At 35.6% G+C, this 72089-nt stretch overlaps 1 non-coding gene across 1 annotated transcript; it reads right to left on the bottom strand.

Annotated features, from left to right (window-relative positions):
• Positions 1–41549: 41549 nt before the first annotated feature.
• LOC131169484 (small nucleolar RNA R71) lies at positions 41550–41656 on the bottom strand. The gene has a single exon (XR_009140425.1). It is a non-coding gene; the product is annotated as a small nucleolar RNA R71 (small nucleolar RNA).
• Between the last annotated feature and the right edge of the window lie 30433 nt (positions 41657–72089).

Here is a 72089-nt window from a genome sequence, read left to right as displayed (position 1 = left end):
GCGAATACCTTAGCTGTAGGACGGAGTCCCTTAGCTCAGTAGAGGCCTCGGAAGGCTACTAGGATCCGCCACGAGTTCGGGTGAACTTGGGCGATGCACACTTGGTGAAATTTTAGGACTTCCTTAAAGAAGTCATCGAGAGGGAACCGCAGTCCGGCTTTTAATTGCTCCCCGTATACCATGATCATGTCGTTCTCTTCGAAGAAGTGATCGGTTCGAAGATCGCCGTGACACTTAATGAGTTCGAATGAATCAAGATGAATGTTGTATTCTTGGCTGAATGATTGTAGGTCGGTTTCTTGAAGAATTGATGGCAGCTCATCCATGGGAAGATTTTCTCTCCCTGAAGAAGGTACATGCCTTGATGGTGTTGCTTGCCCCCGAGCTGGAACGGAGACCCTAGGAGGTTCAGGTCGCACGCTTGGTCCGACCACCTCCACTTCATCAGACGACCACGAGATCTGAATGGAAGGGGGGCTCGCCGCTCTCTGACCCTCGTATTGCTCATTTTCAAAGGAAATAGAAAATTTAAACTAAAAGAAGGATCAAAACCCTTACCGGAGCTTGATCGGTGTCGGAAAAACTTGAAAAATTGAGAGGATTTTGGAACCGCTCGCGGGATGCTGAAAATAACATAAGAGAGCAACTGGATGACCCGTCCCCTATTTATACCCGTCTGAGCATTTAATGCTCACAGTGTTCCAGGCGGTGCATCGGTTAAAGGGATTCGCCAGCTTTTCTGACACGTATCACGAATATTCCATAAATTCCAACGGTTAGTTATAGATCGGTGAATTAAGGCGGATCGGTTAAGGGTTTTTCAGTTAGGGACCGGATCGGATAAACACATCAGAGATTGGAAAATAGTCAATGCAACAATTATAAAAATGATAGTTGTCAAAATAAAATTTTATTTACAAAAAGCTCGGATTACATCATTTGGGCGATCTCTAGGGATCGGATTACATTAAAGATCAGATTACATTATTTGGGCGATCTCTAGAGATCGGATTACATTGAAAGTCAAATTACATTATTTGGGCGATCTCTAGAGATCAGTAGGACATCTTATCTAATAAAGACCTATGTCAAAGCCTAGTCTCGTGGCTGAATCAAAAGATGTGTTTGATCAAGAGACCGGCTATTGACATCGGATAGATGTACAGCTCGGAGGGGGTGATTATGACTCATGAGGATGAAGAGTCATCTCCATTGTCATCGACCAGAACCGAGCTATAGTCGGGACGCCCAATGTAGTGAGGAGCCAAATGAACTTCAAGGGGCAATCACCGATGTTAAGGGAAATATTAGCAATATTCTCGCCGGAAATCGGTTCGTCGATTATATCGGTCGAACGACTCGAGATCGACACGATCGAGGTCCTCGATCCAGATTGGTTAATTAGTCCGGCTCTCTCACTGTCATTAGATAGGGTCATCATGATTCTTCGATCACTGGGATCGTAAACTTTCAGACGAGGGACAAAGAGGACAATCGGGAAAAGATCAAAAGTGGCCACCATGGCCGGAATTGTTGCCGGGGCAGCTAGAACAAGAAAAGTGAGAAGGAAAGAGGAGAAAGTCAAATGAGGAAAGGTTTCCTGTCGAAGGTATATATATAGGGGGAGTCTGAGCATTTATTGCAAGCGGAAAACGAAGCAAATGCCTCGGAAATCGAGGGAATAAATGCTTTGACTGAACTGGACCTGATAAAGAAAAGACCAGAGTAGGAGAGGTCGGAAGAGGGGAGCCCGGCATAAGGGAGCAAAAAAGGAACATGTTGGAAAGATCAGAAGGGAGGAGAGATCGGAAAATAAAGAGAATAAGACGGCTACCGCTGTCGTCATAATCAGAGCCGAGGTAGTTAAAGCTTTGCAGATGAAATCTCTACCGCACGCCCCAGAATTGCCCGCATTACTGACATGTGCCAGAATATGTCATGACAGTGCTGTACATCCTAATCTCCACCGTTGATCTGACTTGTAAGGATGAGCCCGGAGCCCTTGGATCAAAGAAGAAGATGACAAAACCAGCGCCTTTCATTCCTAGCCCTCGGATCGCCCTTGACAAGAAAATTTTGGGCTGTCTCATTAGACGAGAGAAAGGACAAATATTCTGAAAGGAATCTTAGCCGTTCGTTCTGATTCTCTTTAATTCCCGAGCCTCAGATCATGTCTTTTAAAATCCTGACCCTCCATCTCCCTCAAGATAAATCCTAACCCTTCATGGGGAGCACCTGGTTCCTATAAATACCTGCATGAAAACTGTTCAAGAGGGGACGAAATAGTGAACATAGCGGAAGGACTCTGAAACTTAATTCAGCTCGTTACTCTGCTATTTTTGAGCTTTCATAAGAAAAACTTTTGAAACCAGTTTTCTGAAGTATTTTCTTACAAAGGGATTTTTGAATACTGAAACTCTCCATTTTCAGTTCGTTCATTATCCTGTGACACTCTCACTTTCTGTCTTTGTTATCTTTATTTCCACTCCCGTTGTCCAAGCACAACTTCATTCAAACTCGGTTATAATTTTGATTGGACTGCATTTTAGCAAGGTATCCTTCATTTCAAGGCGAACCTTAGTCCTCAGGTTATCAGCCCGCAGCCCCATTACGTTTTGTGATCCCGTAGTTAGTTCAATAGATTCGGCTCCCTACAGGTGAGTGCTTATATCGCTGCTTTATCAAGTGCTCATTTTTATTTTATGTATTTCCTTTATTTCTGTGTTTGTAATTTTCACCAAGTTTATATTGCGTTAAAAAATGCATAGAAGGTTATTCCCGAGTTTACTTCTTTGTTGATCAGTCCATTCTTTTTGTCAATCTTCGTTACTTCTAAATGCAAGAGTTCTAGTTGGATAAAATTTAGGTAACTGTATCTAAAACGTTTCTTTAAAAATGAAAGGTCTGAATAATAAGTCAGGAAAATAGTAAAGTTGAATCATTAGGCTAACACAGAAGACGATCGGGTAAGACGCCATAAGGCAGAATAAAAACCAAATCTCAGATAAATAAATAGAACAGATCGGGTATCAAAAGGTACTGGCTAGGCGACCACATAGGAGGTCGGTAAAATTTAGTTCGGTATCCCCTGTCCAGTCACGAGGTACCAAGGAGTTAAAAGAAGCCTTATTCCGATCCCCGGCATCTTTGAATGTCAGAACCCTTAGTCTTAGGCTCTTATGATGTGTGGCTGTAATCAAATTCCGATAGGTCGGAAAAGTCCTTATCCGACTCCCATTAAAATAAAAGAGATCGGAGGAGAGTTCTTATCCGATTCTCACCTAAAAATTTTAACAAATATTTAAAAAGAGATCGGAGGAGAGTTCTTATCCGATTCTCACCCAAAATTTTAACAAATATTTAAAAAGAGATCGGAGGAGAGTTCTTATCCGATTCTCACCCAAAATTTTAACAAATATTTAAAAAGAGATCGGAGGAGAGTTCTTATCCGATTCTCACCTAAAAATTTTTAATGAATACTTAAAAGAGATCGGAGGAGAGTTCTTATCCGATTCTCACCTAAAATTTTTTTAATGAATACTTAAAAGAGATCGGAGGAGGGTTCTTATCCGATTCTCACCTAAAAATTTTTTTAATGAATTCTTAAAAGAGATCGGAGGAGAGTTCTTGTCCGATTCTTACCTAAAAATTTTAACAAATATTTAAAAAGAGATCGGAGGAGAGTTCTTATCCGATTCTCAATCCAAAATTCTAATCTAAAAGAGATCGGAGAAGAGTTCTTATCTGATTCTCAAATTGAATTCTAACAAATATGCAAAATGACCCCTTAAACAAAACTGATATGCAACAGTAACTCACTAAGGTTCGACCCATTTATTTATGTATTTGGGTAACTCGAATTGGTGAAAAATCAAATATTCCCTTTTACCAAGAGGATTAACATCTCTGTTCGAACCTCCTAACTATCAATTCTAGTTTATAAAGAGCTTGAAGTTAAATCTGCTTACCCTCATTGAGGGACGAGGTGGGGTGCCTAACACCTTCCCCACCCGTTTACGGACCCCGAACCTAGAATCTTTGTTTTTGAAGTGGTTTCATTTTAATTTATTTTCGCAAATGGTTTTCTTTAATTTCCCTCAAAATTAAAGTGGCGACTCCTCACTCTTTCCCACTTCGGTGAGGGTTCGTTCAGGAGACCGCAAAACCCCTTGTGACAATAGTTAAAAAAAAAAATGTAGTAGGACATCACAGGAACAAAATTCTACTCCAAATGTAAACCCTAATGCGAATCCATAAGGAAATAATATCAAATTGGAATTTCCTCACTTTAATAGTGAGGGATTAGAAGGGTGGTTGTTGAGGATTGAATACTTCTTTGAAGTCGATAGGTTTGCTTTGGAGAACAAGGTAAAAATAACCGCTTTGCATTTGGAAGGTAAAGCTATTAAATGGAGTTAAGGGTTTGTGAAGATAAGAGGCAATAAGGCATAAGTGAGTTAGAATGAATATTTTAGGGCTTTGAGTGCAAGATTTGGCAGTCAAGTATTTGATTATCCATTGGCTGAGTTGAGGAATCTAAGGCAGACTAAGTCATTGTAAGATTATCTTGATGCCTTTGATGAAATATACCCAAAGGCAAATATAACTGAAGATCAAGCTTTATCTTTTTTCCTTTTTGGATTGAGTGATGAATTGCAAATGCTATATGTATGTTTATTCATTAGCCAAATTGCTACAATACAACAAAAACCTAAAGCTACAGCCAAATTACCTATATCCAGTGTTAGTAGTATCAATTCCAACTTTCATAAACCTGCATTTGGTGCCACCACACAAACTAACCCTATTAAACCTAACCCAATTCCTAAAGAACAATCTGGTTTATTACCCACTCCCAATATACCTCAATTACCTGCTACTGATAGGTTTCCCAGTACCTTGACCAGTAAAGACATAGATGAGAAAAGGGCTAAGAACTTTTGTTATTGGTGGGAAAAAATGCAAGAAAAGGTAGGTTTATGTGTTGCAACTGAAAGATGTAATTGAAGAAGAAGAAATGGAAGCAACCTTAAGGTGTAATAATGAAATTGAAGAGGTGGTATAAAAAGGGTAACCTTCTTTAAATGCCATGTTAGGTACGGGAAGCAATTAAATAATGATGACAAGGGGAAATTGTGTAAAAAAGATTGCATATATTGTTGGATATAGGAACCAGTTAACAATAGGCTTTATAGGTATGCCTTTGAAGACATGATTAAGGACATGTTGAATTATGGTGTTATTCAAAATAGCAATAGTCCTTATGTAATTCCTATCGTATTGGTAAGAAGAAGGATAATAGTTAGAGAACGTGTATTAATTATAGAAGGTTAAACACACATATATGAACATATTTTCACATCTTACCACCACTCCCTTGTCAATGAAGTTTTAATTTTCACCAGAATATTCCATCAAGGACAGATATTTCGACATCAAAAAGTGGTGAGTATTACACTCAAAGATTGGCTTAATATCAGGCTATTTGCAGGTGAGAATGCATCCTAATGATGTTATTATGGCTGCCATCAGAACTTATGGAGGGCATTATGAGTTCCTGGTCCCCAACTATTTTTCAGTCTCTAATGAATTCAAATTTTAAGCCTTTTCCTAGGAGATTTATTTTGGTATTTTTTGATGATATATTGATATATAACAAATAAGTAGAAGAGCATTTATAATGTTTGTAGCTTGTTTTGCAAGTTATGAAGGAGCACCAATTTTATGCTAAACTTAGTAAATGCTAGTTTAGGGAGGATTATGTGGAGTATTTAAGCCATGTTATGGCATCGGATAGGGTACATACTGATGCTAAGAAGGTTCAAGTAGCGAGGGATAGGCTTGTTCCTCAGAATATTATACAACTGAGAAGTTTTCTTAGTCTTATAGGTTATTACATAAGGTTTGTGGAAGGGTATGGGAAAATAGCAAAGCCTCCCAATTATTTACTTTGAAAAAATGCTTTTCAGTGGACAGAATTAGCTCAAAAAGCATTCTTTACTCTGGAGCAATTACTGTGTAATACTCTTATCTTGTCCTTGCCAGGTTTTACTAGGTTTTTATTGTAGAGACAAATGTTTTTGGAGATGACATTGGTGCAATTTTGATGCAGGATGGACATCCATTAGCCTATATTAGTAAGGCCTTATGTCCTAAGAATCAAGCCCTTTCCACTTATGAGAAGGTGCTACGAGCAATTTTATTTGCAATTAAGCAATGGTCTCATTATTTGTCTCCCAGGCACTTTATGATTAAAATAGATCACAAGAGTTTGAAACCTTGCTAGAACAGAAGCTCAATACATATGCTTAACATGTGTGACTCACTAAGTTGCAACCTTTTGACTATGAGATTCAATATAAAGAGGGCCAAGATAACAATTGATATTACAATAACCAAAATAATAATAATAATAATAATAATAATAATAATAATAATAATAATAATAATAATAATAATAATAATAATAATAATAATAAGGGCTGAGTAACGGGTAATAAGCAATTCTAATACAACACTTGGAGAAGAAAGTTACTTGCCCAACTATGCTAGTGATATATGAGATCACTTTTGGAAATAAGAATCCTGAGATATCCGCCTTGATCAAAATCCCATTCGGATAAGGGCTTGATTGGATCCCTAACACCACTCAACTATAAAACTTCTAGTCCTAATAGGAGACTACATCAAAGGCCTATATAAAGATCATCAGGTATGCAAACTAACTAGTTTTACCATTTAAACTATTATTCTCATTACTAACTCAAGTATCGAAGCGGTGGTTACTTAACCCACTCGGTGCTCTTCTCTTTTGCAGATCCAATTCCAACATCCAACATTCATAACCCGCCAGAGAGGAGAACAACATCATTAGGTGAAGATTATTCTGATAATTCTTTCTCATAAAAACAAAACTCTGTGATAGTTGTTCTTTCTTTCTCACCGTTACTATTCTGAATCTTGTACCCATGTAATCACTACCCCTCCCTGCCGATCTCCCTAATGGTAATGGTACCACCAATGGTGCCAATATCACTGAAGCTACCTCTCTCCTCAACCTCCTATGATCTTAGAATAGCTAATATAATATATCAAGGAACTAGAACTAGAAAATACTAGACTAAAAAACCACAATGCCCAATTAGAAAGTTTAAAAGCCCTTGACAATAATGCCATACCAGATCCATAAAAACTACAACAATCGAAGGGTAAAGAGAAAGTAGGTGATTATGAGGCCAATTCTACAAGAGGAGGCATTGATGAAGGAAAAATTAAGACCTTGGCAAAATTTTAGAACAATTTTGACCCTAAGGAAGACTTTGGTGTGAGAGACTATTCTCCTTTAATGGATGAAATTCTAGTTGAACCTTTTCCCCCAAAGTTCAAGTCGCCCACCCTTGACAAATATGATGGCAGATCTGACCCAATGAGTCACTTGTCAAATTTTTGAACTACAATGCAACTACAGAATGTTAATAACTTTATCTTATGCAGGGTCTTCCCATCAACCTTGATAGGGCTTCTAACACCTAACTTCAGAGTTCAAATAATGATTCATCACTTGCATCCCATTAAATAAACTGTCATCTAACTTATAAAAGGTCAGGGAAAATTTAAGGGGGTTACTATGCAATTACATTGACCATTTCAATGCGGAAGCCATCCAAGTCGAGCAGCTGAATCACAAAACTACTTGCGAAGCCATCAAAAAAGGGTCCACTAATATCAAATTTGTTGATTCCCTCATTAAAAATCCAGCCCACAATTACTATCAATTCATATAGTAAGCTCAAAAGTGCATCCACCTAGATGATTAAAAGCAGTTGCTAAAGCTAGACAAGGAAATTAAAATTGAGGACAAGAAGAGAAGTATGGATAATGTGCCAAAATGACAAAACAATTCTATTAGAGTTAGGGACAGAAGGCACGATAGATATAGAAATTACACCCTTTGAATGAGTTTCAGACGATAGTACTGATGTGGATACGAAAGAATAGGGAGCCAATCAAATACCCAAGGAAGCTGAATCCTATAACTGCAGACAAATGGGACCAAAACAAATTTTATATATTTCATGATGATTTAAACCACAATACTGATGAATGCAGATAGTTGAAAGATGAGAATGAAAAGCTAGTTAGGGATGGCACACTAAGGTGTTTCACTCATCGTACTCGGCCTAACCATGACAAAGATAGGAGGGAAAGATCTCAGCATAGACCGAGACATGATGATGAAAAATCCCTCAGCATAATTAATTTAGTAGCAAGAAGCCATAATCTTGCCAAGCAAGATAAAAAGATAAAGTAAACAAATAGCTAGAACATAGTATTTGCAGTGGAATAAATCTATCAATCACCCATAACCTTTAGCAAGGAGGATGATAAAGTAGCTAGCCCACACTTTAACCCCCTAGTTATCACCCTTTGAATGAATAAGTTCCTATTGAAATGAGTCCTAGTTGACACCAAAAGCTTAGTGAACCTAGTCACTCTAGATGTATATGAAAGACTCAGTCTTCAAAGAAAAGATTTATTAAAAGTCCCTTACCTCTTATGGGTCTAAGTGACAAATCTATCCCTATTTTAGGTACCACAAATATGACTATGATCATTGCAGATGAATAATTCAAAAAGGAGATTATGGTGAGTTTGCTGTGGTTGACATTCCTTTCTCCTACAATGCAATTTTAGGAAGACCGATTCTAAGTAACCACAGCACAATTATTAGCATGTAGATTTCGCGCTTAAAACTTCCTACAATAAGGGGAATAGTGGTTGCTCGAAGAAGTCAAAAGTTTGCCCAAGAATGTTATAGATAATCTACAAAAACCATATCCCAATCTCATTCCTAATTGAGTTATTTGAAAAATAAGAAGACAAGATAAATGATGAGCCAGTCGATGATGTTAGTAGTCAAGCTAGAAGAGAGAAAGAAGGTGAAACTCGAGTCAGCACTTACCAGTCCAACCAGGGATGCTGTAATTCAAACATTAAAACATAGGATAACAACTTTTGCCTAGAAAACAGATGATTTGAAGGGAATAGACCTAAGGGTCATGACACACAAGTTCAATGTTGACCTAAAAATCAAGCTCGACCAACAAAAGAAAGGTTGTTTTGCTCCTGATAGATAAAAAGTGATAGCTGATGAAGTTGCTAAGCTAAAAAAAGGCAGGGCTCATCAAAGAGGTCTAGTACCCAACATGGGAAATAAACTTGTCTTACTTAAAAAGGCGTGTGGAAAATGGAGGATGTGTGTCGATTTCATCGACCTAAATAAAGCCTGCTTAAAAGACTATTATCCCTTTCCAACAATTGATCACCTGGTTAATGCAATAGCTAGCCATGTAGTATGCTCTTTAGTGGATGCCATCTCTAGTTACCATCAGATACTAATAGAGCTAAGTGATTCAAAGAAAATAACTTTCATAACAAACAAGGGTGTGTTTTATTGCAAAGTAATGCCCTTCAGGCTCAAAAATATAGGAGCAACCTACCAAAAGTTAGTCAATGAGATGTTTAAAGACTTGATCGGGAAAACAGTTGAGGTATATGATAATTAAAAGTAAGAAGTTGGAAGACCATGCAACCAATATCGAAGAAGCCTTTGACATCTTAGACAAGGTCAGTTTGAAACTCAACTTGGTAAAATGCACTTTTAGGATACAAGCAAGGACATTTCTTAGATACATGCTATCTGAAAGAGGAATCGAAGCAAACCCAAAGAAGATAAGGGTAATCATAGATATGCAACCTTCAAAAACCATAAAAGAAGTGCAAAGGTTAAACGGGTGAATAACTGCACTCAGCTGATTCATATCATGCTCGACCAAAGGGTGCCTTCTTTTTACAGAGCCCTTAAAGCTAAAAAATAATTTAAATGGAGAGAAGATTGCAAACAACATTCCAAGAACTGAAAGAATTCCTCACTCACCCTCCTCTGCTAAACATGCCCTAACTAGGTAAGACTTTGTGTTTGTACTTGTCTATAACTAATGAAACTATTATTTTGATACTAGTTAGGGAAGAATAAGGCAAGCAATACCCCCATCTACTACACAAGCCAAGTACTAAAGGGTGGAGAAAGCAATTACTCAGCCCTAGAAAAGATAGCCTTTGCAGTGGTCTTAGCCGCTAAAAAACTCAAGCCATATTTCGAAGCTCATATTGTATAAGTTCAAAGCAATTATCCACTTAGAAAAATCTTGCACCGCCTAGAGGCCACCAGATGGGTCATAAAATAGGCAATTTATTTAGGGGTATTGATGTTTGATATGGCCCCAGACCAGCAATCAAGGCACAGGCCTTAGTTGATTTTGTAACAGAGCTCGCACCAATTCTTAGTTCGAACAAGAACTGAAGTAAGAATGGAAAGTTTGGGTAGACGATGCAACTAGTTCAAAAAGAGCAGGCATTGGTACGATACTTGAAGGACCCGATAAAGTCAAGCTCCAATATGCAGCCAAGCTAACATTTAAGGCCACTAACAATGTGGCCAAGCATGAAACACTATTAATGTCATTATGGATTTTGAAGGAAGTAGGGACAATGCATGTGACCATGCATTTTGACTTGCAACTCATGGTTAATCAGTGCCAAGGTAATTTCCAGCTAAAAGACCAAAATCTAGCCAAATACGAGTAAGGGTGAGCATTCGATTGGTTTGGTTTTGAACCCAACATAACTGAAATAACCGATAACCGAAAATCTCATACAATATAGAACGAAGTGAACCATTTATTGGAGAAAAACTGAACTGAACCGAACCAATCATTATCAGTTCGGTTCAATTCAGTTAATGAAAAACCAAAATTTCATTTTTTTAATTGCCAAACCTGCTTTGACCTGTAAATTACATTTGTTCACACTTCACAGTGTACAATTCATATAAAATCAATTATGTAGCATCAAATAAACAATCAATTTAATAAAATGCCACTATGCCAAATAAACCATAAAACAAATAAAACTACTAAACCAAATAATAATCCAAGCACCAAATGCTAAACCATAAAACAAAAAATAATTGAAATAAAAGCTAAAGTAACCACAACCATACTCTAAATACAATCTAGTTCGGTTATCATTAAAATCCATAAAACAACATAATAATAAAATACCAAATCTCCAACCAAATAAAAACAAAATACAGTCCATATTAAAATCCATCAAATAATAACAGAATTAAACATAATATTAAAATCCATCAAATCTCCAACAATTTGATTTTAAGCAATCTAACCAAATCCCAAAACATCCTCAAACGAGGAAGCAACAGCTTTTGGAAACCTGCACAAACAATCAAATAAAAAAAAAGATAATCGATATATAATAATTAATGAAAGCATAAAATAATATAAAACTTTAAACAATCAAACTTACATCTAAGAGTTAAGGGTAGGGCTTGAATAACTTGATCCCCCTAATTGGGTTAGGCCAACACTTAGTAGTACTGAAAAATTGAATTATATAGTGGAAAAAAATCAATCCATATTGAAATAAAAATATTAGAGGATAAAAATGATCTAAATACATGTATTTATTACATACCCTCTTCAAGCTTTCAACTTCCTCTAAATCTTCCTTAACATTTATTGGACAATTTGAGGAACGTATCCAATCTTGTGCACATATAAAAGCCTCCACAATTCTGGGATTCAAAGAACTCCTATAGGGATCTAGTACTCTCCCACCAATACTGAAAGCACTTTTTGATGCAACAATTGAAACCAGGACTGCCAATATGTCTCTTGCCATTTTTCCAAGGATAGGAAATCTCTCATAATTGATTTTCCATCATTTCAAGAGATCAAAATCTTTCTTATCCTTTTGAATTGCCTCATTGAGATACACTTTCAACTCTGTTTTTGAATCTAAACCTCTATTTTTTTTCCAACTTTTGCTTCTTATAGTGATGTTTCAAGTATAATTTGGGCTTTAGATTTATTGTACTACCACTACCATTTGAGAGCTGTGAACTGGTGTTATCACTTGTTTGTTTTCAATCAGTTTGGTACATTTTCTTATACTCATTAAATAACTCAATCAAAGATGATTTCACCTTCTGGAACAATTGTTCACCCTTTTCTTCTCCATGCATTTAGCAAAATTGAAACTCCATATACTCAATCTTATCACGAGGGTCAAGAGCAATAGCAAAATAAATCAATTTATTCATTTTATCTATATCCCCCTAGTACTTGTCAAAATTTTTCTTCATTCTATTCCCCATATTTTTCACCTCAATATCAGTACTATCCACCCATCGATTTAAGATAAAAGCCAAGTCACTTATCTCATTAAAAAACATGTTAGATGTGACATACCAAGAACCATAAATATGCAAAGTAAGCTCATAAAAATGAGATAACATTTTAGCCATTTTCCTACACTCAGACCAATCATGAAAATCAGGCACCCCATTCTCTCCCAATTCAAGCCTAAACTTAGGTTCTTATAACTCATACCTCTCGAATGCCCTTTCATATTTTTGAGTTGTATTCAACATCAAGTAAGTTAAATTCCACCTAGTTGACACATCTAAACACAAAGAAGACTTGCCATCAATTTTTTCATGTTTAACATACTCAAACTTTTTCGACCTAGCTAGAGAACTCCTAATGTATCTCACTACATTCCTTACTTTCAACACTGACTCACCAACGTCTTTTAAGCCATCCATGACAACCAAATTAACTATGTGTGCCATACACCTCATATGAAGGTAATCAGAATTAGAAACACTAACACCTTAATTTGCCAGCTTTTTTTTCAAATAAGAAATGGCTATATCATTTGAACTAGCATTGTCAACTGTGATGGTGAATATCTTATCTAGCCCCCACTCTAGTAAACAAGTTTCAATAGCTCTACCAATTGCATCACCTTTATGAATTGTAATAGGACAAAAATTAATGATTTTCTTATGTAACTTCCACTTATTATCAATGAAATGAGCAATGATACACATATAATTAATTTGTTGTAATGATGTCCATGTATCCGTAGTAGGACTCACCCTTTAACAATGTCTCTTCAAATAAGACTTCAATTTTGACCTCTCTTCAACATACACTAAATAACAATCTCATGAAATAGTCCAACTAGAGGGAGTCTTAAACTTAAGACATACAGCTCTCATAAATTTTCAAAATCCCTCACCTTCTATAAATTTAAATGTCAACTCATCAATGATAATCATGGAAACAAGAGCCTCCCTAATTGCATTTTCATCATATTTCCAAGTAGTAAGTGTGCCTACTTCACCCTCTACATTATTTGAATTTGGTTGCAAATTCACTAGTGCTTGCCTAGTCTTAATGGCATGTGGATGCTTTTTGCAAACATTCAAATGATTCCTAAGTGCAGTGGCTCCATTTCTTTTGGGATCACAACAAAATTCTTTGTTATAATAATTACACATGCCTTTGGTGTCACCATCATCAATTTTAAACTTGGTGAAGTGATCCAAAACTGTAGACCTTGGCCTGACTAGCTTTCTTTTCACTTTTGATTTTGAACCTGTTATAGTTTTCTATTCACTTTGATTGGAATCAGTTGTTTTTATTGGATCATTTTGCCCACTAGAACTAGAATCCATGTTCAGCTGCTACAAGAGTACACAATTAATTAACATTAGAACTCTAATCAATATTATTGCGGAGCATAAGCTACCATAGAAAGAGCAATTCCAATGCACATTAATGATATAAATTATTAGTATATGTAATTTGTTAATAAATTTTCATATATATCAATGATTTATTTATAATTTCTTTTAATAAGTATTAAGAATTTAAGATGTTAAATTTTGATTTACTTTTTTTTTTCTTTTGAAACACATGGTTATAAAGAAAAGTAGGAAAATTAACGTTGTTGATATAATTCACAAATTAAATTAAATCTAATCTAAAATCCTTTTTATAGAATAATTTGATAATAACCTAAAATAATTTACCATAATTAACCACCTTACCATATATATCAAAAAATAGAAATTGGAAGATAAAAGAGTAAAATCAAAATATTTAAATGATTTTCTACCAAAATATATAAACCAATTACCCAAGTGGGTAGTCATTGGAGATGTCCTATTTTTATTCTTTTTCCTTCTCCCTAACCTTCTTTTGATCTCTTTCTCACATTCTCCCTATTCTCTTTTCATTCTTTGTCTTTAATTTTGCGTTTCACCATACGGTGTAAATTGATAGATGTAGAACTTCTAGCATTTTTCATTTAGTATTATTAAAAATATTTTACTGGATTGTGCCATGTAAGTGAAGGTTCAATACCCCAAGCTTCCTTCATTCTTGTTAATAAGATGATCATGCATAATTATAATGGCTTTTTCTGGTAAGGTAGTTGATATGTTCAACTAAGGGAATTTTTAATTGTGAATTTAAGATTAGTTCAGGTCATGTTTAATACCCTCATGTTAGTTCTCTCTAACATGCTTGCATGTTTATTTCATGTAAGTTGTATTAGTGGGATGATCAATGGATTAAATTTACCTATAAGAAATGGTGGGGAGTCAAACAAGTAAGATAGAATTCCAAAGAATTGGCAATCTCAATCAACCATATTGTCATAATAGAAAAAGTCATAATGAACTACACAAGATGTTGAGCAATAAAGCCAAGTACCTTGGTTCGACCACATGAAAGGTGGAACATAAAAATCCAGTTGGCTATGTCCAAATTTTATTCTTATTGTAGCCTAAAATCTTGAACCTTTATATTCCCAAGCGTAACATCCTAGGGAAAAATCATCATCCTAATTCAATGGACTTAAGAAATGTGACCTTGGTAATATAGACTTGATAATACGGCATCTTGGTAATGCAGACTTGACAATCCATAGATGAGACTAGATCTAATAAATGGTTAGGGAAGAATGTTCTGGGGTTTCACCATGGTAAAAAGTCTTTAATTTGAGCGGGCCTAAGTTCAGGCTATTTAGGATCCCACACAAACACCCCCCCCCACCCCCCATACATTTCTCTTTCCATGTCTCTCATTCTCATTAAACCCATCTCGAACAGAGCACACCCTCAACCCCGCTACGCATTCCATTCCTCCACCAGAATCTCTCATTTTCTTATTGCAGAAACCTAATAATCATTTCATTTGTGAATATAAGTGTCACGACCCAACCTATGGGCCTGACTGGCACTAGGACTTGGGCTGCTATAAAGCCCCCGAGGCCCGTAGTAAGTCTTACTGTTCTCAAACCCATGACCAGGCCCACAATTTAGGCCCAATATGCATATAAAATAATTTAAATTAAACCGTTATAATTTTATTTTGGGCCAACTTAACCCAGTAATTATCAGAAACTAAAATTAGGAGAGCTCAGCTCAACCCTGTTACATCATTTACAAACTATTTAAAACTCATAAAAATTTTTCATTTGTTGATACAAAAACTTAAATTCATGCAGTCTCTAACAGGATTAATGCTACTACTAGTACATGCGGAGTTCTAAATTACAAATTTAGATATTTATAATACAGTTAAGTAATTTTTTCATAACCTGCGAGGAAAGGAATGGGTTATTCTGAAAAAGGTCTCCTCCTGTAGCCTAGAAAAATATGGTGAACAGGAGTGAGCGTTCGACTTAGAGAGTAAAATATCAATTTTAACTACAATTTCTATAACTATCTAAAGCTAATGCATCCTAAGGAGTGGAATGCAACACTATCAAAATTTTCATACACATCACATCATAACAGTAAAAAGGCAATTTAGAGTACTCACACACCCAATAATATCAAGCAATACATATATGGGAGCCCGTCGGACCTTTGCCGATCGTCGCCCGCCACTGGGTCGGTCGGAGACGCAGTGAACGGAGAGGGAGAGGGAGAGAGACAGGAGGAAGAGAGAGAGAGACAGGAGGGGGGGCTGTTTGTAATTTTTTTTTTAAACTCTGCTCTTTTTTTTTTTAACTTTTAATTTTATTGAAATCCCTAAACTTTTCTTGTTTGTTCACATAGGTCCCTAATCTTCCTTTAATACATTTAAATTGATAATAATAACAATGTTAATAATTATTATTATTATAATGTGTATAAAATTAATAATAATTTAATTAAACTATATCATGATAATTGATTTAATATTAATGTATAAAACTAACCATTTCAATTAAAATTGGACTATTTAGTAATTATAAATTAGGTGAATACTATTAAATTAATATTTTAATACCATATATAAAATTTTAAAACTTGTATTTTAAAATTCAGGTCATTACAATCTTCCCCCCTTAAAAAAAATTCATCCTTGAATTTTCGAATAAACTGGGAATAAAGGAAAGAAGATTATTAGTACAAGTGTGAGCATTACTCCTCCAGCTAAGCAAAGAGGGTTAAAACGTTTTATTCTCCAAACTCTTTATATATTATAGTTCACATTCCTCTGCTCTCTAATTTTTACTATAGTGTCCTAACTATTATCATCTCTTACTAGAGATGCTCTTATCTTGTAACTATTATTGGCCATTTTTCTAACATTTCAAGTATTCGCTATTCCTCACTGCTCTTGACTTGATGTATCATTACTTCAATCCATTTGGTGGTTAGCTTGTGGCCTAACACGTCTCTTAGTGATTTTTGTCCTTATGCTTCCTTTTCAACAATTTATGTTTCCAAAGGACATGACTTATGTTCCTTATCCTAAGGCATCCTATGAGTAGCTTTCCTATAGCACCTAATCTAGGCATCTTGTTCGAGATCTTCACTCGTCTTATGACCTTAGTGGTTAATACTTGTGCATTCCTTATAACACTCCAAATTCCCAATTTACTTTGAGTCATAACTAAGGTACTTAGAGCGACCTTTATCCATCTTATGTAACTAGTTAGGTAGAGTTTCCTCCAAGGGCCAAGTGTACCATTTATCAACATTGAAAAGTGAACTGGCTCTCTTATCCTATATAACAAAAGTGTTTATATTCCCTGACAACCCAGTCCACGTGACTTTATCATTTCTCACTCCTCCTCTGGAATGGGAATATCCTGACTTCTTTCTAAAGCTTCTTATTATGTGATGTACTTCCTGACACATTGACACTTAAGTTGAGGCTCCACTACTCCTTTAATCTATCATCTCATAATAACTTGTTTCAAACATCTCTTAGTGTGTTCCTAGCATGCCTATTCCTTCTTATCCTCATCATTATAACTAGCTCTACCGAGCTTTCTTCCTATCCTTTGGATCTTATCCACTTCCTTTTCCTATTTCTGCTATTGATGATATCTTTTCAACCTGCTGTACTTATTCCTTAATCTTAGTTCTGTCTCACCCTTACACCTTTTCCTTCAAGGATGTCCATCCTATCATCAATTTTAACTTTCTTTTTATTTCTTAGTCTTAGCTTGATTACTAGTTCCATTACTTCGAGAATTCTAACCTTATGATTGACTCCTACCAGCACATTCTTCACATTATGTAACACTTAGAATTAACCATAGAAAATTCTTTTTGTATCCCTTTTCCCAAATTAACTATTAGAACATTATCATTCCCTACCAGCCTTAGTAGGAAATTGCTCATCCTGGATGGATAGGAGCCCCAGAAATTATAAGTTCCATTTGAACTAACATGGCTGTGGGAAATATGTGTCATGCCTTAATTCCAAACAAGATACTTCATATGTTCATTCTCCTTAATATAATCACATATATTGTCCATAGCTTTCCAAACTTTAGCCTCAACTTTTCCCATTAGCAACAATTTCATATATTGAAACTTATCCACAAATAGTACTTCCTCTAGCTCATAGTTTAAAATAGTCGCAAGCCTTGCTAGCTAACTCAATTTAACTCCTGTCACTACTCTGATCGTCCTTTCATACTTAACATTAGGTATGCACTTACCGTCTTTCTCATATCAGGAGATTGTGTATGAATTGGTGCCTACCAAACTCTCAAATAACTAGGTCTCCTTGACTCAGTCTCTATTCCTTATATAACATTCTAGAACTAAAAGCACGAACTAAACTTGAAGAGAAAGAAAAATATCCTCTCACAGTCAACTACACCCGATTGTCCATATAATAACATTTAACCTATGTTTCTTGGTCTTTCTCTTCAAACTTCATCATCTCTTAGCACAATTGTACTCTACCTATAAGGTATCATCCGCATGAACCCTTTACTGTACCATTGTCCTTCCTGACATAATATTTTATAATTTATTAACTTTACTTATACTCAATCTATGATTCATATCTATCATCATTTATATTGGGCCCTTAACTTTTGTTGAATCCTGAAAGATTTCTCTCACTAATAGATTCTTCCAGCACTAATTCCACCTTTACCTATGGTTATTAATTTTATCCTTGAACTTTCTAGTGATTTATAACTACCTATACTTGTCGCTTTTCATTTTACCCCTACTGTTGTTCTGTCATTTTTACTTCACTGCAAAGTGATGCTATTGTTCACAATAAAAACGTTCGCCTGACATTCATAACAAACCTCTAACTACATTCTCACTATCTCAAAAGTCTAACCTAAAGCCTATGTGTCATTATCTATAATTTTTTCCTCTCATCATACCTATTTGATCCCTTAGATTGATTTTTATTTAACTTACTACTTACTAACTTCTTTTTCTCTGCCTAATTAGATAGTCCGCAATACCATCGTACACCTTCTAGCTTTTGCTCATTATTATTATATTCCTCGCCTAATCTTCTTGATACTGTTAACAAGTTAAAGGAACACCATTGCTATCCACTTCACTTTAGGAATAGGGAATAGATAGAGTATGATCCAATCATGTAACTCCAAACTCTATATTCTAGCCCCTGGCACTACCTCGACTACATCATGTTATGAGTATCACATTACTAGATTCCATACCTCTATACTATTCTCACTAATGTGGTCCCATTTTGGGTTCTCCATCCTTGTCATTCACCTTGCCAAGAATAACGCTTAGCCTACCCTATATCTTAACCTTATTCCTTTTATTCTACACCTTTCAGATTGTCCTTTCATTTATTTCTTTTGTCTTACCAAAAATAGAACTTGACTATTCTATCCCTAGTTCCATTCTTCTTCCTAACATGACAGCTGTACTTGCTAACTGTATCTTTTAGAGTCTCTACCAGGTTATCACATATCTGTGCTACTCAGATTTAGTCCTTTGACCACTCTAGCTAGTATTTCCACTGTTATTTTGATTATGTTGTATCTGCAATCAATTGTCCAAAATTTCATTCTACACTTTCTCTATCTACTGGCCTTCTGTGATTTATCTTCGCTAATTTATTACTCTTAACACTATTATAATTAGATTATACTACTATTTTGAACAATATAAAGTCAAAAAGGAACTTAGGAAATTGCAGTCATACATTTATTGTGTGATCTATATTCTTATCCTTTAGCCTACATAATACCCTTACTACCTTGAGAACTGATTCTGCAGAAATTTTATTTATTTATTTTTTTCCATGTTTACTCAATTAGCCAAAACTTAAGATACTGGGCACCCAAACCCATCATTCAATTCAAAGGCTTTACATCCATCATGATCTGATCATTTATGGTTCATATAATGGAACTTGTATCCTCTGCAGAACACCTGAGCTAACAACTCTTTATCTCACACAATAGTCCCATCTGGGACACTATTCCATAAGTCATCATTATCAGTAATAACCTTCTATCCCTTTAGAAAAGATAAGACTATACCCTAACTTACTACAACAAAGGTACTACATTTACCCCCTTGCCAAAACCATGTCAAATTAATGAATCTTATCATATCATAGCTCTGTAAATCATCAATTCGCAATTCCGACCTTCTCTAGGTAGTAGGGTTGTACTTTACACCTTGCTGATATACACCGGGTATACTATTCTCACTAAGCTCTAAGCAAAATGTCTGTCGTACTACAAAAACCATCCAAAATTCCATACTGAAGACTAGATGGTCTCACTCTATAGGTGTCACCTTTACTTTGCAACTAATCCAAAACCTCTAGTCTGATGGCAACTCTTGATGTAACTCTAGCTCATGCTAGGGTAACTGAGTCACTGACTCTAGTTACCACCCAACTGTGACCTTTCAATATTCTAACTCTAGATCCCTAACCAGAAGTTCCCAACTCCTCTGCAGATATAGAACTCTGTTTTAGCATAATTGTACCAAAATAGAGACCATCCACAAACACCCTCATTATGAAGCACCACGAGGATGCACGCAGCTCTACACAATAATCTCATGTCGATACTGTAATCTGCAGCTTACAGAGCAGACATCGAGAACATTGTATAATTACTATGATACGTCCAGACAGACTAGGTCTCCTAATTTCTTATATCTCTCGAATCTACTCTTATCATAAACTTACTCTGACTGGGTCATCCACTGACAACTTCCAGTAGTGGTATCCTCACCCTTATAACTCACCTTTATGTACTCGTGCCTTGCACTAGATAGGCACACCACTTAAACCCATATTGACCAAAAACATAATATTGCTTGGAGTACGTATCATCGTGGCAGACCTCAACATGTCTGCTAACTCTATTTCACATTTCTATGTACTCCACAAAAATCAAGATACCAACGGAGGCACTCTTATATTACTCAGGGTCTAACGCAGAATCTAGAAATAAAAAATTACAGAAAAAGACGAAACAAAATCCTATACTCCGCATGTAACATCCTAACAAGACTCCTTTTACACTCCCAAGTATATTATTTCCCATGAATCTAGAGCCTAAGCTCTGATATCACTTTTATCATGACCCAACCTATGGGCCAGACCGGCACTAGACTTGGGCCGGCATAAAGCCCCCGAGGCTCATAGTAAGCCTTATTGTTCTCAAACCCATGACCAGGCCCACAATTTTGGCCCAATATGCATATAAAATAATTTAAATTGAACTATTATAATTTTATTTCGGGCCAACTTAACCCAGTAATTATCAGAAATTAAAATTAGGAGAGCCCAGCTCAGCCCTGTTACATCATTTACAAACTATTTAAAACTCATAAAAATTTTTCATTTGTTGATATAAAAACTTAAATTCATGCAGTCCCTGATAGGATTAATGCTACTACTAGTACATGCGGAGTTCTAAATTACAAATTTAGATAATTATAATATAGTTAAGTAATTTTTTTTATAACCTGTGAGGAAAGGAATAGGTTATTCTGAAAAAGGTCTCCTCTTGAAGCCTGAAAAAATATGGTGAACAGGAGTGAGCGTTCGACTCAGAGAGTAAAATACCAAATTTAACTATAATTTCTATAGCTATCTAAAGCTAATGTATCCCAAGGAGTGAAATGCAACACTATCAAAATTTTCATACACATCACATTATAACAGCAAAAAGGCAATTTGGAGCACTCACACACCCAACAATATCAAGCAATACATATATGGGAGCCAATCCCCTACACAGCCCTCTTAATCCAACCTCTGCCAGCGAGTGTCTCTCAAGCTGGACTTTCACTTAATAAACCAAATGCGGGGTCCCAGCGATTGTCTCCCAAGCCGTGTCTACCCCCACTTATCCATAAAGGACCGGGTCCCAGCGAGTGTCTCTCAAGCCGTGTCTACCCATCCTATCCATATCCAATACCATACCACACGCACGCCAACGCACGCACACTGCTCCAAATTACTACAAACAACATCCATGACACTTCATCAATTATGAATGCAATATAGAACGTGCCTAGTGTTTAACTACATAGATAAATATTTATAAGTGATGCATAGGCATGCTTGAACATATAATAATATTGAAATTATAATTAAAATTAATATTTTACTTACACTACACCGAGGGCTATTGTGGCTGCTAGATGCAGGAAAATAGCTGACCTTGATCACCTAATAATTATATTATAAATTTATTAGTACTAAGTCAATATAAAACTCTAAAGAGACAACAGATAACCTAATTTATGCCGAAAATCCGGCAGAGTTTCCCCTATACCTGAGACCTACCCAACCAGCAAAAGTGTTCAAAAGAAACTTCTATATTTACAATTTCCACAATCACATCTCATTAACGTCATATGGCCCCTCCTGAGCCCTCTAAATCATATCATAGTCATAAACTTGATAAATTATATTTTAGTCCCTATAATTAATCCTTTTGCAAAAACTACCCAAATGAGATCTACAAATTCTAAAATTTTATCCCGCGATCCTTAGTAGGGTAATAAGACTATTGCAAAAAGAATTATAATTTTATAATCACCCACGAATATTTTATGAATTTTTATTCTAAATCAATATTAGCTGAAAATGAGTAACTTGGAGTTAGGATTTACCTATGCCAATTCTGACACTTAGAACGCGTCCAGAACGTCTGAAAATGCTAAGATTGACTATAATATCAACCACATTCTGAGATGGGCTACCGGATCTGGCTGAAATGCGGTCCCGACGCCAGTGAGCTATCCTTGATCCGATTGCACCTAAATTAAGTCCAAATTGTATTAATAATTATCATAAAATTATTTTTAAATTTTGGAAGTAAAAAAAGTGCAAAAATTTCACCAAGCGATCTGGATCATCCGATTATCGCCTTTTTCAAATGATGTCCAATCAGAGCGGGACTAGTCCTATCTCGAAGATTTCACCATCCTGAGTCCAACGGTGGTCTCGGATTTTTGATCCGACGATCAGATCGCCGGGAAAATGGCCGAAAAGCCACTGCACAATTTTTCTCTCTCCTCTTTCTCTCTCTTCGAAACTCGTTGGAAACCTCCATGGAACAGAGCATCGCCGGTCAGGATGGGAAGCTCGTGGTCCTAGGAGTCGAGCGCCACCATCCACTGGCCAAAATGCCACTGGAAACCACCAAAATCGCGCCTGAAAGGATGCGGCTGCTGCACGCATTGAGGCCTCCCTTCACCGCTGTTCGCTGCCCATGGGGGTTGCCGACGCTACTAGGGAACTGCTGGAAACTTGCCGGACCTTTGCCGATCGTCGCCCGCCATTGGGTCGGCCGGAGATGCAGTGAACGGAGAGGGAGAGGGAGAGGGAGAGAGACAGGAGGAAGAGAGAGAGAGACGGGAGGGGGGGCTATTTGCATAATTTTTTTTTTAAACTCTGTTCTTTTTTTTTTTTTACTTTTAATTTTATTGAAATCCCTAAACTTTTCTTGTTTGTTCACATAGGTCCCTAATCTTCCTTTAATACATTTAAATTGATAATAATAACAATGTTAATAATAATTATTATTATAATGTGTATAAAATTAATAATAATTTAATTAAACTATATTATGATAATTGATTTAATATTAATGTATAAAACTAACCATTTCAATTAAAATTGGACTATTTAGTAATTATAAATTAGGTGAATACTATTAAATTAATATTTTAATGCCATATATAAAATTTTAAAACTTGTATTTTAAAATTCAGTTCATTACAATAAGCTACACTAACACATTACTACAAAATTAGCAAAATACACCTAAAAAAATTCAACATTTTTAGTAATTAAAAGAAACACAATAATCATTCTGATAGCAAGCATCAAATGCAAATAGATTAAGGTATGTGTATGTGTATGTGTGCATATATATATATATATATATATATATATATATATAACTACAAATTTTTAATTGAGAAACTAAGACTCTCAAATCAAAAAAGGGAAATCTATCTAGAAAGCTTACATAGATCAAGGTCTTCAATGGATGAACAAAGACCACAACAACCAGAGTCCAGAGAGCAATAACGGCACACCACGATACGCACACATGCATAGGCACAGCCCACGTCCCACGAGTTATTCAATCCCTATGAAGATTGAAGAAGATGCACACACACAAGCAAGGAAGAAGAGAGATGAAGAGGAAGTAAGCTAGGGATTTTAGTTTTTAGATGAGACAAAGTCGAGAGCGATGGCAGATGGGAAGAAAGACTAAAAGAGAGTAGAATTTTAGTTTTAATTTTCGATTAGGGAATCAATCATGGGCTGGGTTATATGAAAGTGTTGGGCTTAAATCTCTGAACTCCCATAAAATTATAAAGGCTTGTGTTAATTTGAGTTTTATTGGTTTCTTCGATTATAATCAATAATCGAACCAAATTGAACCGATGCTCGAAACTCTTTAAAAGTGCTAATCGAACTAGATCGATAAAATTGAAAATTGAACCGAACCACTAATTTTGGTTCGATTTGGTTCAGTTAATTAGTTAAACTCGAAAATTACTCTCCCCTAAATATGAGGTATGAGTCCTCCAATTCTTAACTGATACATGGGCCAAAGTGGGAGAGGTTGAGATTATGCAAGTCCCTAGGGAGGAAAACGGTGAAGCAAATAGCCTAGTTAAACTAGCAGTGGCAGGCGAGCAACACCTAACTCGCTCAATCCCTTTTGAAGAGATACAGTGCTCAACAGTTAACCTGGAAGAGGCCTTCATATTTGACATCAGAGAGACATGGATGAGCCTAATATTTTACTATCTAACCAATGAAATCCTTCCCCAAGATCTAATGGAAGCAAGTAAAATAGTAAAAAAAAAAAAAAAAGCATCGGGATATGGAATTGTTAACAGCTGGCCTTATCCCAGGTTTTATTTATAAGCTCAAATGCATCACCTCTAAAAAAGGAATTCAAACTCTAAAAGAAATCCATAAAGGGATCTGTGGCAGTCATGAAGGTGTCAAGACAATAGTTAAAAAGGCTTTTAGATAAGGATTATATTAGCGAATCGTGATAGAAGATGCAAAGTATGTAACACCCCTTACCCGATCTACAGTGTAGCCAAGCAAGGCATGCCACACTCTGTGCCGGAGCACCTTATCTTATCTTACCTTATTTCTTAATAATTATGTTCCAATTTGTTATTTTAAATTCAATAATTCAAATGAAGAAACTGACAGAGTTTTCCCTAAATTATTAACAGTTTGGCAAATGACCACCTGTAAAAAATCTCATCAAAAATTTAAATTCACATATCTCTAATTATTTTATAATATCAAATCATACTCATTTTCAAACCATAACTTTACATTCTGTTGTAGGTTGATTCACATTCATTTCCAACATAACATTTATACATGAAATGTTCAAATTTAATAATTTACATCATATACAAAATTAATATATAAATTTATAGTTTACATTACATACCAAATGTTTAATTACAATGTCCAAAAATAAGATACAATAGCTAGTGGACCCTACCAATGTACTATTGGATGAGGAGGTAACACAATAACACACAAGCGCAGATCCGATCCCAACACTCCCAGTCTGCTGTCTACTAGGTTTTCTCCTTATCTTCTGTACTTACGCGTGGCAAAAAGCAACGCGCTAAGCATAATGCTTAGTGGTGCAATAATAATATAAAAGTAAACTAAATAAAAAAAACAATGAAATTATGTTATTATGCCACAAGGGATGCATTGTTGATAATTATTTGAGATATACTTATTTTATTGACTTTTTTATTCATTATTTTCATTGAATTTTCTAGACTTGTTTTAATACCCAAGTAACCTATGCAGATTGGCTGGACTGGATAAATGGGTAATCTGGCACTGGGTATCAAGTACTTCAGGCCGTCACACCATTGGTCACATAGTATCTACCAGGTGTGCAATAGAATGTCTAAAAAGCCATAACATCAATCGGGCATAAAGCCATGTGTATTAGAAAACAACAGAATGGCTAGAAGCCATAAATCACAAAATGGCATTAAAAGCCATAAATCACATAATGGCACAGAGCCATAAGTAGTATTGCAAATTAGAACCCTATTGGTATGCCAATCTATCCAAACCAATCCCAAAGACTAGGCATACATGGGCACATCAGTACCTTAAGCATTTGTTCGTTACATTATGTCATTGTATTTACTATTCATTGCACTATTCATGCTCAAACTTGGTTATGCCATTCATAATGGGAACATGAGCTCCAAATTCATATTCATCCCACATTTTAGTTCATTAAGCTATTGACATTAATTGCCAACCATAATTCAAGTCATTTTAGGAGTATTTCAAAATTTTTAGAATTTGTAACTTAAGTTCACTATTATATTAGGCCAATCTATAGTGAAAATTTGAACTCACTTTCTTCATCAAAGTTATTCTTTAATGTGTTAAATTTAATTCCCTTTTTGAATCACTCAATTTTGAGTTTTGTAGCTCAAGATATGGTCAATTTACCAAGTCTGGTTCATTGACCCTTTTGCTGTTTCAGAACTTGACAGATTCTAGAACCTCATTTTATCCAGCCTTTTGGACAAGCTATAATCATAACTTGGCCTAATATTCTTCATATAAGTTGTTTTCCTATGTGTCCTAGTCACACAGGTTTAAGAATCATAATTTTTCAAGTTATGTAGGGTGAGTTATAGCAATTTAACTGACCTAGACTCATGAACCCTACACCTACAGGATCTCAGATTCAGATCAGTGTTTTGCATTTAATATTTAGGGTTCTTACACTCAAATTTGGAGGATGGTTTCTGAGCCAAAGTTGTAGCCCTAGGTCTTAGGTTTCCAGAACAATTTGGATCATCTTAATTAGAGTTATACATTGTAAGTTATGTCATTTTTAGTACACGGGTATCACAGGGTATTTTGATGGAATTGTAGGAATTCAATATTCAGCTACTCTACTGTGGTCTAGCAATTTAATCAAGTTGCTCAAGGATTTCGATAAGGGTCAAAACATAAAAGTTTCAGATATGGATTTCATATTTAATTCGGCACTGATTTCACAACAATTGGAGTTATAGAACTCAAGTTGTGATCAATTGAACACTTTAGACACAAGTTGTCCAGAATCTGTCTCATTGCACATCCTTCCATTCAATCAATGGTTTTGTTATCTCATTAACTTATAACACTCATAGCATGCCAAATAAACTAAATTTAGGCATACATGCATCATTTAGAGCATAGAAATTTAAATCCCCAATTTCAGAAACCCTAACCCCAAGTTGTTGAAATTTCAAATTCACTTGAGTTTACTAGCACTAACTTTAGTTTCTTGCTTCCCTTAGCCTCCAATCACCTTTTCTATCAACCAAAACTTGCTTCACCTTATTGAATCCACCATGGCTGAAATTCTTGGCTACTCCATGCTCTAAATTTTCTCGCTTTCTTGGTTATTTTCTTCAATTCAAGGCTCAATGTTAGTTTTTCTCTTGTTTTCCTACAATTTTGGTGGAAGAAGCCTAGGTTCTAAAGCTTGAATTAAGCTTTAATGGTGGAAGAAAATGGAAGAGAGAGTGATAAATGAACAAGAGACGATAGGCTACTGGAAAAAAGATGAAGTTTTCTTATTTTTAAATCCTTTTTTATGATATTTACATTATTTAATTAACTAATGGCAAAGTTGTAAATATAAGTAGATGGCATTTTTATAATTACCTTGAACTTTATAATCATTTCATTTTGACTTTTGCTAATTATAGTTAAATTTTCCTAATCTCTATTAATTAAGATTATTTAAATTTGTTAACTTAATAAATTTCATTTTTAATTAATGTGGAACCGTTAAATTTTATTAACCAAGTTTTTTTTCCTTATCTGGTTTTCGGTTTATCTTTTTCCTTAATACCCGATAAGTCCTTACTTTCATTTTTCCCTTAGCTTTTTATTTACTTATTTGAACTTATTTCTTTGCATTTTCTTGATTTATTTATGCACAAGGTCCTACAGGAATGGAATAACTACTAGACTCACAGTCACTTCTCAGTGAGGTCACCCATCACTGGGACTTGTGCTCATTTAACCGATTTACACTTCGCTTCTTTCATTTTCCTTAAACTTTACTTAATCTTTATTCAATCAATTTATGACTTCTCACTCTAGTTTAAGTGTAGTTCCAGACATCCTGACTTGTAACACCCCGAACCTCCGAGTTATGAATAATACCATTTTTGGTCTGTGATTAATACTATTCAAAGACACCTTGAGGACCAAAAATAAATAGAAAATTAATTGAGATAGACACAATAAAAATTCTAGTGAACAAAAAAGCTAAGGACTCATCGGGTATTATAAAAAGAAGTATTATGACCCGATGAGGGGCATTTTGGTCAATTCACCTCAAGAGTTGACTTTTGACCAAAATGTCAATTAAATTAAATTAAATTAATGAATTGAATTATGGGGTAAAAATTGAAGAAAAATTCAAGTAAAAAAATATGTAAGGGAAAATTTAAGAAATAAAAACATAACTTTCATTTCCATTATGACAAAATTAAAATGAAAGACTTATGGGCTTTTGATAGTTAAATTTAATTATTTAATTAAAAGAAAAAAATTAAGTGTAAATGTAAAAAAAAAAAAGGAATAAAAATTTAAGTTTAATCATCCTTATGACACAATTAAAATTTATATATATATATATATATATATATATATATATATATATATATATATATATATATATATATATATATATATATATATATATATATATATATATATATATATAAATAAGAAGACAAATGTCTTCTTCATTTCTTTTTTTTCATAAGAGGCCACCACCCTCTCCTCTCTCTCTCTCTCTCTCTCTCTCTCTTCTTCTTCCACTTCTTCCCCTCATTGATTTCCCCTCCCAAGTTTTAATTCCCTTAAATTCCCTTCATAAATTCCATAGCCCACTAAAAGAAAACATCAAAGAGATCTTTGATTGAGAGATTAAAAGCAAGGAGAACAAGAATTGGAAGAAAAGTGAAGTTGAAAAGAAATCAACAAGAGGTAATTTTCTTTTCATGTTAGATTAGTTGTATAAGCTTGGAAGGAAGTTAATTTATGATGAAATTTCATAAGAAAATGAAAGAAAACATATATGGAACCTAAACTAGGGTTTTGGCCAAATGGGAGAAAAATTAGGGTTTTGAACATTAGGGTTTAGAGACCAAAAATGTGAAGAAGTGCTAAATGATGTCTTTGACATAGTTTAAGGAAATAAATGGCCATTTGTGACCTAATTAAGTGTGTTAGAAGTGTTTAAATCAAAGCCAAATTCGGATTGGGTATGAAGCATGACCAAAAGTCAAATTTGAGGGACCAAAAATGAAATTTTACAAGTCCAATTGGTATGGGACCAATTGGGACTGAAAATAGGCACTAAATGACACAATTTTCATTTAGGAAACATGCTCAAAAAGTGACCAAAACCTAGTGAACAAACTGACCAAACTTGAAAAACTGCAGTATGAACAGTACACATGAACAGTAATCGTGTTTGGTCATAACTTGAGCTAGGCAGGTCAAAATGACCTGAAATTTTACCAGTAGTTAGATGAGATATAGACCTAAAACTTTCATGGAGAACATAAACCCAAATTATGCCATTAACCCAATCAAATTATTGAGCAAAATTGAGTTACTGAATCTGCAAAATTGCAGAATTGCTATATGAGCAGTAAAGTTTCAATGGCTATAACTCTCTCTAGAAAACTCCGATTTAGGTGATTCTTGAACCGATGGAAACCTAAGAGATAGTAGAATATTTCATATGAAGAATGTTAGGCCAAATTATGAACTTAACTCAATCAAATTGCGAAACAAATTCGGGTCACCGAATCTGCCAGAATCTGGGCACCTAAAATTGACCAAATGAACAGTAAACTTTGCAAGGCTATAACTCTCTCTAGAAAACTCCAATTTAGGCAATTCTTGAACTGATGGAAACCTAAGACATAGTAGAATATTTCATATGAATAATGTTAGGCCAAATTATGAACTTAACTCTATCAAATTGCGAAACGAATTTGGGTCACTGAATCTGCCAAAATCTGGGCACCTAAAATTGACCAAATGAATAGTAAATTTTGCAAGGCTATAACTCTCACTAGAAAACTCCGATTTAGGCGGTTCTTAAACCGATGGAAACCTAAGACATAGTAGAACATTTCATATGAAGAACATTAGACCAAATTATGGACTTAACTTGGTCAAATTGTTGAACAAATTTGCATCGATAAATCTGCCAGAACAAAATCTGCAACATGAATAGTGACGTGAACAGTAATAGTGTTTTGGGCATAACTTGAGCTACACAGCTCCGAATTAGGCGATTCAAAAAGGAAAATAAAGTCCTAAATGAACAATTTTCATGAAGAACATCTTACCAAATTATGATCGAAGCTAGGTAAAAATTGGGTTCAAAGATTAAGGCACCAAGCTGTCCCAAAACCAAAATATTCTAAAATTTTCAAAGCTAACTTGGGATGCATTAGACATGCATATAATGAGTTCTTGGCAGCAATTGAGATTGGCATTGAGGTATTCTATTTGTGTATTTTCAATAGAAAAAGAAGTTGGAACGGACAAGGAGAAGTAGGTAACAATAAAGGAGAGCATTGAAGGTTTGTGCACAACTAACATTTTCTTCGTTTTTAAATTTGTAAATTGCTTGGAATGTGTTAAATTGAATGAGTTTGCTTTGAACAAGTTTACTTTGACTGAAATATGGTTTTTCTCTTGCATTTAAGAAATTTAGGTGTTGCTACCTTTATTTGGATATTATGATGAATTTAAATGTGTTTATTGGTTTATAAATGTGATTGTTGAATGGAAAAATTTTTGGAAACTGTTTTGAAACCACAGTTAGCATGACAGTCCCTTTCGAAACTCCCCAGTAGTAACGGCTACTTGGGGTTGGTAATTGATATTGATTATGTCTCCCAATAATAACGGTTAGTGAGGTAAGACTATATGAGTACTCATTAGCTAGCTAGCCCTTCCCTCATTAATAACGATTAGTGAAGTTGAGATTGCTTTGTCATGGTGTACAACACGGCACTGATCGTGAAATTTTGTGTCATGGCCTGAACTGTGTGTTGATGTTGGCAACACTAATGCTTTGTGAATTGTGATTTATGAAGTATGATTTCTCATTTGCAATGTTATTCAAATAAATGGCTCTTATGAACTTAGAACTCTTGTGAAGTTTTCATGCTTAAGAAAAATGTGATTTATTATGCTTTGACAAATTGTGTTTTTCCTTAAGTTTTAAAGTTATTAGTTGTACACCACTTAGTGATATACTCAGCGATAGCTTCTTTATGCTGTCGCAAGTAAGGGAAAGGAGAAGGCTGCCGAGTGAGAGACTTGAAAGCAGCATTTTGGTATTATTTGTGGGTATTTACGTTAGGTATACCCTTGTGATTCCTTTGGATGTATTTTGTACCTATATGTATGGATGTATGGATATTGAGCAGTTTGCATTTAAAAGCATTGCATTGCTATCTTATTTTGAGTTTGTAACTATTTTGTATTTTACTTTGAGACTTCTGAAAATGTAACTTTTGTAATATTTGGTCTATCATTATTTCCAATGAATGTTTACATGGAATTTTAACTATTCTCATGCAGTTTTCCACAAAAGAATTGATAAGATAAAAAGTTATGGTTTGTTTTAAAATCCTTTGTAGCATAACTAATGGGTTATCTGTAGGTGGAGTTTGGTAATTCATTAGGTATGCTACGGGTACATGTCGTGCCTTATAAGGGATAGGGTGTGACATGACTGCCCAAACAGATGTTAGTCATCGGAATAGTAGAGTATACATAATTACCTAAAGTGAGGGCATTACAAAGTAGCTGGTTCGAACATGTCTAAAATGCTAGGAGTTTGTTCACATTCCTTGCCAACCCACGGAGCGATTAATTGCCATTGGCAGTCCATGGCCTTTTTACTAGTGGGGGATTAATATTACCCTTTCCTAAAAGCCTTAAGATAGCATAAGTATGTGATAGTAGTAATTAACCACTTTATAAAGTGGGCAAAAACCGAGGCAACACCAAAGATCACAGTAAAGAAGGCCATACTTTTGTCAGAACCAATATTCTGGCAAGATTTGGTATACCCAATGTGATAATCACTGACAATGGCACCCAATTTGAGTCCAAAAAAATCTAAGGATTTTGTGCAGAGTTTCAAATCAACCTCCACTTTATATTAGTCTATCATCCGCAGTCTAATGGAATGACTTAATTGACAAATAGAACCATTGTACGAGGACTAAAGTAGCAGTTGGATAAAGCAAAAGGCAAATAGCGAGATAAACTTCCTAATGTCTTATGGGCCTATCGAACTTCACTAAGATTAGGCACGGGTGAGAAACCTTTCTCCCTAAATTTATGGAGGTGAAATAATCATCCCAGCAGAATTCCATGCCCAAATGACAAGGGTGGAAAACATAGAACCTGTGACCAATGAAAAAGACCTCAAATTTGCCCTTGACTAGTTAGAAGCTCAAACAGAAAAAGCCTTCATTCACGTGGCAGCATGTGGACAAAAAATGGCCCGAATGAAAGTAAAAGGATGCACTTTCTATGTGGGTGACCTAGTAATGAAACAAGCTGGGTTAGGAAAACGTAGAGCCAGCACAAGCAAACATGGCCAGAAGTGGGAAGGTCCATACTCTGTTACAAAGGCCATCCACCTCAGAGCTTACAAACTTGTAGACATGAAAGACAAATAGCCTCCCAAAAGCATGGAACATTAACAACCGCAAAAAGTACTATCAGTAGGCTAATTTATTCAATAATTTATTCAAGCATTTTTATTTTCTATTTTTCTATAAAGATAGTACTTAATTCCTCCAAAATGGTTAATAATGCAATAGAGCAATTAAAGGCACATGTCCGCCTAAAAGGCGTTGACAAGCTAATCAGTGGCACACATTCACCGAAAAGGCATTAACAAGCCAATCAGCGGCACACATCTACCTATAATGCATCAACAAGCCAATCAATAGCACATGTCTACCTAAAAGGTACTACTAAGCCAATTAGTAGCATACGTTCACCTAAAACGTGTTGATAAGTTAATCAAGGGTACACGTCCACCTAAAAGGAGCCAAATAATGATAGATGTCTTCCTAAAATGCGTTGATAAGCAAATAAGTGACACACGTCCACCTAAAAGGCATTAACAAGCCAATCAAGGGCATATGCCTGCCTAAAAGGCATTAAAAAGACGATAAAGGGCACATGTCCTCCTAAAAGGCGTTAATAAGTCAAAAAAAATGGCACGCCTACCTAAAAGGTGTTGACATGCCAACCAATAGCACATGACTTGAAGACTGCCATTAAAGCATTGACATAACCAACCATGGCAAGGATTTAATGAAAAATGTAAGAGTTCTAGGTATTCACTCAGGCCTTATTCCTTTAAAGCCTAAGTATTCTAATTACTAGGTTACTAGGGCCTTATTCCTTTAAAGCCTAAGTATTCTAATTACTAGGTTACTAGGGCCTTATTCCTTTAAAGCCTAAAGTATTTTATGCATTAGGATGCTCAGGTCCCATTCATCATAAAACCTAAGTAAATTGCTATATGTTACTTGGACATCAGTCCTTTAAAAAATTTTTTAAAAAAGTACAAAATAACTCAAATGCCAGTGATTCGATTACTAGATTTACTTGGATGTTAGTATTTAAAAAACCTAAGTATTTTCATTATTAGGTTGCTTTGATTTTAGTCCCAACAAATATTTGATGGAAGTACTAAAAATATTTTTCATCTGAGCTTCGAGGCTTTGGTAATGGATTTCTCGAACCCAGAAAAGTATTATTAAAGACTTTTAAAAATAATACTATAGTTTAAGAATGTAACAATACAAACACAGACTAATTGAAATATAAATTCATTAAAATATCAAAGTACAAAGAGACATATATTATAGGGCACACTTGCCCTTGCTTTACTCATTTAAGGAGGAGCATCATCATCTCCTTTCCTCCCCACCCTTATCTCCCTCCTCCTTTCCCTCTCTAAGATTAGTTTGACCAAGGACAATCTCTTTTATCCATTCAAAGTCCACACCCGATTGTCGCTTTGACAACTTGGAAATAATAGTTACTTGCACGGCCATGTGTAATTCCACTAGCTTCTCATTTGAGGATTTCACCTTTGCCTCTAGCTCTTGAACTCTAGTATTCGCCAGCTTGAGATCAACTTGACGAAGACTCCTAGCAGCAAAAAACTCAATGTTAAGTTCAGCAAATCATTTGTTGGACTCCCCAAGGTCAGACTAATGTTGTTTACTTTGATCATCTCTCTCCTCCACCACAAACTCCAAGGCACTGCAGCTAGTCTAGAGTTCACTATAGTTGTCTTGACGACCTTGCAAAGGCTCTAATGTAAGATTTGTAATTGTCACTGCCTTTAAATTTAAACTTATCGACCGGATAAATACATCACAAGTGCTTTTAGGATCAAGCCGAGTTTGCTCACCAGGAAGGGTCAGTTTTCACCTGAGCAACTCAACTAATAGATGATTCTCGACCACTTGGTTCTGTCTCCTAAGGACAATATCAATTCCACTGCCACTTGGAGTCATAGCAGTGTCAGAGGTAGGAGGAGGAAGGAGTATCACAGGCTCAGCAATAACTGGCTTATTCACCACAGCTACAAGAGGAGTAGGGGCGACTACCTTCTTAGATTTCTTGTCCTTTTTTGAGGCAGGCTCAACAGTCATTCCTCTCCCTTTCTTTCTTCTTCTTCTTCTGAGCAAAAATTTGCCTTAAAGATTAAACTCTCCCTTAGTCATACCTATAAACACAAAAAAGGAAATTACTTTAAGTAGTTTCATACACTCTACTGTTCTGATGACTAATGTCTATTTGGACGGTTAGAATGTCTGGAACCACACTTAAACTAGAGTGAGAAGTCATAAATTGGTTAAGTAAAGATCAAGTTGAAGAAAAATAAAAGAAGTGGAGTGTAAATCGATTAAGGGAGCCTAAGTCCACAGCGACAGGTGACCAAACCGAAAAGTAACTGTGAGTTCAATTGCTACCTTAAATTCACGAGGAACCCTGTGAGACTTTTATTTAGGACTTAAATGAGGGATTAATGGAAATAAATAAGTTCAAGACTTGAAAGTAAACCAATGCCAAAAACTTAATTGGTAAAGATGGACTATAACCCTATGAAAGGCATTTTGGTCATTTCACCTGAAGAGCTGACTTTTGACTAAAATGTTATATGAATTAAATGACATTAAATATTGAAGTGGACTTTAATTAATTGGAAAGAGAATGGAAAAATAAGGAGAATGAGAATAGAAATATGGTGATGGAAGAATTAAAATTTCAATTAAAATTTTTAAATATCTATTTTTCCTAATAAGCCAAATTAATTAAATTAAAGTTTATATCTTTAAACATACCAAATTATGTTATTGGTCTTCATTTCATCTTCTTCCTTCCTTATTGCCGTCACCCTCATTCTCTCTCTTTCTCTCCCAAATTCCACCATTAAAGCTTCATTCAAGCTTCCACACCCTAACTTTCCTCCACAATTTCTTTAGGAAATTACTAGAAAACCCTAAATTGAAGCTTGATTTGAAGAAAACACATCAAAATTTCAAGGAATTTAGAAGATTGGGTGAAGGGGAAAATTGACCAAATCAAGGTAAGTTGGATTTCATGCTTCTTTGGCTATTAGCTCATTGATTTCAAGTTTAATATGAAACTTCCTATAGAAAATTGACTTGAATCATGGGTGAAAAATGGAATTAGGGTTTTGGCCAAGAGTGGATTCAAGGGGAAAGTCAAGTTTTGGTTGATTGGAGAGTTGATTGGAGTTGATTCAAGTTGGTGATCAAGGTTAGTGCTATGATATTTAGTGAATTTCTAAGTTATAGTAATTTGAAATTAGGGTTTTTTGAAATTCGGGTTTTTAATTCTTATGCCCTATTTGATGTGTTTATGCCTAAATTAAGACCATTTGGTGTGCAATTATTGTGAAATGTTGATGAAATACCAAAATAATTGAGTGAATATGGAGTGGTGGATTAAAACTGCTCCTGGACAGCCTGAGTCCAGTGAGTTCAAATGCTCGTAACTTGATCTAGACAACTCTAATTGATGTGAAACTAAAGCCAAATTAAAGATAAGACAAAATACTAAATTTTTCATGAAGAACACTTGACCTGAAACTGATTGGAAGTCACTGGTATTCTGAGTTGAATCCAGAAATGAAAATATGGAATTCTAAAAAAATGACATAATGAACAGTACACACCAAAATGAGCATAACTTGTACTAAGGAACTTCAAATGAGGTGATTTTTATTTTGTTAGAAAGCTGAGACATAATAGAATAACTTTCATGAAGAACAAACTGCCCAATTTTAATTGTAACTTGGTTAAATTTTGGAATCCAAAAACTTGCTCAAAACCTATATTGTGACTGGAATAGAAAAATATTGCTTATGAACAGTAGTGAATCAAATGACCATAACTTTTGATCCAAAGTTCCAAATTGAGTGATTCTTAAACCTGTGTAACCCTGAAACATAGGGAAACAATTCATATGAAGAACATGAAGTCAAATTGTGATTATAACCTATCCAAAATGGCTTGACAAAGTAGTTCTAGAAATCTACCTTATTCTGAAATGCCTTGAATCTGAAATTGGTCACTGCATCAGTTTTGGTAACATGGCTATAACTTGAGTTACACATATGAAAATTGAATAATTTTAAAGCCAAAATAAACATATGACATAAATCTATAAATTTTATGGAGAAAGTATGGCCAAATTGTTACTACATCTTGGCCACATCTATTAGAGATATTAAAGTACCAAATCTTGAACTTATGAAATATCCATAATATGACTTGAAATGTAAATTGTACTTAATGCCAATGGCTTGTTGAACATATATGATATGTGAATATGTGATTGGGACCTATGTTCCCACTATGATTGAGATGATAATGCCATGATGAAAGAATGATGATGAATGATGAAAAAAAAAAAGTGAACATTGAAATGCTAATGATAATAAATAAGCCCAAGGATACCTAGACAGTAGTGTAAGGGTTGGATAGATTGGCATGCCAAGAAGGGATGAGATTAGCAGTACTATACACAGCTTCTATGCCAGGATACCATGGGCAGGCACCGAGTGTCCGATATGGTTATCTCTTATTAATGATGACTTGAATAATCACGAGCAGGCACCAAGTGTCCGATGTGATTATACCCATGGCTTTCTGCACGATATTACATACCCAGTAGGCACTACAGTATGATGGCCAGTAGGCACCGAGTGTCCAGTGCCATTATACTCGCGTATCCAGTCTTAATAGTCTGTTAGAGGTTACTTTGGGCACTGAAAGTAAGCAAGAAAGTTGTACAAAAAAGTAAAGAAAAGTAAAGATCCTCTAAAAGGAATGATTCCAAAGATCATGAAAATAAGGAAAGTACCCAAAATTTGTTACACAGTAAATGTATGTAGAGGTCATAAACATTTGATATTATAAAACCCACATTACTATCAAATTGTTTCATGAAAACTCATATGTGAATTATACTTACTCCACATAGCTTGTTAGCTAATTTAATTTATATATGTTGTATTTTATTATATTATTGCACTACTAACCAGAAATACTTAGTGCGATGATTCTTCCTCGCGCAGGTACTGGAGATAAGACCCAGTAGATATTGAACTGGGATTTTGACGACAGATCTGCAGTAGGAATTGGTGTCACCTTAACATATCATTTTGGTAGGGTCCACAGATCCATAACAATTCATATTTTGTATGTTATAATTTGATATAAAGTTTATAATTAAATTTTGAGAGATACAAAAGTTATGTAAATTATGCACATTCTGTAAATTAATGAAATGAGATAACTTCATGTATGGAATGAATATGAATGATATGGAAACATGATTTATGCTATGGAATAGTGATGAAATTTGAGATTGTGTTATGGAAATATTTGCACAGGTAAATATTTTAATAGGGAAAATATTAATAAAACAGGGGAGATTCTTATAGTTTCTCTAAAAGAAAAAAAAAATAATTTTTGAATTGAATTATAACAAACTCAATGTGACAAGGAAATGAACTAACATAAGACTAGGTGCTCTGGCATAAGATGCGACATTCCTTTGCTCTACTGTACTATAGATCGAATAAGGGGGTGTTACACTCTTACTGCTGTCACGTGGCATTCTAAATTTTGGTGCTGCCACGTGACATTATAAAGTAAGAAGATTTACCCTTATGACTTCCATGTAGTATTTTAAACTTTAATGCTGCCATGTAGCACTTACCATATAGCAATTATTATATTTAATAATTATAGTAATTAATATAAATAATTATTTATGATACCCCTTACTCGTCTACAGTATAGCCGAGCAAGATATGCCACTCAAAGTGCCGGAGCACCAATTCATATTTCCATTACAATTTATCCCTTTTAATTCATTTATTTATAATTTTTTCATAAATCTGAATTTTTCTGCAATTTTTATAGAAAATCCGGCAGAGTGCCTGCTATAAATTGGAAAACAGTTCTTCTGAACCTGTTTAAAAGACACTTCCAATATAATTTCCAAATCCAGAACTCCATTATACACACATCTCAACTCAATCTCAAAATCTCAACACTATTTTCATAATTTTTCTGTTCACATCATCACTTGAAACACATTTATGAATATTTCTCAACATTTCATTTTTCAACATAATATACAGAAAATTTCAATAACATGAAATTTCATATCTTTACATTATCACATAAGTTCAAGAGTTTGTAATTACAATCAAAACTAATACAAAATGCAAAATACAAAATGCCACCCAAAGTCCTAATGTCCTATCAAGTACACTGCAGATGTGAGGTGACTCTGGACTCAGTATGCAGCTCTGAAAGTTCAGCAGGTCTGATGTCTGCTGTGCTCCCCAACTATGTCTCCAGTACCTGTGCGTGGCAAAAGTGACGCACTAAGCAATTCTACTTAGTGGTGACAATATAAAATAAAATAACTAAAATAAAGTAAGTATGCAGAATGTATGTTTACATTTTTTTTTGTAGACTTAATTTCTAATATTTATTACAGTATTATTCGATTAAAATTTGGTAAGATTTATATCATTGCCCGAGTAACCCATACTGGTCGACTAGACTGGATAAACGGGTAAATTGGCACTGGGTACTAAGTACCTCAGACCATCACACTATTGATCACATTGTGTCTCCCGATGTGCAACAAAACAGCTAATAAGCTGTAATAATTATCAGGGATAAAACCCAAGTATAACAACTCAATCAACATAGCCAAAGGCTATTATGTCACAGAATGGCACGTGAGGCCATAAAACACAGAATGGCATTACATTCTAGATATGGAGGACAGTGTTCCCACATCAAAGTCAGTGATAAGTGCATAATTTATTAATTTTACTCTCATCACATTTAGTGTTTTTAATGTGTTTTTATGTTTAATTCAGTTGATTAAGTATAGTTATCTATTAGGCATATGTTTAGAGAGTTGTTGAAATAATTGTGTTAAATGGAGAAATTTGACTCTTGCTATATTTTTCAGGGTTTCGGTGAAGTTCCGGAGCAATATAGTGTGGAAGGAAGCTTGGAAAGGTCGAAGGATAGAGAACCGAGGAAGAGACGAAGTACACGGGCCGTGTAACTTGACCAATGTAAATCTTGGAGACCCGTGTAACTTTCTGCCAGAAGAAATCCAGAGAACTGAGGAAGAAACAAAGTATACGGGCCGTGTAACTTAACCCGTGTAAATCTTGGAGACCCGTGCAACTTTTTGTGCCCATGTGAAACATGCCCATTTAGCTCCAGTAAGTTACACGGCCCTGGGCCGTGTAGTGATACACGGGCCATGTAGTGATACACGGGTCGTGTATCCGTCGACAGTCAGATTCCTAATTTTGCTCCAGTTGCAGTTTTTTATAGAGACTCTAAAAAGACCTAACCCTATACCGTTTATTATAAATAGAAGAGGATGGATATGCCTCCAAAAGGATTCAGCAGCCTCTCCATTCATGCTTTAGATTTCTTTTCTTTATTTTTCTGTAAGCCATGAATATGAGTAGCTAAGTTTTTAATTCAGTTCAAGGGAATCAAGTTCTTTTGCTTGATTTGTGAGACCAAGTTCTTAATTTAATTTATGTCTTTTTGAATATCTATTGTTTTCTGATTTATTTGTCTTTGATCTATTGAATGATTTGCTAAAAAGGCCTATTAGTTGATTGTTTGATGAGATCAATTGCTCGTTCATCTTCATAATCCGTAATTATTGTGTAAGATTGAACATAAGTAGCAATTAGGTTTTATTGATTATGATCCTAATTTTCGATAATAACCTAAGGAAACAATAGGGTAGATTAAAAAATTTATGCTTTATAAATTGTTGTTCAGCTTAACTACTTCCTTTTCTTAAAGTAGTTATTATTTTAATGAGGATTGCTTAATACCAATTCAGTTAATAATTAGAGTCAATAAGAGTGCTAGGCTCGAATTGATGAGTAAAGGGAAGTCAGGGGTTTACCTCGCTGTTTGGTAAATCTACGTTAAGCATTCAAGAAGAGATAATTGTATTTCTTTTGTCTCTGATCAAATCAATGTATTGGAATGAGAATTACCTTGGACTGAAGTTTGTTTAAATTGAGATTTTCATATTTAGTTCTTGAATTTCTGATTTCTTCTGATTTTGTGTTATAAAACCCCCCCCCCCCCCCCCCCCCCCCCCCAATCTTTATCTCTTTCATTTTCCATTATACAAGTGCACGAAAATCCAATAATTCAGTCTCTAGGGTTCGACCTGGATTTACCATTTGCTATTGAAAATATTTTATAGTTGGTAATTTCAGTTAATTTAATTTCTGGTGGATTCGACACCCACCAAGAATTTTGGCGTCATTGCCAGGGACTAAAGTTTATTTGATTTCGTGTTTTTAGTGTTAGATATTTTGTTATTAATTTTGTTTGTGAGTTGTTGCTATTTTCAGGTTTTTGGAAAAGAAAAAAAAATAAAATAATTACGGTGTTACTGTTCATTAAGGATTTTGGTTGAATTTAGAGGGCGGCCCATACCTATTTTGAAGGAAATGACGCTCTGATCAAGACTAATCAATCCATAGGATTCCTTGGCCCCATCCTCTTGAGGCCAAATTCCATTATTTTCTAGGGTTTTGAGGCATTTTTCTGTTTTTACTTTGATTTCTTTTTGTTTATGACAAGAACTTCTCAATTTGGTGAGTTGATCTTTGATCCATAAGTAGAAAAAATAGCTAAACAGTTGAGAAAATTGGCTAAGCAAGGTAGGCTGATTCGGAGTACATCTGAAGGAGTCCAATCTCCAAGGGAGTTAAGTTTGGATTCGGATTTAAAGTCAAATTCCGAAAATGAAACCATGGCTGCTAGAACCTTGAAAGAGTTAGCTACTCCTGATCTAAACTAACAGCCTTTGTGTGTTCAATACCCTGCTTTAAATGTTACTTTTAAGTTGAAATCTGGACTAATCCATTTGTTGCCTAAGTTTCATGGTCTCACAGGTGAGGATCCATATAAGCATTTAAAAGAATTTCATGTTGTGTGTTCCAGCATGAAACCTCAAGGAGTCTCAGAGGATCAGATCAAGCTTCGGGCTTTCCCTTTCTCACTGGAAGGCACAGCTAAGGATTGGTTGTATTACCTTCCTTTCGGATCTGTCAAATCATGGAATGGGATGAAGCAGATATTTCTAGAAAAGTATTTTCCTGCTTTTCATACGGCCAACATAAGAAAAGAAATTTATGGAATCCGGCAGCACAATGGAGAGAGCTTGTATGAGTATTGGGAACGATTTAAGAAACTGTTTGCAAGCTGTCCCCATCATCAAATAAGTGAGTAGCTATTAATTCAATATTTCTATGAGGGACTTCTACCAATGGACTGCAGTATGATAGATGCTGCTAGTGGAGGAGCTTTGGTTGATAAGACACCAGAAGAAGCAAGGAGGCTAATTGCTAACATAGCAGTGAATTCTCAACAGTTTGGAATGAGAATGGATCACACACCTATGAAGGTTAATGAGGTAAGTACATCTAACCTTGAGAAACAAATTTCTGATTTAACTTATTTGGTGAGGCAGTTGACTGTAGGAAATATGCAAACTGTTAAGGTATGTGGAATTTGTTCGGGTTCAGGTCATGCTACTGATATGTGTCCTGCATTACAAGAGGATGAGTCAATGCAACATGCTAATGCAGTAGGACATTATGGACAGCCACAATGTAGGTATGATCCCTATTCTAATACTTATAATCCAGGATGGTGAGATCATCTCAATTTGAGTTATGGGAATCAACCGACGCAAAACCAATCAACCACAACTGCCCCCACCTCCACCTCCACCTCCACCTCCCTCAAATCAAGGTATGTCACTTGATGAAATTGTTAAGGCCTTGGCTAACAATACCCAACAGTTTCAACAGGAGACCAAAAATAGCATCAAAACATAGAAAAGCAGATTGGTCAGTTAGCTTCATCTGTGAGTAAGTTGGAAGCTCAAGGTTCTAGAAAGCTCCCATCACAAACAGTCAAGAACCCCAGAGAAAATGCGAGTGCGATACTGTTGCGAAGTGGAAAAGAAGTTGATAACCAAACTTTACATGAGCCAAAGAAGAAGCAAGGAGAAAAAGAGTCTAAAATTCCTGAAGTTGAGGTAAGTACTGAATCTAAACTAAATAAAGTTAATAATTATGTTCTTCCTCCATTCCCATGTAGGTTGGCTAAAAATAAAAAAGAAGAATAAGAGAAAGAAATTTTAAAGACTTTCAGAAAGGTGGAAGTGAATATACTTTTACTTGATGCGATCAAACAAGTTCCTAAGTATGTTAAATTCCTTAAGGAACTATGCACTACAAAGCGCAAGTTAAGGAATAATGAGAAGATTAGTGTGGGGGAAAATGTGTCAGCATTAATTCAGCAAAAATTACCCCTTAAATGTAAGGATCTAGGTTCATTTTCTATTCCCTGCAGAATAGGTGATTCTAAATTTGAACGTGCAATGGCAGATTTAGGAGCATCTATTAATGTTATGTCAAATTCAGTTTTTCAAACTTTAAATTTGGGTCCTTTGAAAGAAACCAGTATCATTATTCAGTTAACTGATCATTCTAATGCTTACCCATTGGGAGTAGTTGAAGATGTGTTGGTGCAGGTTGGAGAATTGATTTTTCCTGCAGATTTTTACATTCTGGATATGGAGGATAGTGTTCCCACATCAAAGTCAACTTTGATTCTGTTTGGAAGACCTTTCTTAAAAACTGCCAAGATAAAAATTGATGTGGATGATGGCACCTTAACTATGGAGTTCAATGGAGAGACTGTCAAATTTAATATTTTTGATGCCATGAAGTATCCTGCTGATGATCATTCTGATTTTTCTATTGATATTGTTGATACAATTATGCAGGATGTTTTTGAACTAAGCATGGAGGATGAGTTAGAAATGGTGATTAATCAAGGAATTCAAGAAATAAGTACCAATCAACCATTAAGTGTAGAGGTTCAAGAGGCAGTAATGGCATTACAGTCATTACCTCCTGCTCTAAAAAGGTGCGAAGTACACACAAAATTATTACTTTCTGTGGTGCAAGCACCAGCTCTTGAACTCAAGCCTTTACCTGAGCATTTGAAGTATGTTTACTTGGGAGACAATGAGACACTTCCAGTTATCTTCTCAAGTAATTTAACAAAGATTCAAGAAGACACATCGATTAGGGTTCTGCGAGTACACAAGGAAGCAATTGAATGGACAATAGCTGACATCAAAGGTATAAGTCCATCAGTGTGCATGCATAGGATTTTACTGGAGGATGAGGCTAAACCGAGTAGAGAAGCTCAAAGCAGATTGAACCCAAAGATGATGGAGGTTATGAAGAAGGAGATTTTAAAGCTATTGGATGCAGGAGTTATTTACCCAATTTCAAATAGCAAATGGGTAAGTCCAGTCCAAGTAGTGCCAAAAAAATCAGGAATCATTGTTGTAGCAAATCAAGATAATGAACTTATTCCAACAAGGATTCAGAGTGGATGGCAAATGTGCATAAACTACCGTAAGCTGAATTCAACAATAAGGAAGGACCACTTTCCACTGCCATTCATTGATCAGATGCTTGAGGGTTAGTAGGTAAGTCTTATTTCTACTTTCTTGATGGCTTTTCTGGATATAATCAAATTGTGATTGCACCGGAGGATCAAGAGAAGACTACCTTCACTTGCCCTTTTGGAACTTTTGCTTTCAGAAGGATGCCCTTCAGGCTTTGTAATGCACCTGCCACATTTCAGAGATGCATGATGAGCATATTTTCATATTACATTGATACTTGCATTGAGGTATTCATGGATGATTTTACTGTGTATGCTGATTCATTTAATGCATGTTTACATCATTTAACTTCTGTTCTTGAGAGATGCATTGAGAAAATCTTGTTTTGAACTATGAGAAGTGTCATTTTATGGTGGAACAGGGGATTGTTTTGGGTCATGTTGTCTCTAATAGGGGTATTGAGGTGGATAAATCTAAAATTGATTTAATTGTGAACTTACCCTACCCCACAACTATGAGAGAAGTACGCTCTTTTCTTGGTCATGTAGGTTTCTATCGCAGGTTCATTAAGGATTTCTCTAAGATAGCATTGCCTTTGTCTAGACTCTTGCAAAAAGATGTTCCTTTTGAGTTCAATGAAGAGTGCAAGGAGGCTTTTGACAAATTAAAATATGCATTGACGTCACCCCCTATCATCCAGGCTCCTGATTGGACAATACCGTATGAAATTATGTGTGACGCAAGTAATTATGTAGTGGGAGCAGTTTTGGGGTAGCGTGTTGGAAAGCTCTTTCATGTGATCTATTATGCATCCAGAACACTAAATTCAGCTCAGCGCAATTATTCTACAACCGAAAAAGAGTTTTTGGCTATAGTTTTTGCTTTAGATAAATTTCGGTCATATTTGCTTGTTTCTAAAATAATTATCTTCTCTGATCATGCAGCATTGAAGTATCTCTTGGCAAAGAAGGAAGCAAAACCAAGGTTGATTAGATGGATCCTTCTGCTGTAAGAATGTGATCTTCAAATCAAGGATAAGAAAGGAGCTGAGAACCTGGTAGCAGATCATTTGAGTAGGTTAGTGACACAAGAAGATCCACTTCCTTTGCAGGAACTTTTTCCTTATGAGCAGTTATTTAAATTGCAAGGTATGATCCCTTGGTATGCTGATTTGGTGAATTATTTGGTTATTAAGGTTGTGCCTTTTGATTTGAGTAGAACTAAGAAAGAGAAATTGAAAAGTGAAGCTAAGTATTATGTGTGGGTGACCCGTATTTGTGAAAATTTTATTCAGATCAAATTATTAGGAGATGTGTTCCTGATAATGAGATTCAATCTATTCTTGCATTTTGTCATGCCTATGCATGTGGAGGTCATTTTGGACCCAAGAGGACAGGTAGAAAAATATTAGATTGTGATTGTTACTGGCCCACTATATTTCGTGATTCATATTTGATTTGCAAAAATTGTGAACAATGTCAAAGAACAGGAAGTTTAACCCGTAGGAATGAGATGATTCAGAATCCAATACTTGTTTGTGAGATTTTTGATGTGTGGGGTATTGATTTTATGGGTCCATTTCCTTCCTCTTTTAGCTTTATTTATATATTACTTATTGTTGATTATGTTTCGAAATGGGTGGAAGCCAAAGCCACCAGGACTGATGATTCTAAAGTTGTCGTAGGTTTTATTAAGTCAAACATTTTTAGCAGGTTTGGAGTTTCTAGAGCGATAATCAGTGATCGGGGCACACATTTTTGTAATAGAACTGTTGAGGCATTGTTGAGGAGATATGGTGTTTTCCATAAAATATCTACATCTTATCACCCTGAAACAAGTGGGCAAGCAGAGGTGTCTAATAGAGAGATCAAGTCTATTTTAGAAAAAACAGTGAAGCCAAATAAAAAAGATTGGAGCCTTAGACTTGATAATGCTTTGTGGGCTTATAGGACTGCTTATAAGACACCCATAGGTATGTCCCCCTTCATGTTGGTATTTGGTAAGCTATGTCACCTTCCTGTTGAGCTAAACATAAGGCTTATTGGGCTGTTAGACAATGTAATTTGGATTAGGATACTGCTATTGTGGAAAGAAAATTACAATTACAGGAATTAGAGGAAATTCGACTTGAGGCTTATGAGAACTCTAAGATCTATAAGGAAAAGACCAAGGCATTCCATGAAAAACTAATTTTAAGGAAGCAGTTTGTGATTGGGCAAAAAGTTTTATTGTATAATTCCATATTGAAGCTGATGCCTGGTAAGTTGCGTTCTCGTTAGATTGGACCCTTTGTTGTTACTAATGTGTTTCCTTATGGTGCAGTTGAAATTGAAAGTCTAGGAACTAATAAGGTGTTTAAGGTCAACGGTCATATACTCAAGCCATTTTATGAAGGGTTTCAGGAGCATACAGTGGAGGAACTCAAATTGAGTAATCCAATTTATGAGGATTAAGGAGCTTTGCCATGTCGAGCTAACGATAATAAACAAAGGCGCTTCTTGGGAGGCAACCCATGGGTGGCTTGTTAGCCACAATCAGATTTGTTTTCTTTCCCTTATCTTATTTTATTTTCTAGCATTTTTTTTCCTTTTCTTTTGCATTTGGGCTTTACATTGGGGACAATGTAAATTTTAAGTGTGGGGGAGGAGAAATTTGTGTTGCTTTAATTGTAAAAAAAATGTTCTTATAAGCTTGATTCATGATCTATATTAACTCTCGGAGAGAAGTGCTTTATCCTTGAAATGACTTTTCTATTTTAGATTGAATTTTTGAAATTTTAAGCAAGGTAATAGTAACTTTAATGATAGATTTTCCCTCTTCTCTATACCAGAGAGAAATTTTTCCTGCATAAATCATTTAGGCTTGATTTAATGGTGAAATGATTAGTCATGTGTGCTTTAAACTAGTGTCATGCATATTTCAGAACTTTGTTTAATCTATCAGGGCACTTTATAATATGTAGATGCATAAATTGGGGGAAATAAAAGGTTAAACTTGAAAATTGCTCTGCTATTTTAGTTAAGCAAACTAACCAGAGGTCTTCATGAGCCCCATGTCGATTCTCAGGCCAAAAGCTAGCTTGGATATGAGCAAGGTACTTTTCTGAAGGTGACGGTTAAAAGTAACTGTGACGAGAGAGAAGTTCCAATTTTGGAAAAAAAAAAAAAAGCCCATTTCTATCTCCTCTAAGATTTGCAAAGAGCTAAAATTATTGTGCCCTGATAAATTAACTTGTGTTTTGGTATGTATTGACTTAAAATTTTATGAAACTTTAATTGTGTGAGCTTAATTGATCTCAAGCCTTGGTTTTATGTTAGAAAATTGTTGATATATTGTTATGGTGTTGATGGAATTTGTTGTGATGGTTATTATCTTACTTGCTTCTTTTTTCAAACTTTTAACCTTTTGTTATAGAATGTTGTGATAGGGTGAAGTTAAGGAACTTCTAAGTAGAGTTGATTGAGAATTTAAGTCATACTTGAGGACAAGCATGGAATAAGTATGGGAGAATTTGATAAGTGCATAATTTATTAATTTTACTCCCATCACATTTAGTATTTTTAATGTGTTTTTATGTTTAATTCAGTTGATTAAGTATAGTTATCTATTAGGCATATGTTTAGAGAGTGTTGAAATAATTGTGTTAAATGGAGAAATTTGACTCTTGCTGTATTTTTCAGGGTTTTGGTGAAGTTCCAAAGCAATATAGTGTGGAAGGAAGCTTGGAAAGGTCGAAGGATAGAGAACCGAGGAAGAGAGGAAGTACACGGGCCGTGTAACTTGACCCGTGTAAATCTTGGAGACCCGTGTAAATCTTGGAGACCCGTGTAACTTTCTGCCAGAAGAAATCCAGAGAATCGAAGAAGAAACAAAGTACATGGGCCGTGTAACTTGACCCGTGTAAATATTGGAGACCCGTGTAACTTTCTGTGCCCATGTGAAACATGCCCATGTGAAACATGCCCATTTAGCTCCAGTAAGTTACACGGCCTTGGGCCGTATAGTGATACACGAGCCGTGTATCCATCGACAGTCAGATTCCTAATTTTTCTCTAGTTGCAGTTTTTTACAGAGACTCTAAAAAGACCTAACCTTAGACCATTTATTATAAATAGAAGAGGATGGAGACACCTCCAAAAGGATTCAACAGCCTCTCCATTCACGCTTTAGATTTCTTTTCTTTATTTTTCTGTAAGCCATGAACATGAGTGGCTAAGTTTTTAATTCAGTTCAAGGGAATCAAGTTCTTTTGCTTAATTTGTGAGACCAGGTTCTTAATTAATTCATGTCTTTTTGATATCTATTGTTTTCTGATTTACTTGTCTTTGATCTATTGAATGATTTGCTAAAAAGGCTATTAGTTGATTATTTGATGAGATCAATTGCTAGTTCATCTTCATAATCCATAATTATTGTGTAAGATTGAACATAAGTAGCAATTAGGTTTTATTGATTATGATCCCAGTTTTCGATAATAACCTAAGGAAACAACAGGATGGATTAAATAATTTATGTTTCATAAATTACTATTCAGCTTAACTACTTCCTTTTCTTAAAGCAGTTATTAATTTGATGAGGATTGCTTAATACCAATTTAGTTAATAATTAGAGTCAATAAGAGTGTTGGGCTCGAATTGATGAGTATAGGGAAGTCAGGGGTTTACCTCGCTGTTTGGTAAATCTACGTTAAGTATTCAAGAAAAGATAATTGTATTTCTTTTGTCTATGATCAAATCAATGCATTGGAATGAGAATTACCTTGGACTGAAGTTTGTTTAAATTGAGATTTTTATATTTAGTTCTTGAATTTCTGATTTCTTCTGATTTTGTGTTACAACAACCCTCCAATCTTTGTCTCTTTCATTTTCCATTACACAAGTGCACAAAAATCCAATAATTTAGTCTCTAGGGTTCGACCTGGATTTATCATTTACTATTGAAAATATTTTATAGTTGGTAATTTCAGTTAATTTAATTTCTGGTGGATTCAACACCCACCAGTCAGTTTTGATTTTGTTTGGAAGACCTTTTCTAAAAACTGCCAAGACAAAAATTGATGTGGATGATGGTACCTTAACTATGGAGTTTGATGGAGAGACTGTTAAATTTAATATCTTTTGATGCTATGAAGTATCCTGCTGATGATCATTCTGTCTTTTCTATTGATGTTGTTGATACATTTGTGCAGGATGTGTTTGAGTTAAGCATGGAGGATGAGTTAGAATATAAGGCTGTTAGACATTGTAACTTGAATTTGGATACTGCTGGTGTGGAAAGAAATTCACAATTGCATAAATTAGAGGAAATTCTCCTTAAGGCTTATGAAAATTCTAGGATCTGCAAAGAAAAGACAAAGGCATTCTATGACAAAATAAGTAAGCAGTTTGTGATTGGACAAAAAGTTTTATTGTATAATTCCAGATTGAAGCTGATGCTTGGTAAGTTGCATTCTCGTTGGATTGGACCATTTGTTGTTACTAATGTGTTTCCTTATGGTGCAGTTGAAAGTCAAAGTTTAGGAACTAACAAAGTGTTCAAGGTCAACGGTCATGAACTCAAGCCATTTTATGAGGGGTTTCAAGAGCATTCAGTGGATTAAGGAGCTTTATAATGTCGAGCTAACGACGTTAAACAAAGGGGCTACTTGGGAGGCAACAATCAGATTTGTTTTCTTTCTCTTATTTTATTTTATTTTCTAGCATTTTTCTTTTCTTTTCTTTTGCATTTGGGCTTTACATTGGGGACAATGTAAGTTTTAAGTGTGGAAAAGGAGAAATTTGTTGCTGCAATCTTTTTAATTGTTTAAAAAAAATAGAAATAAAAATAAAAATAAAATAAAATAAAATTTGTTCTCATAAGCTTGATTCATGATTCTATATTAACTCTCGGAGAGAAGTGCTTTGTCCTTGAAATGACTTTTCTATTTTAGGTTGAATTTTTTAGATTTTAAGCAAGGTAATAGTAAATTTAATGATGGATTTTCCCTCTTCTCCATACCATAGAGCAATTTTTTTTCCTGCATAAATCATTTAGGCTTGATTTAATGGTGAAATGATTAGTTATGTGTGCTTTAAACTAGTGTCATGCATATTTCAGAACTTTGTTTAATCTATCAGGGCACTTTATAATGTGTAGATACATAAATTGGGAGAAATAAAAGGTTGAACTTGAAAATTGCTCCACTATTTTAGTTAAGCAAACTAACCAGGGGTCTTCATGAACCCCATGTCGATTCTCAGGCCAAAAGCTAGCTTGGATATGAGCAAGGTACTTTTCAGAAGGTGACAGTTGAAATAAAAAAAAAAAAAAGTAACTGATTTCAAATAAAAAATAAAAAAAAAATAAAAAAAAGCCATTTCTATCCCCCCTAAGATTTACAAAGAGCTATAATTGTTGTGCCTTGATAAATTAGCCTTGTGTTTTGGTATGTATTGATTTAAAATTTTATGAAACTTTAATTGTGTGAGCTTAATTGATTTCATGCCCTTTTATTTTGTGTTGAAAAATTGTTGATATATTGGTATGGTGTTAATGGAATTTGTTGTGATGGTTATTACCTTGCCTCTTCTTTCAAACTTTTAATCTTTTGTTAGAGAATGTTGTGATAGGGTGAAGTTAAGGAACTTCTCAGTGGAGTTAATTAAGAGTTTAAGTCATGCTTAAGGACAAGCATGGAATAAATGTAGGGAAATTTGATAAGTGCATAATTTATTAATTTTATTCCTATCACATTCAGCGTTTCTAGTGTATTTTTATGCATAATTCAGTTGATTAAAGTATATTTATCATTTAGGCATATTGTTAGATAGTTGTTGGAATAATTATGTTAAATGGAAAAATTTTCAGCATTTGACATTTGCTGTATTTTTCAGGTATTTCTAAAGTTGTGGGTCTCCAAATTGAGTGCTGTTTAATCCATTGAAAAGCTAAGATAGAGCACTATAAATGATAAAGAGGGACCAAAGCCCAAATCAGTCTCCAAGGTTGACAAAATGAGCTATGGATTTATTGCAAAAGCCTAGATTTGATGTGTCATAACTATTTTTAGTATTTATTTTGTATCTGGAGTTCCATACATCCAAATGAAGCAAAGCCAAGCCCAATTGAACCTTAAGAGCTACCTCTACAACCTCTATGAAGGGCTGGAAGTGAGATGAGGTTGTTTTAATTGTCAAAAATGGCAATGAAGTCGTCATTATGGGCTGGACACTCTGTCTGAATCAGTCTTAGTTTTTGGGCCATAACTTGGGCTGTAGATCTCGGATTTGGGCAAATGAGTACCCGTTAAAAAGCTAAGAAATAGGGATACAACTTTCTTGAAGAAGGCAGAGATAGATTAGGAAAAGAAGTCACTGAAAAATGGCCTTGATTTCAGATACGTGAATGCAGGCTGAAAATCTGTCTTTTGAATTTCAAAACTTTTCCTAGTTTGGTTCCTATCTTTGGGATTAGGTTTTTTATTATAATTGCGTCTTTGGGCAGCAGCTAAAATACATCCATTCAGCAGCTTCGAACACCATAGAAGACCTTCATTCTCCATTCTCTTTTTAGATTTCTTCTTTATTTTTCTTTAATTTTCTGTAAGTCATGAACATGAGTGACTAATTTCTTAATTCAGTTCAAGGGATTCTATTCTTATGCATGATTTGTGAAATCAGGTTCTTAATTTAATTTATGTCTCTTTGAATATCTATTATTTTTTGATTTCATTGTCTTTGATCTATTGAATGATTTGCTAAAAAGGCCTATTAGTTGATTGTTTGATGTGATCAATTGCTAGTTCATCTTCATAATCTGTAATTGTTGTGTAAGATTGAACGGGAGTAGCAATTAGGTTTTATTGATTATGATCCAAGTTTTCGATAATAACCTAAGGAAATAATATAGTGAATTAAATGATTTATGCTTTATAAATTATTTTTTAGCTTAACTACTTCCTATTCTTAAAGCAGTTATTAATTTGATGAGGATTGCTTAATACCAATTCAGTTGATAATTAGAGTCAATAAGAGTGCTGGGCTCGAATTGATGAGTATAGGGAAGTCAGGAGTTTACCTCGCTGTTTGGTAAATCTACGTTAAGTATTCAATAAGATATAATTGTATTTCTTTTGTCTATGATCGAATCATGCATTGGAATGTGAATTACCTTGGACTGAAGTTTGTTTAATTTGAGAGTTTCATATTTAATTTTTGCTCTTAATTTTTGATTTTTTATTTCTTCTTTGGACTGTGAATTACCCCCTCCCCCAACCTTTATTTCTTTTTCCATTTACACAAGTGCACGAAATTTAGTAATTCAGTCTCTAGGGTTCGACCTGGATTTACCACTTATTGCAGAAAATATTTTATTACTGGTAATTTCAGTTAATTTAATTTCTGGTGGAATCAACAACCATCACACGTCCCATTGTATGATGGCCCGAGGCACTGCGGTGCCCTGTGTTAGCTATATTGATTGCATACATGATTGACGTTTTGTGTCCCATGGTATGACAGCTCAAGACACCACGGTATCCAGTGCAAAGGACCTGCTTTTCTAGTTTAGTCAGCCTATCATAGGTTACTTGAGCAGTGAAATTTGTTATGAATCATGAAAATTAAATAAATAAGTAAGAAAGACCTGAAATAAACTAGATTAGCTTTAAAAAGTTATTTATTAGAAAGACGTGAAATGAACTAGATAAATTTTAAAATTTATTTATTATGAAATAAGTCTAAGACTTTTATTTATTATGAAATGATCTAAAACACCAAGAAAGTATTAAGTGAAGTGTTAAAAAAGATTAGTAAAAAGAAATAAAACTTAAATAAATATTACTAATGCATCTTTCATAATAAAATAAGCATAAATTTAATATTTTTAGAATATTTGTATGTTGTATATTATTACTATAAATTATGGATTAAGCACTTCCAAAAAGGAACAAATTAGAATAAAAGATATTTAACATTAGAAATATCATATGAAATTAAATTAATTCCTGAATATCCAAATTATGCTTCACTTCTATCTTTATTTGTATATTATTTCTTTGTTATATTATTGCACCACTAAGCAGAAATGCTTAGCACGATGGATCGTTTCCTTTGTGCAGGTACTGAAGATAAAGCCCAGTGGACATTAGATTGGGATTTTGGAGTCCAGATCTGCAGAAGTGTCCAAAGTTGTCACCTCCTCAGCAATGCATGTAGATAGGGCCCATATAGGTCACACTAATAAATTTTGTATTTTATAAATAGTTATCATGTTGTAATGTAATGCAAGTTATGAAAATGTATTTAATATGTATGTTATGTAAATTAATAAATTAGCTATTTCATATGTAATTAAATTGTATATCATGTAAATTATAAATTAATGTAATTAGTGTGTAATTCATGTAAATTAATGAAATTTGAGAATTTTTTTTATATACATGAATTGAGTATGAATGGAAATGTATGGAAATAAATGTGAAATTAAAATATATAGATGATATTCGAAATAATGAAATGATTATGATGAGTATGGATGAGATTTTTATTGTAAAATATTATTGAAAATTTCAAGCAGGTGAATAGTGAAACACACCAACTGGAAATAAAATAAGGGAAACTCCGTTAGTTTCTTCTTTAAAAATATAATTTATTTTTTTAAAATATAACGAGAATAAATTATTAAAAGAATAAAGTAAGATAAGATAGGGTGCTCTAGCACTAAGTGTGACACACCTTGCTCGGCTACACTGTAGACCGGGTAGGGGTGTTACAGTCCTACTCAGATCTATCTCACTACACCACACGCACGCCGACACACGCACACAGCTCCAAATTATCCTAAGGCGACATCCACATCCATTTTTGCGAATAAGAAAATGTAATATAAAGCGTGCTTAGTATTTAACTACATACATATATTTATATATATGATGCATGGGCATGCCTTGAATATATAATAATACTGAAATTGTAAATAAAATATAATACCTCCTTACCTGATCTACAGTGTAGCCGAGCAAAGGAATGCCACATCCCGTACTAAAGCACCTAATCTTATCCTTTAAAATTTATTTCTTGATTCCATTATATTACAATTTAATAAAACGAATTTTTAACGGAAAAACTGCAAGAGTTTCTCCTTATTATTAACGTTTGACCTGTTAAATAATTAACCTTTGACTTGTTGAATAATTAACCTATTTTAATATCTCAATATGAAAATCTCAATTTTAATAACCATTCAATATCACAAATCATAATTCATAATCATTCACATAACCATTTCCATTCATGAACTTCTTTCATTTCATTATTTACAAGATGTACTTAATGTACATAATTTTACACAACTCAAAATTTAATTTACAATTTGTGTTTAATAACAAATAGTCATGCATAATTGTGGGCCAATAATATATTTATATATATCAAAAAGAAATATGGAGGTAACACTGGCTCCTACTGCAAATCAACTCAAATCTTCCTATTACAGAGTCTACTGGACTTCATCACTTGAACCTGCACGAGGAAAAACTATCGTGCTAAGCATTTCTACTTAGTGGTGCACTAATAGAATAAAAGTACAATATACAAATAAAGGTAATAATTTCATACTTGAAGTAATATAAAAAAATGCATATTTAATTAATCATGAATCATTTTAAAGGAAATGAAGATCGTGTTATCAAATTTTTGGTTGTCACTTCGTAGTTTAATCACATAATGAATTCTAAGACTTTTCACCATATTTTTCTTGATCTCTCGTGTTTACACATTTTTGTGATCTTTGGAAGCATTTATTTCTTTGGGATATTTCTTTGTCGTTATCTTGATATTTGACTTTCTTACTTCATTTCAGTGCCCAAGTAACCTTTTATAAGATTGACCGTATTGGATATATGGGTTTTATGGGCATTGGACACATCGGTGCCTCGAGCCGTCATACCGTGAACACATCAGTGCCTACCAGATATACTATGTAAATTAGGCATAAAAGCCAAAGGAATAATCATATTGGACACATCGGTGCCTTCCAATGGTTATTTAAAGAAATCATGAACATGGGATAACTATATCGGACACATCGGTGCCTACCAATGGTATTCGAGCATAAAAGCCAAATACAGTATTGCTAAATCTCATCCCTTCTTGGCATGCTAGTCTATCCAACCCTTACACTATTGTCTAGGCATACTCGGGCTAATTTATCATTATTTACAAGTCAATATTCTTATTATTTCATCATTCATTCATCATGGGAGCATAAGTTCCAAAATACCATTTCACATGTCATACATGATTTTCACGCCATTGGCATTCATTACCGTTCATATTTTGAATCATTATGTTAACATTTCATAATTTTCAGAGTTATTGTCTCAACTTCTTTAACACTTTTGACCAAGGTATAGCAAGAATTAGGCCATACCCTATTCATGAGATTTGTAAATATATGTTTTAGGTTTATTTTAGCTTTGGAATCACTCAATTTGCATTTGTGTTGCTTAAGTTATAGCAATTTTACCAAAACTAGTCCAGTGACCAATTTTCCAGTTTTCAAGGCATTCTAGAATTCAGGCAGATTCTGGATCCATTTTGTCAAGTCATTTTGGATAGGTTGCAGTCATAATTTAACTTTGTGTTCTTCATATAAATTGTTCTCCTACATCTTAGGATTACACAGGTTTAAGAATCACTCAATTTGGGGTTCTGTAGAGTGAGTTATGGCTAAAAGATCAACCCTGATTCACGGATGTAGTATCCAATAATTTCTAGGTTTCCAGGTTTTTACCTCAACTCTGCATTCAACATTTTAGCATTCTACACCCAGAATTTAGGCAAGGTCCCCAAAACAAAGTTGTAGGCTTATATCTTAGGTTTCCAGAACATTTTGAATCACTTCAATTGAATTTATGCAATAAAAGTGTAACAACCCTATGTTCGGTAGTGCGTTCTACTGTTCCGATGACCAGTGTTGTCCGGACAGCTAGGATGCTTAGAACTACACTTAGATGTGAATGAGGAGACATAAAATAATGAAATACAAGAAAAGAAAATACAAGAAAAACAAAGGAAAAATAATAGCAATGAAATGTAACCAAGTTAAACGAGCCGAGAACCCTAGCAATGGGTGATCGCAGTGGGAAGTCGCGGCATGAACCGTTGACTAGCCCTGAACCACAGGGAACTCTGGAAAATATTTTTAGGACTTAAATAAATGTCTATTGAAGTATAAATACCATTAGAAATATCAAAGAAAAATTAATTAATTAGTACAAAGAAAAGTGAGAAATCGAGAAAATGGACAAAACTTGGTGTTACCGAAAAATTGGGAATACAACCCGAACAGGGGCATTGTGGTCATTTGACACCTCGAGTTGTCTTTTAACCTAAATGTCTATTAAAAATACATGATATTACACTTGGAAAATGTTATGAAAAATTAAATTTGTGGTACCTAATGTAAATAGCGAAAATTGGGAGCTTAATGTGAGAAATTGGGAATTTAAGATTAAACTAACATTAAATTTTCAATAGTGCTCCACTAACTCACCAAAGTGGACCACTTAATCTTCATCTTGGACAGCAGGTTCTCATCTTCCTCAAACTCCCAAGAACCAGCCGAAAATGGAAGAATGAAGAACTCCATTGCCGTCCACCTTGAAGCTTCATGCAAACATGATCCAACCACGGAAACCTCAAGCTCCCTTCACTAAAAGTTGTCCATACACCTTGGGCAGTAGATAGGCAGCAAGAAGATCAAGTTTTGGTGAAGTTTTGAAGAGTTTCCCAAGTGATAAGTAGGTATTTTTGATGCTTGCTTCATTAAAGTTTGTGTGGATGTTATGGGTAGTTGAATTGTGGAACGATTTTTGGAGTTTGATGTTTTAAAGGAGATGTATATTTTTGGCAACCATGGAAACTCCTTGTGTAACACCCCTGATTTTTTATATATTATTATTGGGCTTCGTGTAGGTATCCTCAATTCGCGGAAATTCGACAGTTGTGGGATGCGTGAATTTCCGGCGAACCATCGACTAACGGAAAAGTCTCCGAATTGGATCGAGGTCTTGGCTACCCCACCATTGTCAGGCATCCCGAGCACGTTCCCGAAGTCGGAATCGGCAAAGGTAAACCTGAACCTTGCTTTTTCGTAATTTTCTAGTGCTTAAATAGGATTAAAAATCCATAAAATATTCGTGGTAGCTTATAAAATTACGATTCTTTTTGCAATAGCCTAGTAATATTGCTAAGGACCGCGGGGCAAAATTTTAGAATTTTTAGAGCTTATTTGGGCAGTTTTTACAAAAATGATCAATTATAAGGACTAAATTGTAAATTTACATATTGTGATTGAGGACTGTTTGGATGGGCCCAGGAGGGGCTGTGTGATATGATTGAGTTGTGGATATATGGATTGTGGATATAGAAGTGTGTTTTGAGCTCTTTTGCAGGTTGGGTAGGTCCTAGGTATAGGGGAGACTCTGCCGGATTTTCGGCACGACTTAGGACGTATTTGGTCTTTTTCCTTGTTTGTATAGAGTCAAATTTATTAAATGATTGTACTGTAATTGTCAGGTGAGCCGGGACAGCCTTCTTCCTCTGCCCAGCCGCCACAGTGACCGTTGTCCAGTTTGTGAGTAAAATATTAATTTTAACTGTAATTTCGATATTATTATATGTTCAGCATGCCCATGCATCACTTATATGCATATATTTATGTAGTTAAACTCTAGGCACGAATTATGTTGCATTGATAACTGTTAATGTGCCATGAGTGTTGTTGTGGTAATTTGGAGCAGTGTGCGTGCGTTGGCGTGCGTGTGATGTGGTGTGGACTATGGATAGGACGGGTAGACACGGCTTGAGTTCTTGGCGGGACCGGTCCTTCGGGGTAGACACGGCTTGAGTTCTTATTTGGGACCCGATTTGGTATTTAAGTGGAAGTCCGAAATGAGTTCTTCGGCACAGTTGGATTTAAGAGAGCTGTATAGGGGATCAGCTCCCATATACTATGAATGATGTTACAGGGTGTGTGAGTGCTCCAAATTACCTTTTTGATGCAATGATGTGAATATGATGTTAATGTTGCATTTCACTCTCTGAGTTGCATTAGTTTGAGATAGTTATAGAGATTATAGTTAAGATTGATATTTTACTCTCGAGTCGAACGCTCACTCTGTTCAAAAATTTTACAGCCACGGGAGGATATTTTTGAGGTTAACTGCTTTCTCCCTCGCAGTCGATTACTCTGTTTGTATAAACTTGTTAAATCTTAGAATTTTCGCATGTGTTAGAAATGTTTATTTGATTTGGGTCTAAACTAAATTATTATTTTTGGACTGTAAACTTAAATGTGCTATGCATGTTTGATGGATTGGATGAGGAGCTCCCATTTATTTTATGTTGATGAGTATGTGGAGGGTGAGCTGAGCTCCCCAATTGACTATATATTGTTTTTACAGGTCGGGTGAGTCGAAAACTCCCCGTTGGAAAGTCCATTTTATGGCCGGACTCTGTCCGTTTGTTTTCTTGAATTTGGGCCCAATGGGCCTTAGAATTGGGTAAATGAACAGTTAAGGCTTACTACGGGCCTCGGGGCTTTAGGGTGGCCTGTGTCCTAGTCTTGGTCCGGCCCATAGGTTGGGTCGTGACAAATGTGGTATCAGAGCTTAGGCTCCAGATTCATAGGGAAAAATTATCTAAGTGTTGGGAAGAGTCTATTAGGAGTCACATGCGGAGTATAGGATTCTGTTTCGTCTTTTCCTGTAATTCTTTGTTTCTAGATTCTACGTTATACCTCGGGAAATATAAGATTACCTCAGTTAGTGTCTGGATTTTCGTGGAGTACACAGAAATGTGAAATAGAGTTAGTAGACATGTGAGGTCTATCATGAGGATACGTACTCCAAGAAATGTTATATTTTTGTCAGTATGGGTTTAAATGGTGTGCCCATTTCGTGTAAGGCACGAGTACATAAAAGTGAGTCTTAAAAGTATAGTTGCCCTAGATAAGGATGAGGATACCACTACTGGCAGTCATCAGTAGATGACCCAGTCAGAATAAGTTTGTGATAATAGAAGATTCAGGAGAGATAAGAAATTAGGAGACCTAGTGCGCCGGGGCGTATCGTAGTAACTATACAATGTTCTCGATGTCCGCTCTGTAGTCGCAGATTACGATCGACATGAGATTATTGTGTAGAGCTGCGTGCATCCCCGTGGTGCTCCATAATGAGGGTGTTTGAGATGGCTTCTGTTTTGGTACAATTATGCCAGAACAGAGTTCTATATTTGCAGAGGAGTTGGAAACTCTGGCTAAGAGTCTAGAGTTAGAATATTGAAAGGTCACGGTTGGGTGATAACTAGAGTCGGTGACTCGATTACTGACATGAGCTAGAGTTACATCAAGAGTTGCCATCAGACCAGAGGTTTCGGACTAGTTGCAAAGTAAAGGTGACACTTATAGAGTGAGAATAGTATACCTTGTGTGTATCAGTATGGAATAAAGTACAACTCTACTACCTAGAGAAGGTCGAAACTATGAATTGATGATTTATAGAGCTATGATATGATAAAAGAGTCATTAACTTGACATGGTTCTGGCAAGGTGGTAGATGTAGTACCTTTGTTGCAACAAGTTAGGATATAGTCCTATCTTTTCAGAATGGATCGAAGGTTATTACTGATAATGATGACTTATGGAATAGTGTCCCAGATGGGACTGTAGAGTGTGGTAGAGAGTAGTTGGCTCGGGTATCCTGGAGAGGATACAAGTTCCATTATAGGAATCATATATAATCAGATCACGATGGATGTAAATCCTTTGAATTGGATGACGGGTTTGGGTGCCCGAAATCTTAAGTTTTGGAATTGAGTAAACATGGAAAATAATAATAATAATAATAGTGTTAAGAGTAATAAATTAGCGAAGATAAATCACAGAAGGCCAATGGATAAAGAAAGTGCAGAATGAAAGTTTGGGCAATTGATTGCAGATGCAATATAATCTAAATGCTAGTGGAAGTACTAGCTAGAGTGGTCAAAGGACCAAATCTGAGTAGCAGGACATATGATAACGCGATAGAGACTTTGAAAGATATAGTTAGCAAGTACAGCTATTATGTTAGGAAGAAGAATGGAACCGGGGATAGAATAGTCAAGTTCTATTTTGGGTAAGACAAAGGAAATAAATGAAAGGACAACCTAAAGAGCGCATAATAAAAGGAACAAAGTTAAGATATAGGATGGGCTAAGTGTTATTCTTGGCAAGGAGAATGACAAGGATGGAAAACCCAAAATGGGACCACATTAGTGAGAAAAGTGATGGAGGTATGGAATACAATAATAATGAGTAAATGTTAGAAGGTGTGCGATGGTATTGCGGACTACCTAAATAGGTAGAGAAAGAGAAGTTAGTAAGCGATAAGTTGAATAAAAGTCGTCTAAGGGATCAGATAGGTATGATGAGAGGAAAGAATGATAGATAATGACACATAGGTTTTAGGTTAGACTTTTGAGATAGTGAGAAGGTAGTTAGAGGTTCGTTATGAATGTCAGGCAAACATTTTTAGTGTGATCAACAGAATCACTTTATAGTGAAGCAATAACGACAGGACAATAGTAGGGGTAGAACGAAAAGTAACAAGTCTGGATGGTTATAAATCACTAGAAAGTTCAAGGATCAAATTAATGACCCTAGATAAGGGTGGAATTAGTGTTGGAAGAATTTATTAGTGAGAGAAATCTTTCAGAATCAACAAAAGTTAAGGGCACGATAAAACGATGATAGATATGAATCATAGGTCGAGTATAAGTAAAGTTAATAAATTATAAAATATTATGTCAAGAAGGAAAATGGTACCAGTAAAGGGTTCATGCAGATGATACCTTATAGGTAGAGCATAATTGTGCTAGGAGATGATGAAATTTGGAGAGAAAGACCAAGAAACTTAGGTGAAACGTTATAATATGACAATCGGGTGTAGTTGAATATAAGAGGATATTTTCTTTCTTTTCAAGTTTAGCTTGTGCTTTTGGTTCTAGAAGGTTATATAAGGAGCAATGAGTCAAGGAGACCTAGTTATTGAGAGTTTAGTAGGCACAAATTCATACATAATTTCACGATATGAGAATGACAGTAAGTGCATACCTAGTATTAAGTATGAAAGGACGACAGAGTAATGACAGAGTTAAATTGAGTTAGCTACTAAGGCTTGCAACTGTTTTAAACTATGAGTGGAGGAAGTACTATTTATGGTTGAGATTCAATAGATGAAATTGTTCTTTGATGGGTAATTTGAGGTTGAAGTTTAGAAAGCTATGGGCGATATATGATTATATTAAGGAGAATGAACACGTGAAGTATCTTGTTTGGAATTAAGGCATGACACATATTTCCTACTGGTAGTGTTAGTTCAGATGGAACTTATAGGTTATGGGGCTCATAATCATCCAGGATAATCAATTTCATACTAAGGCTGATAGGTAATTATAATGTTATTATATTTAATTTGTAAAAAAAAAAAAAAAAAGGGGAAACAACAAAAAAAAAAAAAAAAAAAAAAAAAATTTCTATGGGTAATTATAAGTGTTACATAAGGTGAAGAATGTGGGGGTAGGAGTAAAACAAAGGGTTAGAAATATTTAAGTAATTAAAATAGTATTCAAGATAAGACTAAGAAATAAAAGAAAGTTAAAGTTGATGATGGGATAGACATCTTTGAAGGAAAAGGTGTAAGGATAAGATAGGACTAAAATTAAGGAATAAGTACAAAGAGTTGAAATGATACCAACAATACCAAAAATAGGAAAAGGGAAGTGGATAAGATGCAAAGGACATGAAGAGTGCTCGATTTAGTCAGTTATAATGATGAGGATAAGGAGTGTCTAACCATTGCCCTGTGTTAACACTACCTATGAGCGGTGAAGGATACAGTGTCTTGTGGCGCCTCGAGTTGGCCTAGGGTGTGTTTTGATGCGGAATGGAAAAGTAGTGGCTTATGCTTCAAGGCATTTGAAGAGGCATGAGCGAACTATCCCACCCATGATTTGGAAATGGCGGTGTATTCTTTGCACTAAAAATCTGGAGACACTACTGTATGGTGAAGTGTGCGAGATATACACCGACCATAAGAGTTTGAAGTACATCTTCCAACAGAGGATTTAAACTTGAGACAGAGGAGATGGATGAAGCTTCGAAGACTATGATTGCACCATCCGGTACCACCACAGGAAGGCCAATGTAGTAGCAGATGCTTTAAGCGAGAAAATCTTACGCGATTTGGCGCACATTTCAAGAGAGAAGAGATCGTTGATTCGGGAGGTACATGAGTTGATGGATCACGGTTTAATCCTAGATCTGTCAGATGAGGGGGTATTGTTGGCTCACTTTTCAGTGAGGCCAGACTTGAGGGACAGAGTTAGAGTTTCCCAGCACAGAGACCAACAATTGATGAAGATCATAGAAAGAGTACAGCAGGGTGATGGTGGTGAGTTTGGATTTGCCAATGATGGCGCCCTAGTGCAAGGTTCTAGAATATGTGTGCCCGATGTGGACAATCTCAGGAATGAAATCATGCAAGAGGCACACTACACAGCATGCATATCCACCGTGTTCCACCAAAATGTACCATGATGTGAAAGATAGCTCTTTGGTGGAATGGCATGAAGAGAGACATAGCAGACTTTGTGTCCAAGTGCTTGACTTGTCAGAAGGTGAAGTTTGAACACCAGAGACCGTCAGGGAAGCTGCAAGAGCTCCCTATCCCAGAATGGAAGTGGGAAATGATCACTATGGATTTTGTGACTGGGTTGCCTCGTACCACGCGAGGATATGATTCGATATGGGTAATTGTGGACCGCTTGACCAAATCAGCTCACTTCTTACCTGTAAAGATTACCTACTCTGTGGCACAGTATGCCCGGCTCTACATTCGAGAAATAGTCAGATTGCATGGAGTTCCGCCTTCCATAATATCCGACAGAGGGCGATTCACTTCTCGATTTTGGAGAAAGTTGCAGGAGGCACTTGGCACACAATTGAACTTCAGTACAGCTTTCCACCCTCAAACAGACGGACAGTCCGAAAGGACAATCCAAACACTGGAAGACATGCTTCGCATGAGTGTCTTGGATTTTGGAGGTCAATGGGATGAGCAGCTAGCTTTAGTGGAGTTTGCCTACAACAACAGTTATCACTCCAGCATAGGGATGGCACCCTATGAGGCACTATATGGAAGAAAGTGTAGGTCTCCTCTATGTTGGACAGAAATGGGGGAAGCGAAAGTGCATGATGTAGACCTAGTGCAGTACACTTCAGAGGTAGTTCCTTTAATCAGGGAACGACTGAGGACAGCTTTCAGTAGACAGAAGAGTTATGCAGACCCCAGACGGAGGGATGTGGAGTTTGCAGTGGGCGACTATGTATTCCTGAAGGTTTCTCCAATGAAGGGAGTCATGAGGTTTGGAAAGAAAGGCAAGTTGGCACCTCGGTATATCGGACCTTTTGAGGTTACTGATAGAGTTGGAGCAGTTGCCTACCGGTTGGAGCTACCACCCAACCTCTCTCACGTTCATCCCGTGTTTCACATCTCCATGCTCAGGAAATACATTCCCGATCCTTCTCATGTACTGCAGCCGGATGTGATAGAACTAAAGGAAAATTTGACATTTGAGGAGCAGCCTGTAGCCATAGTGGACTACCAAGTGAGACAGCTGAGATCTAAACAGATCCCTATGGTTAAGGTTTTGTGGAGGAGTCAGTCAGTGGAAGAGTGCACTGGAGTCGAGCGGGACATGCGTAGCAAGTACCCTTATCAATGTGTAATCATGTACTTTATTACGCCTTGTGTAAAATTCGAGGACGAATTTTCTCGTAAGAGGAAGAATGTAACACCCGATTTTTATATATTATTATTGGGCTTCGTGTAGGTATCCTCAATTCGGAAATTCGGCGGTTGTCCGGATCTGAATTCCAGGCGATCACTAACGGAAAAGTCTCCGAATTGGATCGAGGTCTTGGCTACCCCACCATTGTCGAGCATCCGAGCACGTTCGAAGTCGGAATCGGCAAAGGTAAACCTGAACCTTGCTTTTTCGTAATTTTCTAGTAATTAAATAGGATTTAAAATCCATAAAATATTCGTTGTAGATTATAAAATTACGATTCTTTTTGCAATAGCCTTGTAATATTGCTAAGGTCAGCGGGGCAAAATTTTATAATTTTTAGAGCTTATTTGGGCGATTTTACAAAAATGATCAATTATAAGGACTAAATTGTAAATTTACATATTGTGATTGAGGATGTTTGGATGGGCGGGAGGGCTGTGTGATATGATTGAGTTGTGGATATATGGATTGTGGATTTAGAAGTGTGTTTTGAGCTCTTTTGCAGGTTGGGTAGGTCCTAGGTATAGGGGTGACTCTGGCTGATTTTCGGCACTACTTAGGACGTATTTGGTCTTTTTCCTTGTTTGTATAGAGTCAAATTTATTAAATGATTGTCTTGTAATTGTCGGTGAGCTGGGCAGCCTTCTTCCTCTGCCGGCCGCCACGATGACCGTTGTCGGCTTTGTGAGTAAAATATTAATTTTAAGCGTAATTTCGATATTATTATATGTTACATGCCCATGCATCACTTATATGCATATATTTATGTAGTTAAACTCTAGGCACGAATTATGTTGCATTGATAACTGTTAATGTGCCATGAGTGTTGTTGTGGTAATTTGGAGCAGTGTGCGTGCGTTGGCGTGCGTGTGATGTGGTGTGGACTATGGATAGGACGGGTAGACACGGCTTGAGTTCTTCATTGGGACCGGTCCTTGGGTAGACACGGCTTGAGTTCTTATTTGGGACCCCGATTTGGTATTTAAGTGGAAGTCCGAGCTGAGTTCTTCGCTGGCACCAGATTGGATTTAAGAGAGCTGTATAGGGGATCAGCTCCCATATACTATGAATGATGTTACAGGGTGTGTGAGTGCTCCAAATTACCTTTTTGATGCTATGATGTGAATATGATGTTAATGTTGCATTTCACTCTACAGGTTGCATTAGTTTCAGATAGTTATAGAGATTATAGTTAAGATTGATATTTTACTCTCTGAGTCGAACGCTCACTCCTGTTCAAAAATTTTTACAGGCCACAGGAGGATATTTTTTTGAGGTTAACCTGCTTTCTCCCTCGCAGGTCGATTACTACTGTTTGTATAAACTTGTTAAATCTTAGAATTTCCGCATGTGTTAGAAATGTTTATTTGATTTGGGTCTGTAAACTAAATTATTATTTTTGGACCTGTAAACTTAAATGTGCTATGCATGTTTGATGGATTGGATGAGGGAGCTGAGCTCCCATTTATTTTATGTTGATGAGTATGTGGAGGGTGAGCTGAGCTCCCCAATTGACTATATATTGTTTTTACAGGTCGGGTGAGTCGAAAACTCCCCGTTGGAAAGTCCATTTTATGGCCGGACTCTGTCCGTTTGTTTTCTTGAATTTGGGCCCAATGGGCCTTAGAATTGGGTAAATGAACAGTTAAGGCTTACTACGGGCCTCGGGGGCTTTAGGCTGGCCCAGGTCCTAGTGCCGGTCCGGCCCATAGGTTGGGTCGTGACACCTTGTGTCACACCTTACCCCTCTGTAAGGTATAACATGATCTCGTAGAATACCTAATGAACTACTGAACTTCACCTACCGAAAACTCATTAAGTACCCTACAAGGGATTTTAAAACAATTTTCTTACATTTTGGAAGTGGTGAGCATTTTGGTAGGAATTAAAATCATTTATTCAGAGTTTAAATACTAGTAAAAATTTTGTCCATTTTTTTTCTCCGCAAATTTTATAAAAATTTCGGCAGAGTGCCGTCGGTATTTTGAGAAAACAGTTCTTCAAAAACCTGTAAAAAGCACTTCTAATAATTTTTTTATAAACTCCCAACCTCCAAATATTCTAAAGTCAACACATCTCAAATCAATTCCATAATTTAATCTAAAATTTGTCATCTCAAAATTCTCAAAACAAACTATTTCATATCATTCTATCAATATTGTATGCACAAATTAAATTTACAGATATACAATCCAAAAATAAAATTATTACAATTTCTTATACAACTGCTCACTTTACATTGATACATACAACATCACAATATTTACATCAAAATAACTACAAGGGTATAAAACAATACCCGTATAAAAAGATCAATAGAATCTTCAATATTGATAGCAGCTCACTCTGCTGCTTTCTCCTTGCTCTTATCTGCGACAGCAAAACAAGCTATCACTGAGTATAAAAATACTCAGTAGTGCACAATAAAAAATTTTAAATACAATACATGAATCATTCATTGCCAAAACACAATTTAAATATTTCTCAATCATATTTCACAAATTATCAAAACTCATAATAACACAATTTAGTCAAATAATTTAAGAACACAGTGTTGCCAATTCATACACAACTTAAGCCATGACACAAAATTTCCGATCAATGCCGCGTTGTACACTACAACAAAGCAATCTACAACCCCACTAATCGAAATCAATGAGGGAAATGGCTAGCTAGCTAATGAGTACTCTTCCGATCTACAACCTCAACTGGTAAACCAGAGAGGGAGGAAAGATAACCGATCTCACCCCATAAATGGAGGAGGAATAATAAGATACTGTCATGCTAAGTGTGAATCAAAAATCAATTTCAAACATTTTATTCAAATGATTCATGAGAAATCCAATAAATTTCCAAAGTCATAATTTCATTCACAAGATGGCAACACAATTCATAATTAACTTCAAATTTTCATAAATCACACTAAATCAATTTTTCAATGACAAAAGGTTCAAATAAAGTATATTGTGCACAAACCTGACGTGAGTCTCCTCTAGGCCTTGACTCAATCTCTCAGACCTTCCAAGTCTTTTTCAGCTGAAACACACAGTTTCACAGTGTTTCAGTACCATAACTTAGCATAAATCCAAAAATAAATTTAACTTAACTTTTATCTAGCTCTAATGTGCTAAACTCGACGTTCTTGAAATTTTTGTGTTTCGGATTACTATTCACTACACTATTCAAGTCAAATTGTTGACTTTCTAAGGCTTAATAGGTATGGGAATTCCAACTTCACCCACATACCACATTTTAGCCACTAAACTTGTTGGTTTTGGTCATTTTCTCAACACTTAAGTCTTTTAGGCAAAATTGTCAATTTTCAGTTTTTGGTGTCTCGGTTGCATTGTTCCATTGGTCACTTTTCTGTTGGAATTTGGTAAAACTTCTTTCATAGAAAATGTTTCCTATTGTCTTAAGTTTATTCTCCTTTTTGAATCACTCTAATTGGAGTTTTGTAGCTCAAGTTATATCCAAATTACGGTTACTGTTCATGCTACAGAATTTAGTTCTGTAGATTTATTGATCCAACTTCGTTCAGCAATTTGATCAAGTTAAGTCCATAATTTGGTCTAATTTTCTTCATATGAAATGTTCTACTATGTCTTAGGTTTCCATCGGTTCAAGAATCACCTAAATCGGAGTTTTCTAGAGAGAGTTATAGCCATTGAAACTTTACTGTTCATATAGTAAATCTGCAGTTCTACAGATTCAGTGATTCAACTTTGCTCAGTAATTAGATTGGGTTAATGGCATAATTTGGGTTTGTGTTCTTCATGAAAGTTTTAGGTCTATATCTCATCTAACCATTGGTAAAATTTCAGGTTATTTTGACCTGCCTAGCTTGAGTTATGACCAAATGAACAAACACTATTCATTTGGTCAGTTTGTGCAGGGCAGCCTGCAATTTTCCAACTTTGGTCAATTTGTTCACTAGGTTTTAGTCACTTTTTAGGCATGCTTCCTAAATAAAAATTGTGTCATTTAGTGCCTATTTTAATTCCCAATTGGTCTCATACCAATTGGACTTATAAAATTTCATTTTTGGTCCCTCAAAGTTAACTTGGTCATGCTGCAGCAGCATGACCACACTCCCTCCGAATTTGACTTTAATTCCAATACTTCTAACAAACTTAATTAAGTCACAAATGACCATTTCTCCCTTCACATTAGGTCAAAGACACCATTTACAAGTTTCTCACATTTTTTGTCTCTAAACTCTAATATCCAAAACCCTAAGTTTGTCCAATCTTCACAATTCATGTAATCTAAAAATACAATTCACATATATAACATCTATTCACCAAGATTTCATGTTTAACCTAACTAAATACCATCAAAACCTTAGGGTTCCATGGCTGCCACATTCTCTCTTCCCTTATTTAAGCATGGTTTCCTTTATTTCTAATGCAATTTCATCACACATAAACTTAAATTCATGAATTCAATAAGAATCTAAACTTGAAATTGCACTTACCTCAATTTGTAGATTTCCTAATTCTTCAATTCTCCAAGTTTTCTTTTCCTTCTTACTCCCAAAGTGTTTATCTAGGTCTAGGGGTAAGATTTACTTAAGGACTTTAGGGGAATTTATGGTTAAATTAGGGTGTATGAAGCTTAAATTGGGAGCTTCAATGGAGTTTGAGAGAGAGAGCTAAGGGAGAGAGAAGTGGGCGGCTTGTTTGGGATAAGGAAGACAATGATTTTTGTTTTTCTTTTCTTTTCTTTTATTTACTTATGGAAGACCCAAAAATTCCAATTAAATAAATATATCAAGTATCATTTTTATGGCATCATGCATGAGGTCATGCATGATGTCATCACTTTTTGACTTTTTCATTTTCTTTTTTTTTTCCACTATGTTCGTATGGTCTTAAGGACCGCAGCATCACATTTTACGGTTCAAAATTTGGGTTTAAAATGGCTTTGCAGCCGTTCCCGAGACGGTCACCCATCGCTGTGACTCTCGGCTCGTTTAACTTCTTATGTTCTGTTTTTCTTATTTATACTTAACTAATTGGCAATTACTAATTATTTGTGTTTATAGGTTATCTAGTTTTCTTAGATGTGGTTCTAATCCCCTTAATTGTCCGGACCGACACCGGTCACCGAAATAGTGAAATATACCAGGCTATACAAATGGGGGTGTTACAATTCTCCCCCCTTAAAATAAATTTCGTCTCGAAATTTTACCTGGTATTAATCTCTGAACAGCTGTGGGTGCTTTCTCCTCATGTCCTCCTCTCGTTCCCAAGTAGCCTCCTGGCCCGAATGATGGTTCCACAGCACTTTCACTAATGGTATTTGCTTGTTCCGTAGCTGCTTCACCTCATAAGCCAGAATCTCTATGGGTTCTTCTTCATATGTGACGTTTGGATTCACTTCAATTTCTTGTATTGGTAGTACATGAGATGGGTCTGATCGATACCTCCTCAACATAGACACATGGAACACGTTATGTATCTTCTCCAACTCTGGAGGTAATGCCAACCGATATGCCAAAGGACCCACTCTTTCCAGAACCTCATATGGCCCAATGAAATGAGGACTCAGTTTCCCCTTTTTGCTGAATCTCATAATTCTCTTCCAAGGAGAAACCTTGAGGAAAACTTTCTCACCCACAGTATACTCAATATCCCTTCTCTTCAGATCAATGTAGGACTTCTGATGCTCTGATGCAGTCTTAAGTCGATCTCTAATCACTTTGATTTTCACTTCAGTTTGCTGAACAATTTCGGGTCCAATCATCTTTCTTTCACCCACGTCATCCCAACACAACAGGGTTCTACATTTTCTGCCATACAAAGCTTCATATGAAGGCATCCCAATGCTTGATTTGTAGCTGTTATTGTAAGCAAACTCAATCAAAGGCAAGTGTGTATCCCAACTGCCCTCAAACTCAATCACACAAGCCCGTAGCATATCCTCCAAGATCTTAATTACCCTCTCAGACTGGCTATCTGTCTATGGGTGGAATGCAGTACTGAAGTTCAATCTAGTTCCTAAGGCTCTCTGAAGACTACCCCAGAATCTATAAGTGAACTTAGGGTCTCTATTTGACACGATGGATACTGGCACTCCATGAAGTCTCACAATCTCATCAATGTACAACCTGACCAATCTGTCTAAACTGTAGTCCATTCGAACTGGCAGAAAATGAGCAGACTTAGTCAGTCTGTCAATAATGACCCATATTACATCATGACTCTTATGTGTCCTCGGAAGTCCCATCACAAAATCCATAGTTATTCTCTCCCATTTCCATTCTGGCACTGGTAGTGGATGTAATAACCCAGTTGGTACTTGGTGTTCTGCCTTTACTTGCTGACAAGTTAGGCATTTGGAAACAAACTCTACCACATCTCTTTTTATACCCATCCACCAGTAATGCTCCTTTAGCCCTCTATACATTTTTGTACCACCAGGGTGCATGGCAAAAGGAGACTCATGTGCTTCCTTCAAAATGATCAGCCTCAAATCAACATCATCAGGAACACACATTCTGCCCTGGTGTAGTAATAGACCATCATCTCTTATTGAGAATTCTGGTTTCTTGCCCTGCTGGACTTCTTCCAATAATCTCTGATACTTCTGATGATTCTGAGCAGTCATTCTAATCTGATCAATCAATACTGGCTGTACATGCCATGCAACTGCTGTCTGCCCATCATCATTAATCTCTAAGCTGGCATGCAATGATCTTAACTCATACACCAAAGACAAAGGAGTAACCTGTAGACTTGCCATAGTTTTGCGACTTAAGGTGTCAGCCACAACATTCGCTTTTCCTGGCTGATAGTCTATCAGACAATCATAGTCTTTTATCAACTCTAACCATCTCCTCTGTCTCAAATTCAACTCTTTCTGGGTGCCCAAATACTTCAAACTCTTATGATCTGTGTAGATGTAACATTTCTCCCCATACAAATAGTGCCTCCAGATCTTAAGAGCAAACATAATGGCTGCAAGCTCTAAGTCATGTGTCGGATAATTCCTCTCATGCGGTTTTAGCTGGCATGATGCATAGGCAATGACATTCTGATCTTGCATCAACACACAACCTAACCCATTGTGAGAAGCATCGCTATAAACTGTATATTCTTTACCCGGTGTAGGTAAAGTCATGACTGGAGCCTCAGTCAAACATCTCTTCAATTCATCAAAACTCTGCTGGCATTTGTCCGTCCACTGAAATTTCACATCCCTTCTAAGCAGCTTGGTCAATGGAGATGCCAACATGGAGAATCCCTTCATAAATCTACAGTAGTATCCAGCTAAACCCAGAAAACTGCGAATCTCTGTGATATTTCTAGGTGGCTTCCAATTAAGGACAACTTCTATCTTTCTAGGATCTACCTTAATACCCTCTACTGATACTATGTGCCCAAAAAGGATATCTCCTTTAGCCAAAATTCTCGTTTTGACAATTTGGCATATAGTTGTTTCTCCCTCAAAGTCTGTAGTACAATCCGCAGATGTCTATCATGCTCTTCTGCATTCCTCGAATAGACCAATATATCATCTATGAATACCACAACAAACTGGTCGAGGTGTGGTCTGAAGATAGTGTTCATCAGATCCATAAAAGTAGCCGGAGCATTAGTTAACCCGAATGGCATAACCAATAACTCATAATGGCCATAGCGGATTCTGAAGGCAGTTTTAGAAATACTCTGCTCTTGTACTTTCAGCTGATAATAACCTGATCTTAGGTCAATTTTGGAGAACACAGCTATACCCCTCAACTGATCAAACAAGTCATCAATACGGGGTAATGGATATCTGTTCTTTATTGTCACCTTATTCAATTGCCGATAGTCAATGCATAACCGGAGAGTGCCATCTTTCTTCTTAACAAACAACACTGGCGCTCCCCAAGGTGACACACTAGGGCGGATAAAGCCCTTGTCAAGCAATTCTTGCAACTGTACTTTCAACTCTTTCAATTCTGCAGGTGCCATTCTATATGGCGTTATGGAGATTGGGTCCATACCAGGCATAACATCAATCTCAAACTGCACCTCTCTTTCTGGAGGTAATCCTGGCAATTCATTAGGAAATACATCCGGAAAATCATATACCGTAGGGATGTCCCTCAATGCTGGACTATCCACTTGGGTGTCTATCACATGTGCCAAGTACACTTCACACCTTTTCCTAATCATTATTCTGGCCAGTGCAGCTGAAATGATGTTTGAAGGCAATAACTGCCTCTCCCCATGTATTACTGCATCACCATACTGAGGAAGAACAAAAGTGACTGTCTTCAGTCTACAGTCAATCATCGCATGATGCCTGGCTAACCAATCCATGCCCAAGATAATGTCATAATCTCTGAAGGGCATTTCAA

This window comes from Hevea brasiliensis, chromosome 1 (assembly GCF_030052815.1).
Source record: "Hevea brasiliensis isolate MT/VB/25A 57/8 chromosome 1, ASM3005281v1, whole genome shotgun sequence".
Lineage (NCBI taxonomy): Eukaryota > Viridiplantae > Streptophyta > Magnoliopsida > Malpighiales > Euphorbiaceae > Hevea > Hevea brasiliensis.
This window is presented reverse-complemented; position numbering and strand designations above follow the sequence as displayed.